The sequence below is a fragment of the Petaurus breviceps genome, unplaced genomic scaffold (genome assembly GCF_028583685.1).
Source record: "Petaurus breviceps papuanus isolate PSGF00001 unplaced genomic scaffold, PetGlider_PUasm1.0 175, whole genome shotgun sequence".
Lineage (NCBI taxonomy): Eukaryota > Metazoa > Chordata > Mammalia > Diprotodontia > Petauridae > Petaurus > Petaurus breviceps.
Genome location: NW_027185764.1, coordinates 19869804 through 19925831, shown reverse-complemented (window position 1 = coordinate 19925831; position 56028 = coordinate 19869804). Strand labels below are relative to the sequence as shown.

Below are 56028 nucleotides of genomic sequence, written 5' to 3'. Positions count from 1 at the left end.
CTTTCTTTCTTTCTTTCTTTCTTTCTTTCTTTCTTTCTTTCTTTCTTTTCTTTCTTTCTTTCTTCTTTCATGAAACCTTAAAGCCAATTCATTCTGAAGTTCATTGATCCAACCATACTAGGTTTCTGCCCAAGCTCCACTTGGTGGCTATATTTTGGGTCCTCAACAGCAACCCTGAGGGTGTTACCCTCCCAGCTTGATTTTTTTTATTTCTTTCTTTTTCACTAATTAAAGGGTCCATCCTTTGACTCATTCTTAAAAAGGCCTATTCACTGAATGGGCATTACCTCACCCTAAGTGATTACTTTAAAAGGCCTTAGCCTAAAAGAACCAGGGTCTTTCAATGCATCCTGGGTCATCTCCTGTCATCCTGATGAATATCTGGTCACTGGACCCAGATAGCTCTGGAGGAGAAAGTGAGGCCAGTGACCTTGCACAGCCCTCCCTCCTCAAATCAAAGTTAACTGCAAGTCAGGTCATCATTTCCCTGATGCCATGGTCCTCTTTGAAAACGAAGGACAAACAATGTTCAATGAGCTATAAAACTATGCATACCCTTGGACTGAGCAATACCACTTAGTAGGTATGCATCTCAAAGATATCAAAGAATAAGGAAAAAGGCCTATATGTACAAAAATATTTATAGCAGCTCTTTTTGAGGTGGCAAAGAATTGAAAATTGAGAGACTGCCCATCCATTGGGGAATGACTGAACAGGTTGTGGTATATGATTGTAATGGAGTACTATTGGGCTGTAAGAAATGACAAGCTGGTTTCAGAAAAAACATAGCAAGACCTCTATGAATTGAGGCACAGTAAAGTGAGAAGAAGCAGAAGGTCATTGTTCACAGTAACAGCCATGTTGTAATGGTGACCAACTGTGAAAGACTTGGATACTCTGATCATTGCAATGATCCAAGACAGTTCCAAGGGATTCATAATGAAAAAATGCTATCCACCTCCAGAAAGAGAAATGAGAAACATTCTCAGTGCAAAATAAAGTATAATTTTCTCACTTTCTTTATTTGTCTTGCTTTTTTTTTGCAATATAGAAATATGACTTGCTTGGCTTCACATGTAAAATTGATATTCTATTGCCTGCCTCCTCAGTAGGTGTGGGAAGGAGAGGAGGGGGAGAATTTGGAACTCAAAATTTAAAGTGAAAAGGATCCTAAAAATAAACAATAAACTTTTTTTTAAGAAAATTTGTTTTTCAAAGCCCTAACACATACCTACATAGTCTAGCAAAGTAGATTTACACATTGCTCATGTACTATACCGTAAGAAACCTTCTGTACAGCAACTTCTCTGGCAGAAGAATTTAGCACAGTGCCTAGCACATAGAAGGTGCATAATAAATGTTGATTAAGCTGTTTGATTGAGGTGAGGTTCCATCTTCATTCTTTTGGACTTTTGTGGTTTTATCATTGTATTGATCAGTTTTAAAGTCTTGAAAGTTTTTTTTTTCTCTGTTATCATTGTATAAATTGTTTTCCTAGTTCTTCTCACTTCACTCTACATTAGTTCTTTCCTTGAGGTAACTATGGGATAGAGTGGATAGATCATAGCCTTAGGAGTCAGGAAAGACCTGAGTTTGAAACCTACCAAAGACAGTGACTACTTGACTGAAGCTCAACAAATCACTTAAGCTAAGAATCAGCCTTAGTTTCTCTATTTGTAATATGTAATAATATGAGTACACCCCCCACGTGTGTTGTGAGGATCAAATAACATATATATGTATGTATGTATATATATATGTATGTGTGTGTATATATATATATATATGTATATATATATATACATACATATATATATATATATAGTGCTTGGCAAACCCTAACATTCTACATAAATGTTAACTATTGTGACTGTTGTTATTATTCTTTTCATTCAGGGGAGAGGTTGAGAGACTAGAGGCATGGCCTGCGGAAAGACTGTATAAACATTTTATGGACTGGTTCTGCTAAACCATTTTTCTTTGTTGCAAAAGGGGAGGGGAGGGTAGAGTATGTTGGAAAATTCTTGTAGCATAAAAACAAAAGGCATCAGTAAAATGGTAAAAGATAAGGTAGAGAAAAGGGTTCAATTGGGTGGTTTTGGTCATTCTGCCAATAATCCTATTGACAGAGTACAGGCTCTGGGAAACCCCTTGAACTCTGATTGAATCGGGACCCAGCATGTTGGTATTTTGGGGTCCTGAGCACCCCTAAACCCTAAATCTCAACACTATGATTCTAGGGTCACACAGACAGTAGATTCGTAATGGAAGATGGGCTAACTAGACAGCAGAATGAAAGATTTGTTAAATACCTCCATCGTCATGCTGCTGCTGTCCCTGCTTCCACACCACTTCTCCAACTTCTCTATTCTGTAATCACCTCCGCTCCCACGGGAAACTTGGGCTACACCCTGGGTCCCTCACGTCTGATAGCAAGCTTTTGCCTTAATCTTGCAAGGGTCCAGACCTCGTACCCCTCATACCACGCCCCATGGTCAGTACCCTCCCTCTCTGCTTTCTACCACATTTCTATACTGTCTTCCCCCATTAGAATTTACGATCAGGAAGGATAAGGATTACTTTGCTAGCTTATATCTGCATAGCCAGCATTTAGCACAGTTAGTGCATAGTAAGTGTTTAATAAATGTTGCTGCTTACTTGTCTTTCTTTGAATTCCCAGTACTTGGCTCAACGCTGGCCCATAGTAAGCACTTCAATATTCTGTCTTCCTTTCCATTTATCTGTCATCTATTTATCTAAGTCTTCATATACATCCCCCAATTATTTTTTTTTAATAATTGAGGTGATTTCCAGTTTCCTGACTATCTCTTTAATTACATTGAAACATTTTAGAGCTGATCCTGGTTCCAGGAAAGAGATGATAACCTCAACAATAGCAAGGTGAGTTCTATATATGAATTTTTACATGTGTCTACTTGTCCCGCTCTTAGATGTAATTATTCAAGGCTTCTGTTCTGCCCCCAAATTGTAACACAATTAGTATTTGAGAGCAGGTACATGGATGTTTTACACATCCTAATTTTTAGGATATCTAGCATATGGTGATATGAGAAAGGTCTTCAAGAGGAAATATTAAAGAGACAAAGAGAGACAAAGAAAGACAAAGAGACAGAAGCAGAGAGACAGGGACAAAGAGACAGAGAGAGAGAAAGAGACAGAGAGAAGGAGACAGAAACAGAGAGAGACAAAAAATAAGAGAGATAGATGACAAAAGAATCCAGATCAGCAGTTGTGCTAAGTCCTCATCCAAAAACAAAATATAAAAATGACAATATGCAGAGCCTGTGAATGAATTTCACAAGAAAGGAGCAGAAGCCAGACAGCCTCTGGCCTTCAGCTCACTCCTCTAAATTGTTTTTAGATGCCAGGCCCAGTCAGACACTTTCAGCGAGGAACATAAGAGGGTGAGAGGCAGGGGCATAATGCTAGGACCAGAGCTCAGTCAGTGAATTAGACTTGGAAAACAGCCTGTCATTTAACTAAAAGCCAAGGCAACAAGATGAGAATCCCTTTAAGACTTAACTCCAAAAATAAGGTATCAGAAGGCCTTATTCCATTAGCGAAAAGGGAGTAAATTTCTCCCTGGGAAATGAAAAGAAGCACTTTAGAAACATTAGGTTCTATTTAGGAAGGTGAAGCTATCAGGTGCCCAGAGCCATAACTAGCAACATTGGTGCTTAGGGCAAGCAACATGAAATGCGACCTTGAATCCACTTTTTAAGACAATTTCATTTAAACTGAAAACCTAACATGAAGAGCCCCATAGAGACAAAAATCTGAGACCCGAGTTCAATACTCGGTGTATTGAAGGAAGGGAGCACAAATTCCAGTGTAAGCTTACACAATTCAAGTGGCACCCCATGACATTGTGTACCTGCTAGGAAGATGAGAAACCAGGATGGGAACTGGGAGGAGCCCACTTGGAATAGGACTTTCTCTGGTGGCTTCCCACTTTTGTTAACTCCTCTTGCTACCTAGTTCTTAAGATCTATGTTATTTTGTTTGTTTGTTTTAAGCAATTGGGGGTTAAGTAACTTGCTCAAGGTTACATGGCCAGTTATTTCTGGTTGTGGTGCTGAGTATCTGAGCCCAGATTCAATCCCCAGGTCATCCCAACACCGGAGCCAGTGCTCTTACTCGCTGAGCCACCTGGCCACCCCTGAGCAATTGGGGTTAAGTAACTTGCTCAAGGTTACACAGCCGGGTGTTTCTGGGTGGGTGCTAAGTGTCTGAGCCCGGATTCGATCCCCAGGTCATCCTGACACTGGAGCTGGTGCTCTTACTCTCTGTGCTACCTGGCTGCCCCATTGTTTGTTTTTTTTAATGCTTCAGACAGGGGTTCAAATGTTGTCCAAGCCTCTAAATGCCAGTGCCTCAGAGCAAAGCTCCTTTCGCCATGCCCCAGCTATAGCTCTGCAGACAAATAGAGCCCACATTCCAATGTGCAATGATTCCCAATGTGCTTTATTACCCCACATAACTGAGGCATGCAGGGAAAATGTAAAAATATCAGTTCAAAGTGGAGAAAGAAGCTCAGAACATAGAAAATAGGTCTTGGCAGCCTTGCTTCCTATTACATTCCTCATGGGCTCCGACTTCACATCCATGATGCTTTCTTGACAAATGAGCCTCATTTCTGAACAAATGAACTTCATTGAATTAAGTTCATAACAACTGAGTTGTAAAGCACCAGATACACTAGGAACTTTTTGAAGATTAAAATCTTTTGGGGTTTTTTGTTTGTTTTAAATCTGCATTGAAGCTTAATTCAAGCCCTACTGTTTTTTTCCTTTTGTACTTCAAAGATTCAGTATTTCCTTGGTGTGGGCACATCCTCCTCCAAGGGACACAGCAACATTCCAGAAACTTGGCAGGTGGTGTTCAAAGTGGCTGTAGTTGAAAAGTTCATCAGCCTGAGACCCACCTGGGGATCAAGTTTCTTTGGATTTAGCAAGTCTGGTCCTCAAGCAATAAGCATCAAATTCATTGATGGGCTCTTGTTTGGATGCTTTTCCATCTTGGTGAATACTGCTAGAGCTCATTCTCCATTGGAAAATCCATGAAGAACCCAGGGTCACAGCTATACCACAAGAGGGTACAAAAGAGAACTTAACAATTAAAAATATAACATTTTCCAAAGTCATTTTTGCTTTTTGCCATACCTATGGTTTTATTGGTATAGGTTTCCTTCCATGAGAAATTTCCTCTACCAGTGTAGCTTGGTGCCTCTACATCTCATAGCCTAAGAGAGCTGCCCAGGAACTGAGAAATTAAATGACTGGCTCACTCAGGCAGTAGGAATCAGAATGAGGCTTGCACCTAGATCTTAACTTTGCATCAGTCCTTTATTCATTATTGCAACAGAGCAAAAATAAAGCACATATACAAAGATTTTAAACAAATAAAAAGAAAAAATAATAAATTATATGAACTGTCAGCTTTAGCTTTTACTTTAGATTTCTTGTCCTTTAAGACACCAAGCGTTCTTATATTTGTGTGTGTGTGTTTCCTGGACCTCTTGGGCAATCTGGTGAGGTTTATGAACCCCTTCTCAGAAGAATGCTGTTAAATTTATAAAACAAAGCACATAGAATTATAAAGGAAAGCAATTATGTAGAAATAGAGTACTATTATTTTAAAAAAAGTTAAAAGTTATGTACCCTAGGTCATGAATGCCTATTTTGCATCATGCTGCTTACCTCTCAAAACAGAGTCTTTAGATTAAAAATTACTCCAGCAGGATCCTTGCTCCAGAGGAAAAGGTCCTTAGTCAAAGCTTGATGGAACATTTTTTTTCCTCCCCTTTACTCTTGTCCCCCTATACATGTAAAGAAGTATCTTTGAGGTAGTTGAATTTGGATGGATGGTCTGAGAGGTAGTTTCTCAAAGAGTCTTATCTCTTGCCCCAAGAGAAATGGAATCTATTTGTGATCAAACCCTTTCCATGCACCAAGGGCTCTTATCCTTTCTTATGTCGTGTACTCTGGCAGTTTGGTGAAGCCTAGACTGGTAGGTGGCACTGTGTACCAAACACTGGGTCTAGAGTCAGGAAGACCTGGGTTCAAAACCGTCTCAGACACTTACTAGCTGTGTGAACCTGGGCAAGTCACTTAACCTTATTTGCCTCAGTTTCCTCATCTGTAAAATGATCTGGAGAAGGAAATGGCAAACCATCCAGTATCTTTGCCAAAAAACAAAAAAAAAGTAGGGTCATGAAGAGTCAAACAAGATTGAAAATGACTCAACAACAACCTGGTAAAGGTCTCAGAATGTTTTTAAGTGCCTAAAATAAAATACATAGACTTGAGGAGGAAAAAATTACATTGAAATAGTTATCCAAGTCTTAATAAAGAGTAAGTTCATGGACTCCCAGGCTGAGAAACCCTGCTGCACAAGGATCGGCATCATTAAGTATTAGTATATTGGAAAGAGTAAAAGTGTTTGGAGTTAGGATATGAATACAGCCTTATCTGCAATTTTACTAGTGTAAAAATGGGCAAGACATGTAACTTTTCCAAGCCTCACATGTTGAATGGAGATTATAATATCTGTGGTACACCTTTCACAGGGTTATTGTGAGCATATAAAGAGATAAGGTATGGAAACTCTTTGCAAACTTCGACATACGTGTCAATTCTATCATTTGCAGCCAGTGAAGCATTGTGTGAGATCTAGCCCATATGAGAGGTAATGAACTTACCTCCCAATCCATCAATAATTGGCAAGGGATCTTGCAAACTTTGAAGTCTAACCCCCTGCTTTACAGGGAGTAAAAGTGACCTGCTTAATGCATCACCATTATTCCATAGGGTTACTCAGAAGGACATGGGAATAGGGCTCCCAGCTGAAATTAAGTATAAACTGTGGGCAGTTTCAAGGCATGGTCAGGACATGGTATTCTTAGCAGAGATGGCAGGGGCAGTATCCTCGCATTTTTCCAAGCTGCAGAAATAGCTAGTTACATCTCCTGGCCTAGGATCATTAGAATAATTATTCCCCATAATTCTGTCCTGCCCCTAATACCACCCTTGCCAATCCGTTGGGTTTGGGACAGATCAGAAATTGCCACACTACTCTAAAGAGGTGTAAGAATTTTATTCAATTTTATCCCAGATGGGTAAGGTGATCTGTCTCTCTCTGTCTCTATCTCTGTCTCTCTCTCTGCCTCTGTCTCTCCCTGTCTCTGTCTCTCTCTCTGTCTCTGCCTTTGTCTCTGTCTCTGTCTCTGTCTCACACACACACACATACACATACACACTCACACATCTCTTAACATTTACATATAAAAGTGAAAACATTGTTTTCCATGTATCCCATAGCCCTGGCCCCCACAGTCATCTTAAAAGATGACAAAATTTATGAATGGATGAATATTACTGCATTATATACTGTATGAAACACTCAACCTTAAAGATACAGACACTTGACATTTGGAGCAGTTAAAGTCAAGCCAATGCCTTTATAAAAGTGTCTACAATGTTTTATATTTAGGCCTCATGAATATTTTCTCCATGTGTAATGAAGCTTTGGACTCACATGGACCAAGTCCAATCTTGGGGGCCGATCCAAAAAAATCACTGTTTCCTTGGCTTATATTGCCCCGCCCTGAGCTTAATCTGGGAAATCTCAGAAAAACAGCTTGTATACAATAACAGCAATATTGTTTTAAGAACAACTTTGAGTGACTAAGTTATTTTGATTATTATAAATAGCTAAATTAACTACAAAGGCCATATATGAAGTAAGACATTTTCTGCGTCCAGAGAACAAGCTAATAAGTAGGGATTATATATAGAATGATTTTACATATACACATATTTGTGTCTAATGGTAACCATCTCTAGGGCAGGGAAGGTGAAGAGGGAAGAAAAAAAAAGGAAAAAAGAAACTTACATTAGAACTTTATTATATATTTCAAAGGAAGACCAAGTTGTATATACCAGAGTTGCAGTTTCACATGCAAAAATAAAAAAACAAAAACAACCCGTATCCAGTTCACCACAAATATGGTACAAAACAGTTCTCCTAGATCTCCTGCAAGCACTCAAGGCAGCAATACCTATGTTTGGGGGATAATTCACCCTCTATTTCATCCCACAAAAAATATAGAAAATTAAAAAAAGACAAATACAGAAAACAAAATAACAATAACAAAAAAACCCAACTCACAAATGTCCACAAATGATAAATATAATTCTCCTTCCTGTATGTTGAGTCTCACTTTCCAGCAGTGCCATAAAGTCCAACCTTGGTGCTACCCAATAGTTTGAAGTCCTTTAGAAGGGAAACACTCTTGGGGTTGACAGCAGAGTGCACCCTGAAACCCCACTTTCAATTTGGAGGAATGGTTTGCCATTACTGCAGACTCATAGCACCATTCCATGGTTTGGACTCTCCCAGAAGGTAAACATATTTTGAAGTTTCTAGATAGGTAATACCCCAATGTTCTGGGGCGGCCCTCTTTCCTCCCACAAAGACCTTTCTGTCACTTTTATGCCATCATGCTAAGGACTTGGACCTGCCTTGGACCCACAATCTGAATAATTCATGGTACTAGCCGAGGGCAAGGTCCTGATCCTTTGGTCTTTTTTTTTTTAAACTTCAGTCTCTCATTGTGGCTCCTCCCTCAGGAGGAGCCATAAATACCATCATCCTCTCCTCTCCCCTGGAGCAGAAGTGTCAAACACAGACCCAAGCAAATCCTTCCTTTTCTGACTGGAACACAAATGCTGGGAGTCTCAGACTTGAAGCTGCTAAAAAGAGAGACCTGAGAAATTCTCACCAGTTGGCCATGTGGTTCTCTCCCCCAAGATATCATGTGCTTGAGATATTATGACATTGCCTGTCTTAGGCTGAGGTAAAGAACTTTTCCCTCCTCTTGGAACATATGGGTGAATACATTTCTACCTCTTCAATACCCACCTACAGAAATTCTCCATTCCCCACCCCTCATGTAACTACTGCCATCTCTTGTCCCAGGGAATTCTGCTTTTAGGTCTAGTCTTTGACATTTGCTCAGTAAAGGGAAACAAAAGACATGAGGCAGTTGGCAGTGAAGGTCCAGGAACTCATCTTGGGCCACCATTTGGAAGTGACCATATACAAACTGCCATGTATTTCTGCCACAAGGAAATTCCCCTCAAAACCAATCCCACCCCTCCCTCACACATGCATTCTTTCTGTGCTCTCAGAATGTCTCCAGAAGAATAAGGGAAGAAAAGGGATGAGAAGGTGTGCTGGTTTCTTTTTATAGACTAGCACAAAGAGGGTGATTCCTCCCCCTAGAGGCCCTTCTCCCAAAAATCCCAACTGACCAATTCATTTTGGGGACAGGCCCTATTCATTTAACTCATCTTCTATAAGGTATTGTTGAGGTTTGGTGGTTTAGGGGTACTCGAGACCCCAACATACCAACACACCAGTTCCTACCAAATGAATTCAACTCAATTCTTCTCTCAGCCAAAGAAAAGAAAAGTTTATTAAAGATTCACAATAATGGGTAGACTCTTAAGGAGCCTAAGTATTTGTGAGGCTTTTGTTGACAAGCAGGCCAGAACAATCTGACACAGACTGAGTCTGTGCTAGATTTAATCTCAGCCCCTTCATGGAAGCAAGATGGACCTTATATACAGAAAAACTGTGAAAGGGACGTGGACCTAAGGGTGGTCTAGAGGAGGAGTTTGGGGAGAGTCTTGAGGAGGGGTCTAAGCAGGATCTTGATGGAAATGAGGTCAGACTCCAGGAATGGGATCAAGGGTGAGAAACAACTGAAGGCTACCTGGAGATGACAGACAATGGAGGGCTAGTATAGTTTAAGAGAGATTTAGGTAAAGATATTTTGATAGGATCAAGGGTGGGAAGTAGCTGGACAATGGAGGGCTAGGGTAGGTTAAGAGTAACAGAGATTTGAGCCTAGCTATAATGAAAGGCTTATGACCTCAGGCAAATGCCTTATCAGGTGGGAAGATTCAAGGCGTTCCCAGAACCTAAACCCCATCAGTACCAAGGGCTGTGTTCATAACTTCTCTATGAATGAATGAATGAATGAATGAGTTACAAATTATCTATTAAGAACCTACTATGTGCGGGGTTTTGTGAGGCACTGGGGAAACAAGTACAATAGACTCTCCCTAACCTTAAGAAGTTTACATGCTAATGGGAGAGTCAACACACACAGAAAAGTTAGGGTCATGGAAAAGAGTTCTGTTCTGGAGAGTCACAGGAATGATAAGTGAAGCTATAAGTTGATTGTTCAGTTGTTTTCAGTAAATTCCACCTTCTACAAGGAAGGTATTTCCCAACTCTTTTTAATTCCAGTGACTTCTACCAGTTTATGAATTCCTATTTATCCTGTATATAGCTTACTTTGTATATGTGCATGGAGGTTTGTCCTTGGTTCTAGAAGACGACTATGGTATCAGGGAGATGATGACATGAGTTGCAGTTGACTTGGATTTGAGTGAGGGAGGGCTGTGCAAGGTCACCAGCTTCACTTTCTCCTCAGAGCGATCTGGATCCAGTGGCCTGATATTCATCAGGATGACTGGAGATGACCCAGGATGCAATGGGAGACCCTGACCCTTTAAAGCTAAGCTCTTTCCAAGTTCTCACATTGAGTGAAGCAACACTAATTTAGTGAATAGACCTCTTTAAGAAGTGAGTAAAGGGATAGTCCCTTTAATGAAAAAAAACAAAACAAAATATAAAACTGAGAGGGGAAGATCCTCAGGGTTGCTGGCCAAAAGAGAAATAGTTATTATTTATATTCATTCTGAGCCAGGAGAGCCCAGAAGATAGCCAATACATGATGCTTGGGCAGGGCCCCATTGTTGTCCTATCCATGAGATTCACAGTGAGTTGGGTTTAAGGCTTGATCTTTGAGAAAGAAATCTAGCCAGTAAACCCCAAGTTATCTAGGTAGCTTTGACCATCAAAATTTACCTTCCTTTGGATAGAACACCCCCAGGTAAGGGGAGGGGAGGGGAGGGAAAAAGGAAGGGAGAGGAGAGGAGGAGGAAAGCATGTTGTTTCCCCCATTAGATTGAAACTCCTTGATGGCAGGGACTCTCTTTTGCCTCTTTCTGTACTCCCCAGTGCTTAGCCCAGTGCCTGCCAAATATTAGGCAATTCAAATGTTTATTGATAGATTGATTGATACTGTTTAGGCACTGCCACTTAGTGGATAGATTACTGAACTTGAAGTCAGAAAGACCTGAGTTCAAATTCTTATAAACAAATTACATGTATGACTATGAGCAATAACTTAACTTCTCTCAAGCTCCCTAATCTACATAATGGGATAATGATACCTACCTCACAGAATGGTTATGAGGTTCAAGTGAGACAACTTATATAAAGTGTTTCATCAGCTTTGAAGCACAATGTAAACAAGCTTCTGTTACTGCTGCTGCTGTTACTACCACTACCACTACTACTACTACTACTAGTACTAGTACTACTACCACTACTACTATTCTTGACTTTTTTTTTAATCTCCAATATTATATAAATTCATTGAAGTGAGGAATCCCTGTACCTACCATGGTACCTGTGACATGGTAATAAAATGCTTATTGATTATGGGTGGATAAATTGATTTATGTGATCAGAACTCATGGCTGATCCAACAGTCACAAATCTGGGCTATGGTTTGCCACCCCCTCTCCCTGCCCAGGACACTCTGCCCTCTTCCCGCACAGGCAGCCTAACCTCTTGTTTCTGTCAAAGGGAGTCAGACACATTCAACAAAGGGTCATAGCATTCTGAATCCCTCCACCACATTTCCATTAACCCTTAGTTCATTTACATATGCTACTGAGATCTGTGCTTTCGTCTGGATTGGGCAGATTGACAGCTCTTAACAAGTATCGCTATCTGGGTCTCTGGAATAAGAGCTCAATTTAGAACTGCTTACAGTTGACTGAATAGCCTCAATTGGGAGAAAAAGAAGCAGTGATAGAATTTGGAGAGTACATTGCTCTGGGGAGAAAGCTCAAAATACTTGGAGTCTTCATTTCTGCTCAGTCTTTCCCATTTCACACAGACCTTATGAACAGCTAATTTGGGAAATAGGTAAGGTTTCATAACACTTCTCCTGAATTAAAGGTATCACAGATTTAGAGCTAGAAGGAACTTAGAGGTGCCTTTCACCCTACAGGGGAGGAAACAGAAGCACAGAGAATTAAATGACTTTCCCTAGGGTCACAAGAACAGTAACTGAAGTAGTATTTAAGCTTATGTCTTCCTGACTTCAAGCCCAGAACTCTATCCTCTGCACCAACTAGATGTTCTTTGTTTATCCCAGCCCCTACTGTGGTGTGAAAACTGGCCCTCTGGGAGCATCCTCTAGGACCAGGGGTTCTTCAACTTTTTTGCATCATGGACCTATTTGGCCATCAGGTAAAACCTAGGAAACCTGTCTTAGAGTTTATTTTTTTTTTTTAGTTAAATAAAACATTTATTACGCATGTATTATGTGCCAGCAGTGTGGGAAGAACTGAGGGTATAAATACAAGAAAGCAAGACTGCCCTCAGAGAGCTTACATTCTAATGGAGAACAACACCACATTAAAAAAAAAAAAAACCAACGACCTAGAAATAGGATGGGGTGGTACACAGGTCAGGGAATGATGACTGGGAAGTAGCATGGAGGTCTGCTCCCAGGCAGGGGCAGCTAGAGTGCCAGGCCTGGAGTCAGGAGGACCTGAGTTCAAGTCTCACCTCAAACACTTACTAGCTTGTGACCTTTGGCAAGTCAGTTAACCCTATTTGCCTCAGTTCCTCATCTTTAAAATGAGTTGGAGAAGGAAATGGTAAACCAGTGTCTTTGTCAAGAAAATGCCAAATGGGCTCACAGAGAGTCAGATACAACTAAATTAACTCAACAATAATAACAACTGGTTCCAGGCAAGATAAAGAATTGGGAAGCAGGGAGGAGCCCAAATGGTGGTGTCGACTTTGGTGAAGATAATGATCAGAATGTAGGAAGCATAAAGAGAAAGAGTTAGGAATATAGGTGTGATATTTGCCCATTTTCCTCTGATATAGTCTATGGTCAAATGAGTTCTCAGGCTAAATGATCTCTAAAAGGAAGGAAAAAAAAAAAAAACCCAAAACCTTCCAATGAGGCCTTAAGATTATGTTATGTTGGATCCAGAAATTCTTTGTATTTTAGTAAAGAACAAGTAACACATTAGATCAAGGTAAAGAAAAATAAGAGTCTACTGTGATGCTCTTCACTGCCAGACTTTTAGTATGAAAAATAAAGAAATGCAAATTATAAAGGGAAATCCATTCCATGTAAATAGGATGCTCAATTCTTCTACTGTTCTCAGAAGTAGGACTTGAAATATTTAATTTTGGGTAACAAATTAAAAAAAAAGAAAGTTGCAGAAATATCTTTAATTTCTTTTCAAACTACAGAGTGTAGGATAGATTTAAGAAGTTTTAAATGATCAAAACAATGTTAAAGAGTAAATTTTAATTTTTTTTAAGGTATTGACTGAGAGGCCTTCATAAGATAGAGATCCAGATGAGTTTCTGATTCTGAAGAGGCAGCAGTGGAGTCCTTGACTTTCAGGTTATTACGGATCTCTTTTCCATCACCACTCCCCAATGCTTTATTTCTAAAAATGCAGTACTATTTTTACATAATTTCAGATCTTTGTAGCATTGTTAGTGTAATTGGGGAGCATGTTAAAATGCATCTGTTCCATAGCCCAGATTTGCTCTGCTTGGATCCAGTCTGACATATGAAGACTTACTGAGTCTACATCTGGCCATGGGTGACTGAGGGGTTACTACCATGCAACAAAAAATTTGTCTAAAAACTAGAAGAAATGGTGACTCAGAAGACACTGTGTGAGAAGGAAGTGAATGTACAAAAGGTTCAAGCAAATGATGTCTGTGCTGGCTTTTGAGTGCAAAGAACTTCTCTGAGCTCTCTGGTGGGATGAAGAACTCCCTTCACACATCAATCGTACCTCTATTTTCTGTACGTTTGTTCTTTCCTGATCTTAACTGAATACTGAATATCTTGAGGGGAGAGTGACTTAGGCAGCTAGTGAGTTCAGGAAGTCCATCAGTGATCTCACCAGCAATCAGAATGGAATGGTGGCTGAGAAATTACAAGAGCCTAGCAGTTGAAATTGCTTCATATACTCTGTGACCACTGCTCTATGGGTATCCAGAAGAGTCCGATTCTTGAATTTGAGATAGTCTTCAGTAGTAGAACCATTAAAATCTAAAATCATTAAAATCTCTGCTATATGCCTAAGGTGATGAAAAACTACTTAAACTACCTTCAGAGCTGCTGGTTTCTGTACAAAAATCTGCAACAGATGATCTCAAGAGAGAGAGTGAAATGTCACTTGATGAAGTTATACTTCAAATTGCTTGAGTGTTTATTGGATTACTTTCACCTTGGAGATTGTCACCACTCATTGATTCCTTCAGTACAAAAGTGTTTATGTTTCTGGAGTCCTCATTCATGTGACTTTTTTGTAGGTTTTTTTTTTTTTTGGTGTGCAACATTTAATTGCATCCTGGTTTTTTGTAGCAGGGTTGCCATATAATTGTGTTGTCTCAACATTCTCCTTCTGCTTTAGTAAGATTTTCATTTGAAGTTTTCCTTTTGGTCCTAAAGAGAGCATGTGCCTCAGGGCCAGAGTCCAGGAAGGCCAAGACAACCCAGCCTGGGCCCCAGTGGTGTCAGGCTGTGGTTTAGCCTTCCTCTGGGCCCCTGCTGCAGGAGGGACATGGGCTGCTCAGAGCCTTTTTAAAACATATAAGATACATAGGATTTTAAACAAAGCCAATTATATTGACATATAGTTTCCAAAGTATTTTTAAGAAATGAATTCACAGATCCCTTAAAATGTATCCATGGACTATTTGGGGGTCCACTGACTCCAAATCAAGAACCCTCACAGGATAGACCTTACAAGCTCCCCAAAACTTACCATTCCTATGTTCTTTTCTCCAGTCATTTTCTAGTCCTAAATGAAAACGGTTCAACATGATAAATTAGTCTATAATGATGAGTAGTGTGTTACCCCTTCTAGGGAATACTAGCATTTTAATGGAAGCTTTGCAGAATTGATGAATTCAATTCAGTTCCATTTCATGCAATTCAATTCAACAGATGAATACTATAAGTAAATTATTTTTCTTGGCACAAAAACTGAATGAAAAAAAAGTAGTCCATGTACTTAAGGAAGTCACATTTTATTAAAAGAATATACAGCTGCAAGGGGCCTAAGAGCACATCATGGTTGCTTAAAATGGAGGCTCCCTGAGAGGCTGGTGCTGGAAATGCCAGGACTGCCAGATGTGGAGCGGCTCTGCATGCCCTACCATGGGGCGGTGGGGGGGGGGGGGGTGTAGTAGGCTCCTGCCATTGGTTGTACACCCAGAACAGGCTACATCATTAATAATAACCCAAGTGGGGCAGTCTCTCTCTCTCTCTGTCTCTCTCTCTCTCTCTGTCTCTCTTTGTCTCTGCCCCTCTGTGTGTGTGTCTGTCTGTCTCTCTCTGCCTCTCTGTCTCTGTATCTCTGTGTGTGTCTCTTTGTCTCTGTCTCTCTCTGTCTCTGTATCTCTGTCTCTGTGTGTACCTCTGTATCTGTCTCTCTCTCCTTCTCTCTCTCTCTCTCTCTCTCTCTCTCTCTCTCTCTCTCTCTCTGTCTCTCTCTCTCTCTCTCTCTCTCTCTCTCTCTCTCTCTCTCTCTCTCTCTCTCTCTCTGTCTTTCTCACTCTCTCTGTCTCTCTCTCTGTCTGTCTCTGCCCTCCCCTGCTCTGTCTAGATGTTGAAGATCACAGTTCACTCTCAGAGAGAGCACCATGAATTGAAACAATGAAAAACAAAGGACTTTTCTCCCCTCCTCTCTTCCTCTTTTCTACCTAGCTCTGGGAAATGAGCCTGGCAGTGCTTGTTTCTGTTCTGTGTCATCTGTCCTGTTTCTGGATGCAGGAAGTGATCCCCACCAGACCAGAAGTCTGAGCCAAGGTGATCTTGGAGTCATTGCAGGCGGGAAGGCCTAGCAGGGGAGACCAGAGAAGTGAGGGTGCCTGGGACTCAAGCCCAAGGGGTAGGGGTGGGGTGTACCCTTTGGACTTAGAACTGTGACTGAACTAAACTGTGAGACTAATAACCTCCCCAGAGACTGAGGTGGTATAAGAGGGTAGGAGGATTAAGTCTAATGTGCCAGGAACTAAGTTTCAACATTTGTTATTATATTTTTGAAGCAAATATTTCTTTGTAAAAGCTAACATGACTGTTAAGTGATTAAATGGGCCCAGGCTGCAGGGGACCCATCACCCCCACAATTATGGGAACATAATCAGCTGGGGCTAGAGTCATTGTCCAGGAATCTAAGGAAGAAGCCCACAGGGAGGGAGCCCAGGCAGTGGGAACCAGGGTAGGTAATGTTGCACAATGGATACACAGTAAGGAAAATACAAAATAATTTGAGGAGGGAGAAGGCACAAACAATTAGGGAGAATCATGATTCCTATAGGAAGAGGCACTTTGACTGAGTCATGAAGGAAGCTAAGGATTCATCAAGGTAGAAGAGAAAAAGGAGTGCATTCCAGGCCTGAGAAAAACCTAAGAAATCAGTCACAAAAATGTAACTTTGAGTGTGTGAAGGAGAATTAAATCAGAAAAGATTAAACCCAAGCCAGGGGCTTTAAGTACTTGGCAATATGAATATTTTGTATTTAAATTAAAGGCAATAGGGAGTCATTGAAACTTTTTGAGTGATGGAGTAATGGAATGAGAGCTATGCTATAGAGAGACTATTTTAGTAGACTGTGAAGAGTATAAAGTAGGAGAAACTGGGAGCAGAGAAAATAATGAAGAGTTTGCAATTACAAGAACTTACAATATTAAAATAATTTACACAAGAGGGGATGGGACCTGAATTATGGTGTTGGCTACGTGAATGCAGAGAAGAGAAAGAATGTAGTGGTAGAACTGGAAAGATGTAGCATTGTTGAGGGTCACCATAAAATGAAGAGGTCGGGGTTAGGGGTGCTTGAGGCCGCAACCAATACTCTGGGTCCTGCTGAATGAATTCGACTCAAGTCTTCTCTCAGCCAAAGAAAATCAAAGTTTATTAAAAGTTCACCATATTGGGTAGACTCTTAAGGAGCCTTGGTATTTGTGACACCAGAATCATCTGACAGAGCAAGTCTGCTAGAAAATTCTATGATGCTCTCACACCACATGGAGGCAAGATGGAGTCTTATATACAGAAGGTTGTGGGAGGAGTCTAGGGCTGGTCTAGAGGAGGAGTTTGGGGAGGGTTTTCAGGAGGAGTCAATGAGGTCAGACTCCAGTAAATGAGTGATTAAGGGTGGGAAGGAGGGTACCTGGAGCTGACAGACTATGGTGGGCTAGGCCAATTCAAGGGTGAAACAGATTTGGGTATAGATATTTGGGGAAGATGAAGGGTGGGAAATTGCTGGACAAAGGAGGGTGAAAGATTTGGGCAGAACCAAAGTGAAAGGCCTGTGGCCTCAGGTAAATGCCTTATGTGGGAAGATTCAAGGAGAGCTCAAGAGGCTTCCCAGAGCCGGATACTAGAGTGGGAAGAAGAGTCAAAAATTACTCCAAGGTTGTATACATGACTGATAGGAAGGAAGATAGAAGTAGAGAAGTTTGGAAGATGTATGACTTTAGGAGGGAATAATAACTAATATTTATGCAGCACTTTAAGTTTTGAGAAGTATTTTACAAAGTGTTTCTTTACAACAACCCTAACAGATAGGTACTCTAATTAGCCCTGTTTTACAGATGACAAAACTGAGCCACAGACAAGTTAAGTGACTTGTCCAGGATCACACAACTAGTAAGTGTCCGAAGGTGGATTTGAACTCAGGTCTTCCTGACTCCAGATCCTGTACTTTTATCAACTGCACCACTTAGTGTCTCAAGAAGGATAATGATGTGTTTTGACTATTGTGTTTGAGATCCCAATGGGGCACACACATAGATAGCTGGTAATATGGAAATAGAAGTCAAGAAAAATAACAGACTCAGATTGAGATGAGAATCATCTGTATAAAAACAATAATTGAACACACGGGAGCTGTTGAGATCACCAAGAGAAAGAAAAGGAAAGAAGGCCAAAGGGCAGAACTTTACAGGATATCCTGTGTGAATATGTGTGTTAAGGAGATGGAAAGGGAAATACGAATAATGATCCACCAAAGGAGACTCCAAGGGGTTGGTTAGATAGGAAGAAGGAGGATGAAGAAAAGGAGAAGGGGAAGGAGAAGAAGAACAAGGAGGAGGAGAAGGAGAAGAAGAAGAAGATGATGGAGGAGGAGGAGGAGAAGGGGAAAGAGAAGGAGGAGAAGAAGAAATAATTTAGCTCTTTGAAGTTTTCAAAACAAGTATGCCAGGAAGGACTGTTAATTCAGGATTTCTTTACTCCAGGTCCATTGTTTTTACTCCTTGTGTCAGTCATCCAGATACCTCATGAAGTAAGGAAAGAAAATACCTAGAAGAAAGGAGGTTACCAATAGAGCCCAAAGCTACAGAGATCAAAGATAAGGACTGAAAAAAATACCATTAAATGTAGCAATTAAGAGATCATTGGTAACCTTGGAGAGAGAAGAGTCTGTTAATATGTGGAGTAAAAGCCAGATTGCAAATGGTTGAAAATTGAGTGGGAGGAGAGGAAGTGGAGGAAGTGTCAATAGCCTTTAACCTGAAAGAATGACATTAATAATCCTTTCAGGCATTTTGGAAGGTTATATGGGGGAAGCTAATTTGGGAGCAGCCCCCAAATCATACCAGCATCACCTCACCACTCTGTCCCACCCACACTATAGTGCAACATCAATTTCCATCCTTCCATTCATCCTGTTGAGGTTTTAACACTCAACTGTCAATTGGGACCAGCTGTGGCAGATTCCAGGAAATTGATTGTTTCTTCCTTTAGCATCCTTATGATATCTAAACATTTTGCTCTTAAAACCAAGCCATAGGACCAGAAGAAATTTTACAAGCCATTTGGAGGGGTCATAATAGGACCGTCTATAGAAAAGATTAGTCTAAGAAAGCCCAAGTGTATTTTCCCACAGGGTTTAAGGATAAGGCAGCTCCTCGCCCAATCCCACAACTGATGGACATGAAAACTTTGAATTGCTCTGTATCTGACCCCTCCTAAGGAACATGGTAGCTCAATACTCTGGGCACTTATTTTGTTCATACTGCCCTTGGTGCTGACACCTGATTGCATTTAGCCCATTACACTTCAGAACTCCCTGAACTCAAAAGATCTACTAGCCACAGGCTAGCAGATTATTATTATTGGTAGCAGAGATTATAGTAGGAGCCACCATCTTTGATTCACTTTATGCTATGAATGTGTTAAAAGTAGATGTATAAGCATGTGACTATTGCTGTCATTACTAATATTCCTTAGCATTGAGCCTCTTTTCTTACCGACGCTCCCTATTCCTCGGCTTGAAAATCTTTTCTACCAAGTATGGCAGTCTCCTGAAAACTTTCCAGCCGACAGGCAGCAGAAGTTGTCCCAAACCCCTGTAACTGTGTTATAAATAAACCATCATCTTTTCTTGGAATTCAGAGGAAACAGCTTACATGCATAGCTGTCATAAATATCACACACTAGAACATTACTACTACAGTTGCAGGAGAAATGTGATTCTCCCTTCTTCCATCCTCCCCCCTCCCATTTCTGCTATCCCAAAACTCCCTATTTCTTTTTTTAGAATCTGTATCATTTTCATAGCAGAAGGCAGATCAATTATATATGTATATATGTATACATACATGCAGGTATAGTATTTATAATGTGTGCATATAGCTATATGTTTGGTCTAGACCTGTCATTTCTTTGATGTAGAAAATGAACATGAACGTGGACAGACTTCAAGAGATAGCAGAGGATAGAAGGACCTGGTATGTTATGGTCCATGGGGTCATGAAGAGTCAGACATGACTGATCAACAACAAAGAACTTCCAGTATTTGCTGTCCCTCTATCAATGCAAATCAACTACTGTTCTGTAATTTATAGTCATAAAGGGTTGAATGGAACACTGAAAAGTTAAGCGACTTGTGAGTGTCTCATAGGTAATATGAATTAGAAGCAGATTTAATAATGATCATAACTGACATTTTAAAATAGATTAAAGGTTTTCAAAGCATTTTACTATATATTATCTCATAGTACAGTCAAAAGAGATCTGGCTCAGAGAGGTTAAGCTATGTGCCCCAGGTTACACAGCTTGCAAGTCTAAGGCAGAATTCAAACTCAGCTCAACATTCTAGCCACTAAATTGTGCTGCATCTCATCAGGCTAAGAGCACTTGGCTGGAAGAAAGGTTAAGAGCTTTAGATTATAATTAACTCTGCCACTCAGAGTGGTGTATGTAACTCTGGGTGACTCACTGTTCTTTAATGAACAGGGGGTGGGGAGAGATGGAAAGAGAAGTAAGAAAAGTGTCAGCCTAAATGAAGGCTGGCAGCACTAATCTGAGCTGCCTTCATCAGCAGTTTGCGTGATTTCCTCTGGTCTCTGTCCAGCTGCGACTTACAATCAAAATATAGCAGACAACAGAAGAAACCGTACAAGTCGATACAGTAGTCTCTGAATCAAATCATCTTCTGTTGTTTTAAATTCTTTCAGAGATGTTTTTTTCTAATTTTCCGACTGAGCTCCAATTGCTAATGGGCTCTGTTAGCAGGTATTTTAAAGTTTGAATTAAGTGGTGCATTTTAGAAGTATTTCTATCCCAAGTGGCTAAAAATTAAAAAAAAAAAAACTTAGTACTTAGAGTGATTTTGTACATAACAGATCTACAGATTAAAATCACCGTAGAAGCTATCTAGTCCACTCCCCTACAGTAAACTTAGATTAACTGGAGTGTTCGATTATGTGGGACACTCGTTCCTGTGTAACTAACACAGTGTAACTGAGGCTACTGAAAGGTTTCCCTGGATTAATCTTTCTCCAATAAGTTAGCTGGCTCTATCCTAGCCATGGTCACCTTCTCCTGTCTGAAATATGCTAAATTAGATACCTCCACCTCCCAGGCAGCCTCTCAATTCTTCAAATATTACCCCATCCTGACAGAAAATCTTTGGGAAACCAAAATGCTATGTAGAACCAAAGCACTAGATGGAAAAGGTTCACAGCCAACTCAAAGCCTTGTACCATACTTGGAATGGAGGAGATTTTATTTTTCAGAGTCTCTATGATGGAAAGTGTTATTTTCCCTAATCCCTGAGGGAATACTCAATGTGTTTGTATATAGGAAGAAAATCGTTTGGGTTTGCTAGCATATTGCATCTATGGCTGTTTTTTCAGTCATGTCTAGTCGTGTCTGACTCTTTGTGACCTCATTTGGAGTTTTCTTGGCAAAGATACTAGGATTGTTTTGTCATTTCCTTCTCCAGCTTATTTTACAGATGAGGAAATGAGGAAAACAGGGGTAAGTGACTTGCTCAGGGTCACACAGCTAGTAAATGTCTGAGGCCAAATTTGAACTCAGGCTAGATTTAAACTTCTGACTCCAGGCTCAACACTCTATCCAGCATGCCACTTAGCTTCCTGTTTTGCATCTATTTTGAAACCTTAGTGGAACTGTGATTTCATAGGATCCTTGATTCAGAGCTTGAAGGAACCTCAGAAGCTTGACCTCTCTCATTTTGCAAATGGGAAAACTGAGACTGAGGGAAGCTAAGTTAAGTGATTCAGTCACATAGACCTTGAGCCCTGAGCTAGAGGCAGTCTTTGAACCTCTTCTGACTCAAGAACCAGTATTTCAGTGTTCTCCCACTGTCCCACTTCATCCAAGTGAACACTTCCCCCTCCATCCCCACCTCCAGCCTCCCATCAAAGCAGATCAAGTCAAGTACCATCTCTAGATAAGAAAAAAAAACATATTAATTTTTGCTGAACTCATATTTCTGGACTTGAAATTGTCACCCACTTGATTTTAAAATCTCCGCCTTCCCTGACTGACTTTTGAGGCTATTTTGAGCAGCTGTGTGGGTTTTTCTGGTAATAGGAATGAGTTCTTTGGCACATTTGAAATCATACCATGTTTCTCTAAAATCACACAGTTTGGGATAAACACAAACACACAGAAGAGACAATACACACAAGTTTGGATACATACCTCACTGCTTAATCACTTTTCTTCAGTGTTGTTGAAAACAAAAACTGATGGGGTGGGAGGTGGGGGGATTGGAGGTGAGGAGCAAATGTTACCTGTGCTATGTATCACTTCATGTACAATTAAAATCAATGGGACACTGAACCTGAAGTGTGTGTTCTTACCAGGCACATTCCCTGCAATCTTCTTTTGGGGTGGGAGGCTGAACTTTAATTGAAAACACTAGTGGGCAGAAGATGGTCACAACCCAAGATGCGGATTTCATAACTCAGAATTGTTCCATATGGCTGGCTCTTCCCTATGTCTAATGCATTTCTGGAATCCCAAGACTGCTGCCTCATTGTCAAATGCCAGGGGTTGTATTTTATTTTAACTAGTATTCAAATGGCCATGGGCCATATCTAAAATATATGTGTATTTTCAAATTTGGCATTGAAAAAAGTAATTAATTTTCCATATGTCTACGGAATCTAAAGATCTAATTCCTTTCAGGCATCTGTTTTGCATTTAGCACCAGGTTGGACCTATACCATTTTGTAAAACCCTGAAAGAGTTGCTAACACTGTAGGATTCCAGGTGGCAGGGGACATGATGAGGAGAAGAGGTACTATTTGTCCCCTCAGTGTATAATGGGTAGTAAATTATCCTCACTGCTTAGCATAGTACCTGGTACCCAGCAAGGGCCCACAAGATGCTTGTTAACTGAGTTAACCAAGAACTCCATGAAGAAGATGAACTGTATGCTTGTGCCATTTTAATGGAAAATCCTTCTTTCACCCAAGCCAAGCATTCAATCCTTTGGAATTTATGCCCAGATCAAGTTAGTTACCAAAAAAAAAAGTGACTTTTGAAACACTACATCAGAGTACACCCTTCGAAACAAATTTTTATCCCTTTGAAACAAGTTAAATGGTACCTGCAGTGATTTTGGATAAAACACAAAATGATTAATTTCTAGAAGATCTGTGAAAAATGTGATAGAAAGAGTCCTCTTTTATGAGAAGTGATTCATGCTGAATGCCTAGAATGAGTTTGACACTTCCTCACACAGTGTGTATTTTCCACCTTCTCCAGATACCATGAGAAGACAGTTCTAGTTTCCATGGCACCTACAGCTCATATACGATGACAAGTTTAGAATAGGAAGGAACCTTAGAAGTCGTATAATTCAACCCCTTCATTTTACAGATGAGGAAAACTGAGACCAATGAAGTTGAATGACTTGCCCAAGGTCACGTAAGTAGTAAAGGACAGGAAGCATTATTTGAACCCCGACCTTCTGACTTCACAGTAGAGACGAAAGTTCTTTTTTTGTTCTTTTTCAGTTCTTTGTAATGAAGTGGGCTGCTATCTAATGACAAGGCTACTTGACTGCCTGTGGGAAAAGGCATCTTGACTGATTTGCACTGAGCCATATACATTCTTGTCCTTGGTCCAATATGGCAGACCAAAATGAATCTTCAAACACAGAAGTAGATTCGCGAGCTTCAAATCATCTTTCTCTTATTGCAAAAAAGAACCCCTTTTCTATAAACTCAAAAGAAAGTGTAACCATTGGAAAGTATCATATCATCAGGATGATCATAGATTGAGACCTAGAAAGTACCTTAAATGCCATCTAATCTAACTCTTCATTTTATATATGGTCTAGAGAGGTCAAGTCACTTGACCCAGGTTACCCTGAGAATAAGTCCAGAATCGGGATTTGAACTTCAGCCTTCTGACTCCATAGCCAGCATTCTCTTGTTCATGTTAGAGCCTCTCTCCCACTCATCCCCATCCTCTGCCAAATCTAAGAAAAAGGCACTGACGGTTTTATTCAAGAACTTTGTAAAAAAAAAAATAGAGATTTGGGGGTATTTTTTACACCAGAAATAGAGACAATATGGAATAAAAGAAAGAGTATTAACTTGCAGTTGGGGGAATTTGGGTTCAAATCCTGCCTCTAACATTTACTAGTGACAAGTGATTTAATGGAGTTTGAACTTCCTCATCTATAAAACAATGATGATAATAGGTATAGTACCTCTCTAGGAGGGTCAGAGAATATCAGTTTAAGAATTTTTAGATTTTATGAACTTTTGTTAGGTCTTTAAAGGTTCTTCAAAGGTCACCTAATCAAGCTTCTCATTTTACAAATAAAGAAACTGAGGCCTGGAGAGGGGAAGAGACTTGCCAAAAGTTTCCCAGGTAGTACATGCTGGAGCTAATGGGAATACAAATCCAGGCCCACCAACATATTCGTGGGGGCTGCTGAACCCTAGTTTTAAATGACAATGGATCAACAGAATACCTAGAATCTGCAGTTTCTTAGCTTTCCATGTATCCCACATCCTCAGGTACTCAAGAAATACAGTTTACATAATGAATGAAGAAATGAAGAAACTGAAGAAGGGCTTCTTTGTAAAGTAGAGTTGGGGAAGGGGGATAAGTATGGTGGGACATACAAAAAGAAAATCAAATCACCAAGTCTATCATAGACCGGTTTGCTCCAGTCTGCCAGCATCCTGAGGAATATTCTTCCTCCCTGTAACCACTATCCCTGATCCTTGCCTCACAATAGTTCCTGTACCCAAACCCAAATCACATGCCTCCTGATTTGGAGCCCACCATTAAGCCTCTGTATATTTGTCTCTGTCTCTATCCTAAACCCTGTAACTGCTTGTAATGGCTTAAAGGCATAATCCTGGGTAAAAGTGAATCACCCAAGGCATAGTCCCCTGCCCCCTTATCTTTCCCTGAGTTAGTATTTCCCTAAATCAGTAAGCCTTGAAGTAGCATTTTGTATAAGGGTCATGGGGCAAGTCATCCCATGTGAGAGACCACCCTGTTCTGGGATGCTGACCAAGGAAGGTCCCCACCCAGAACACTGACCAAGCAGGGTCCCCCACACCCTTCACCCAAAATATGACCCTTGCCTGTTCTATGACCCCATTCTGTTCTGGGGAATTCCACTCCCCCTGTGCCCTGCACCCTGTACCCTCCATCCTGTTCTAGGAGGGACCCCTGTCACAAGGAAGGTAGCGCCCTTGTACCCTTGTTCTGTGATTCCCAAATTAACCCTGATCTATAGATCTAACCAATGGCTGTTCTTGGCTTCTGTACATCATTGCTTATGCTCCCCTCCCTAATTGTGTTTTTTGTAGGTTTTGCCTTTATAAACACTGTCTGTACCCCAATTCCAGGCTGGCTGATTTGAGTGTATACCCCAGGTATTCGCACACTTGATCAATAAATCCACACCTAAATTTACCTTGAACCCAGGTCTTTGTCTTGCTCTTACTCTCTGTACAACATAGTCAAGTGGCCCTAAATTCCACTCCTCTGTCATTCCTCTCCCAGGGTGCCCTTTCACCTCTCTCTGACCCCCACAAGGACAAAGACTGTCCTCTTTAGGGCATAGACTGTCCTTTTGCTTCAAGATTGCACATATAATTTAACTATCCTCTCTACTGCTGCCATACCTCCACGCCAACCCCAACCAAACCCCAAACTCAATTACAATGTCATAGATTTGCAGACTAATAAAGACTGTTCTAAACCAGCAATTTTCAAAGTGAGGTCTGAGGCCTACCAGAAGTCTCTGCAATATATTTTAGGGAGTATATGAGTTCTAAACTATTTTTGTAATAATACTAACATATTTCAATTTCTAATATGAGAAATATATGTGTGTATGTGTAATATACATACATATCTATATTTATATATATATATATAATCTTCATAAGCAAAACATGTGAAAACTAATTAACAAAAGATCTTTGGCAGGGGAGTGGTTCCCAGTGAGTTTTTAAGAGTGTAAAAAGGTCCTAAGATGGAGAAATTTAAGAGCTACTAGGGTAGATCTACCTGATGTCAATCTCATGTTCCAGATGAGCAGGAATATTCAAGACCTTGCAGGCGAAAGACAAAATTTAAAGGGGGAGGTCTTTCTGGATGAGGAAGAGAAGCAGTGGATATAAAGGAATCATTCTGATCACTCTACAGCATCATGTCTAAATAATTGAAGTGTTCAACATGATTTATGTATGAAACTTAATCAGGTTATTGTGGGGTGGGCCCCTTTGACCTAGGAAGCTGGCAAGTGTTATTTCCTCTATTTTATATATGAGGTAATGGAGGAAATATAAAGTTTGTGAGACTTGCCAGAAATCTCCCCAAGTTGCCTTATGTTAAATTCAATTGGAATATTTGCTGGATGAAAGAATAAAGCAGTGAGTGGTTAGTCAGGGATTCAGTTGGGGGGAGAGGGGCCTAGAGATTCAAAGGAGAGTGGGCACAAGAGTGATGGGAGACAAAAGGGAGAACATCAGATTCTCCAGGTCCATAAGCATCATGGGATGTCCTGAATGCCAACTCAGTACCCTTCTACTAGCCCACACTCCCTAAAAATATTAATAGAAATGAGTGGGATGGAAATATTTACCCCCTGAGTTGTTTTGTTCTCACCTAAGGTAGAAAGATTGCCTAAGGCCAACTTTATTTTCCCTTTGTGGAGTAGCCAGGACCCTTAGTGGGCTCCCTCCCGCTGCCTGTGTTCTGACTGTTTTATTGCTTCTCATTACCTGGAGAGGCTGCACAGGGAGAGGAAGGCCAGGGAACACGAGAAGTAGGCCTCCCGTGAAGTCTGAAGGTGGTAATTTTAGGAGAAATAGGAAGACTTGCTACTTTACCCAGCAGGCAGTAAACACATGAAATGTGTTATCCCAAGAGATGATTCAGGCATGATAAAAAGAGGCTGAAAAAGGGTCATCTGATAAAAAGAGGTTTGGGAAGGGTTAAAAATAAACTCATAGGTAATAAGAACCTATTACAGACCTAAAGGGAAATAGACAATAACAAACACCATTCAGATTCCTATAGTGCTTTATGGTTTGTACAGGGACTTTTCCTTGTACCGGGTCTGCAATGTTGGGAGTATTATAATTCACTTTATTATTATTAATATTATTATTATTCAGTTTTTACAGAGGAGGAAACTGAGGCTCAGAGAGTATAAGTGACTTACCTATGGTCACACAGCTAGGAAATGGAAGCTCATAGGGTCATAGACTGAGTGCAACAAGGGAACTTAGAGTCAAGTCAACAAGCATTTATTAACCAACTCCTAGGTTCCAGGTACATGCCTGGGAATGCAAGGAAAGGTAAAGAGATAACATGTAATAACTATGTGCAAACAGCCAATAGATGGGATAAATAGTAGTTGCAGAAGGAAGATGCAAAGAGTAAGGAAGTCTAGAAAAGGTTCTTCTAGAAGGTGGGACATTCTTGAGTGTTGAAGGAAGCCAGTGAAGCTGAGACAGGTGAGAAAGGAGAACTTTGCAGGCACGGGGAGCAGCTAGTGAAGACATTTGGAGTTTGGAGATAGGAAGAACAGCCAGGAGGCCACCCGCCCACCAAGGGGAGTAAGGTATAAAGAGATTAGAAAGGGTCAGGTTATGAAAGTCTTTAAAAGTCAAACAGATAATTTTAGATTTATACCGTAGGCAACGGGAAGCTGCTGGAACTTATTGAATGGGGATGGGGGTAGAGGGGGAATAGAGAAATGGGCAGACTTCTGCTCTAAAAGGCTCGATTTGGCAGCTTAGGCAGGAAGACTTGCTGGAGTAGGGAGAGGTCTGAGGCAGAGTGAACAACCAGCAGCAAGCGCCATAGTCCAGGCTTGAGGTAATGAGGCCCTTCATCAGGGTAGTGGCAGCATCAGAGGGGAAAATGGGTAAATGGAGGATGTTACAAAGGTGAAAACGTCAAGATTTAACAACTGCTTGAGTATGACAGGTGAAAGAGAAGCCTTGAGGTTGACGCCTAGCTTGAGAGCCTGGGTGACTGGGAGGATGGTAGCTGTTAATTTTTTTCACTCAGTTCTCTCAATCATGTCTGACTCATAGTGAATTCATTTGGGATTATCTTGGCAAAGATACTGGCGTGATTTGCCATCTCCTTCTCGAGCTCATTTTATAGATGAGGAAACTGAGGCAAACATGGTTAAGTGACTTGCCCAGGGTCACACAGCTAGTAAGTGTCTGAGGCCAGATTTGAACTTAGGAAGATGAGTCTTCCTAACTCCAGGTCCAGCACTCTAAGCACCGTGCCTTATATGTTGTTTGTCTTTCATTCTTGAAGAGGTCCAATGACCTCAAATGACCTCAAGAAGTTGATGTTACAAAGATAGAAATGACAGGACTTGGCAATTGAATATAAGGGGTGAAAGAGAGATCTTGAGGTGGGCATCTCAGTTGTGAGCCTGGGTGACTGGGAGGATGGTGGTGCCCTCCATCCTTAGGATGTATAACTCCCATAGGGAAGTTAGGAAGAAGAAAGTGTTTGGAGAAGAGATATTGTGCTCTGTTCAGGGACATGTTAAATGTAAATGGGACATGCAGTTTGAGATGTCCAATAGGTAATGGGAGATGTGAGACTACATGCCAGAAGAGAGGTTAGGGTGAGACAAATAGATCAGAAAATAATCTGCATAGACGTGATGATAGAAACCATAGGAGCCTATGAGATGACCAAGTGAAATAGTATAGAGAGAAATGGAAGCGAGGCCAGGATGGAGCCTAGGGGATATTCATGGTTAGCAGGCATGACCCAAATGAAAATTCAGCAAAGGAGACTGAGGAGTGGTCAGACGGGCAGGAGAAGAACCAGGAAAGGTCAGTGGCATAAAACCTAGAGATAAGAGACTATCAAGAAGAGGAGGGTTGGTGCAGTTAGGTAGCAATTAGGTAGTCAACAGAACACTGCCCTGATTTCAAATCCAACCTCAGACACCTAACACTTACTAGCCATGTGACCTTGGGCAAGTCACTTAACCCCAACTGCCCTGCCTTCCCCCCTCCAAAAAAAAGAAGAAAAAACAGAAAAGGATGCTTTTCCATGTCACAAGCTGCAGAAAGGTTAAGCAAAATAAAGACTGTGGAAAGGACATTAGATTTGGCAATTAAGAAATCATTATTAACTTGGGAAAGAGCAGTTTCAGTTGAATGATTAGGTCAGAACCTGGACTGCAGAGAGTGAGAGGAAAGGAAGCAGAGGCACCTATTGTAAAAGGACTTCTCACATTTAGCTACAAAAGGGAGGAGCAAAACGAACTAATAGTTAGGAGGGATGGGTGGATCAACAGAGAGTTCTTGAGGACAGGCTGAAATGAGCATGTTTTAAAGTACTAGGGAAGCAGCCATTGGACAAAGAGAGATTGAAGGTCAGCGACAGTGGGATGGTAGAGAGGGGGAAAATCTGCTGAAGAAGACTGGAGGGAATGATGTCCTTGCACAGGTAGAGGGGTTAGCCTTGCCAGAGAGAACAGCCACCCTTTCTCATGAGAGTGAAAGAGAAAAGAGTGGTGAAAGGCTTCTTAGGGATGTGAGATGAATAGAAGGGAAGAAGAGGGAGGTCTCAGCAAATGGTCTCAATTTGGGGGCAAAATTTGAGGCAAGGTTTCTCAGCTCAGAGGGTAAAGGCGGCAGGTCTATGCAAGGTCTGAGAAGGGTTTTAAAGCTGGTGTGGTGAGTGGGATAGAGAGTCAGTTAGGGAGATGTATAAGGATAGCCTTGCTGAAATGAGCACCTACTTGACCTTGTAAGGTCACTATGAATTTATAGCAGACCCAATCAGCATAGTATCATGATTTTCTCCATCTTTGTTCAATAATACATGAGCAGAAGTCAAGGCAGTAGATGGAAGGACTAATCCAAAGCTGACGCTTGTCAGGGAAAGTTCTTTGATAGGATAAACAGATTTAAAAGAAGAGGGCAAGGTAGTGCTGTACTAGTTCCCTAAGGGGTCAAGGCAGAGAAAAGAGGAGAGTGTAGCCAGTGCATGAGTGAGGGGGATGAACGCATTGGAAGACAAAGAAGAGGTGTTGCAAGGAGAGGTGGAATGATACCAGATTTGTCATCAGATAATGGAATTTCTTAATTCATGGACATAGAAGTAGTGCATTTGTGGCTTATGGGAAGATCGAGACTGCAGCCACCGTTGTGTATACTTCAGTGAGGTAGAGAGGAGGTCATTAGAAATATTAAGTTGAAGAACCAGGAGATCAAAGTGTTTGTGGAGATAGTCAATCCTCTCGTTAATATGGATGAAGAAACTGAGAGACTCATCGAGGTTCAATGATGTGCTCAAAATCAGAGAGAGGGAAAATAGGAACACAGGCTCTCTAACCCGGTGCCACTATTTTCTCCACTTTGCCTCTCAGGGAATTAAACGTGGGTCTTCTGGGTTTGCCCAATGACATTTCTAAATCATTATTCTCCAGACTTTGGTCAATATAATTACAGGTTCAGAACAGGAAAAAACCTTAAACTTTAAATAGTCTAACCTCTTCATTTTCATTTGAAGGAAACTGAGGAAACCAAGAGGTTAGGTGACTTGACCAAGATCACACAGCCAATAAGTGTCTGAGGAAGAATTCCAACTCCAAACTTCTTGACTGTAAAACCAGTGCTCTATTCGCTGCCCTCCATTACCTCTCAAGATAATATAAATAAACAAGTTTGTAACTATAAAGTACTATGGAAAATGTGAGCTATAATTAAAAAAAAAAAAACAAGGCAAAGTATGGAGGCCAATTGCCAACTTCTTCAATATCAGGCATGGACTGAACTCAGTAACAATCCCTTCCAGCTGTGAGGTTCTTTGAAATGGCTTTCACATCCCTTCTCCATTGTCAGAAATAGAAGCTTGGCTTAATTAGGTCATTAATCTGATCCAGTACTCATAATAACAATTGTCTGGACAATTTTCTTGACCCAATATCCATGTTACTGATTTCTTAAGACAAATTACAACATTGTAATGAATTTTCTTTAGAACTTGAATGGGAAGCGGTCAAGCACGGCTTAAATAACTCTAACTTTCAATGCTTCATCACATTCCTGATTCCCAGGGCCATGAGTAATAGAACATTCCTTACTTTCACCAGCAGGGCTGGCCTACAACTGCTAATAGATTATGGCTTGAAGGCTACCAAATGACCTACCACCCTCTAAAGATTTCCTTCATGGGCCTAACCAGAACACTTAGTACCTGAGGAGCACTGGTTCACCTTTCTGAGCCTCATTTTCTTCAACTGTGAAACTAGTATATCAGGCTAAATGATTTTTGAGGGGCTTGTCCCAAGTCAGTCAGGTAATGAATGATGGAAGGATTTGAACCTAGACCCTCTATCTCCAGAGTCAGTCTTGTCTCCTCTAGTTCTGTGAGTCTATGATGGGTTAAGGTTTAGTGTCACAAGAGGCTCTGTTGGGGTATATATAATACTAGAAGGTTAGATCTGGAAAGGATCTTGGAAAACAAAAAGTTCTGGCATTTATTTTATAGATAAAGCAAGACCTAGACTGGAGTAGTGAACTTGCTTAAAGGTGGTCTTGGGAAGGTGTAAGCCACTAGCATCCATTATTCACATTAACTGGACTAATTAATGTTTTATTAAGAGATCAGGAATCTAGAAAGAATCTTGGAAACCATCTGGTCCAGTTTTCAGAAACGTAGGACATTTCCAGGAGAACAGGCCTAAGTAAGTGGTAGTAGTAAGGGGCCCTAGGGGCTAACAGAAAGCAAACAAGAGAAATATTGAAGCCTGCTATGTTGGCAGCAAAGCAAGAATGATGTAGACACTGATCAGGAAGCACAATTAGGAAAGAAGAAAGGAAGAATACAAGCATTTATTAAAAGCCTACTGTGTTCTAGGTACTGTCCTAAGTGCCTTACAAATATTATCTCATTCAATCCTTATAATAATCGTGAGAGGTGGGTGCTATTATTCTCCCCATTTTACAATTGAGGAAAATGAGGTAGACAGAGGTTAAGTGACTTGCCCAGAGTTACACAACAAGCAAGTGTCCCGAGGCCTGAATTGAACTCAGGTCTTCCTGACTCCGGCTCAGTACTCTATTCACTCCCCCATCTAGTTCCCTGGGATGGAAGCAGTATTTAATCATAGACTATTTAAAAACAGCCTTTAGTAATGTTATCATCTGGTGTTAATAGTCTGATTAATGTAATTCCAAAGTAATACAGTAAGGGGCAAATTCAATAGAATTTCCAGGCCAAGTTGGATGATATAGTCAGGGTTGTTTTCAGAAGTCTTAAGGTCATTGATTTAGAATTAGTCTCTTTGCCAAGAAAGCCCCAAATGGAATCATGAAGAGTTGATCACTACTGAAAACAACTCAACAGCAACAACAGAGTCCTTAGAGGCCATCTAGTCTCACCTTCTCATTTTCCAGATGAGGAACTGAGTGCCAAAGAAGTTAAGTTATTAGTCCAGGATAATGCAGATAGTAGATATGCAGGGATCTGAACCCAATGTCTCTATCATTCCAATGCATCTGCTGCCCTCCTAGGTCCCATCCTTGTGCGGGAGCTCCCTGTGGCTTCTTTGGTGGCTATAAAGTGCTATGGAAATATGAGTTATGGTTGAGAAAAAAACAAAATGGAAGACAATTGCCAATCTCTTTAAAAAGATGTATAGTGTGAACTATATGAGGCCACTTGAACTAATGTTCAAGAGGATTCTCAGGGTAATGTGTTTTATGTTCAATAGATTAAGATACCAGACATCATATTAAACTCCAAGGGGAAAAAAACAGCAAAATTTCAATAATCCCCACTTCCAAAAATCTTATATCCTTTTGTGAATATGTTCCCAAACAAGTGACGAGGGATGTGTGCCTTGTTTTGTGTTTTTTTCTTTATCCTGGCCTTCCAAAGTGAGCAGCATGGATTCATCAAGAGAGCTCATGGTGATGCCTGTAGAATGATTTGCCCGCTTTTGTGTCTGACGTTCCTGACTGAAGCCTCTTCCCCAGACCAGACTTGCCTCAGAGTCATCGGTCTCTAGTATTACACAGAAGAGGGGGGACATGAGAGAAATAAAATGTTAGTGGGCACTGAAACCAGACTGCTCTTCATTCATAGCTGCACCTGGTACCAGCCTGGCCCATCGGGAAAGGTGGCCTGTTGGGAAGCACTGCCGTCCAAGGGCCAAGGGCTTTATCAGTCCCTGTGTTCTGTTTGCTGGCTCCAAACTCTTTTAAGAGATGAAATTAAAATGGTAAGTTCTCCTAATGCAGTCTGATCTCAAGGTGTCCCCTCATTTATAGCATGTGCACATCTCTCAAATAGAATTCGATGTTTGCTAATATGGTCTGATCAGAGTTAATAAGATCAGATTACATCTGATCATACTGCATTAGTCAACGTCAAATCAAATTAGACATTTTTGAAAATGGGATGCCACAGAGAAAGCAGCCCCAAAAAGTTACTTTTCCTGGCAATTCTCTAATAAACAAACAACCCCAGAAACTTCTTCTTTTCTCTCAATAGACTCCATGAGCATCTGAGACCAAAATTCACCCCTCTGTGGGTTCCTGAGGACATTTCTACTTTTTTGTGTTAAATGCTTGTTGCTACCATCACCTCTACCCCCACCCAAATTACATATTCAGACCAAGGTATAGAAAGATCATTTAGCTATAATGTGCATAGAGCCAGACATGAAGAAGAAACAATCATGTTCAAACCAGCGTTCAAGAAAAGCCAAAAGTACAAACACTAGGGCAAGCCAGAACCTTTTACACCCTTAAATTATGACACAGACCTACAAAGGTGCTTATAATAATCATTCATTCATGCCACCTAGGGAGACATAGGTCAGCCTCAAGAGTAACCTAACTACCAGTGAAAAAAGCACTCCATTTCTTAGATTATTTCTTAAATAAAGAAGATGTCACCAAGAAACTATCCAGGGGGAAAGAGCTGGGAATATCTGGGGGAAGTATGCATAAGAAGCATGGATTTAGTCATAATATGAGTCACCTCAACCTACTTTAAACACCCCTCCAAAGAGAGTCTCCAAGCCAGGTGCCATTTGGCCTGAACTTGACCTTATATAACGTCTCTTTACAAAAAAGAGGAGTTATGAATGAACAGTCTTTTTCAAAACACACATACAAACAAACCAAAAAATAAACCTCTTTCAGTTTGGTCAGGCATGTTGTAGAAGGAATTCCTGTGCAGGTAGATGGCCTCTGAGTTTCCTTGCAACTCTAAGAATGTATGGTTCTATTTCAGGAAGAGTGGGCAGGAAACAAGTAATACAAAATTAGTAACTTCTTGTTTTTATTATTATTATTATAGGAGGCATTATGCTGTCTATAGAAAGAATGATGAACTAATTATCAAAATTAAATATTCAGGTCAATTCACAGAAAGGGTAGGAGATCCACAAAAAGTAACATACAGACCATTAACCACATGGTGCAAGATCATGAATCTTGTCCTCTCTGTATCACCTGTGTGACCTTGGGCAAGTCATTTAACTTCCCCAGGACTCAGTTTCCCATTCTGTAAAATGAGGGTTGGATTAGATCATAGGTACATAGGATGTAGAGCAGGAAGGAAGCTTAGAGGTGATCTAATCCAACCACTCTATGTCATCCATCCCAGTCATTGATTTTTTTTTTTATAGACAAGAAAGTTGATACCCCAAAAGGTGAAGTGGACTGCCATGAGGTGCCTTCTAGTTTCAATACAATAAATCCAATATAGCCAATACAGTACAATTGAGCCATAGTGTGCTGATACAAGGATCTGATCAACTGAACTTTATATCGTTAACTTAAAATAATGGAAATTTGATTCCTGCTTCAAGAAAAGCAAATACATTTTAATATTCAATGTAATGTCAACTTCCTTGGCCTAGTGCTTATTAATAGTTAGCATTTAAATAACACTTTAAAGTTATTAAGCACTTTACAATGTATATTTAATTAACTTATTTGGAGGCATCTAGGTGGTACAGTAAATAGAACACTAAGCCTGGAGTCAGGAAGAAATGAGTTCAAATCCAGCCTCAGAGACACACTGATTATGTGACTCTGGGTCAGTCACTTAAGCACCGTCTGCCTCAGTTTCCTCACATGTCAAATGAAAATAATAAGAATCAAATGAGAGTTTTTGTAAAGTGGTCAGCACAGCGCCTGTCACATAGTAGGCTCTTTTTTTGGAGGCAATTGGGGTTAAGTGACTTGCCCAGGGTTATACAGATAGTAGACTCTTAATAAATGCTTGTTTCATTTATTATCCTCACAAACAACCCTGGGAGGTAAATTGTGTTATTATCTTCATTTTACAGATGAAGAAACTGAGTCAGGGAGAAAGTAAGTGAGTTGCCCAGGGTCACATACCTATTTAGTATCTAAGCCTGGAGTGAGTTGAGCTCAGTTCTTCCTGATTCCAAGGCTAGCACTCTGTGCATTGGGTCAGTTAGCTGCCTATTAGTAGACTAAAACTATTTGGTACTTCAGGGATAAAAGCTACAATTTTTTTTTTAAACATGTCTGATACTCTGTGACAATTAACCACAGAAGGAGATGAATTACCTGGATATTCTTAGGAGCTGGCAATCACCTGCAACAGTAGATATTCATATAGTTAATGTGATACAATTTTGCTAAACTGTGTTTGAATCCTGTCCCTGCCACCTCTGTGATTTTGGATAGAGCACTTACCCTTTCCCAATTTAAGTTTCCTTATCCCTAAAATGAAGAGGTTGACCTGGACAACATCTAAATCAGGTGTTCTTAATCTTTTTTGTGTTATGGATCCCTTTGATAGTAGGGTAAAGACTATAGACCCTTCTTGGAATAATGTTTTTAGGTAATTTGAGGAAATGCTAGAGGTTAGTACAAGTAAAAATACAGATTTTTTTTTCCCCCAAGTTCACAGATGCCTAGAAATCTATCCATGGAACCCTTAGAGACCCATGGACCCTACTCTATTCTCCCTTCCATCTCAAAGTTTGCATTTGCATGATCTTAATACTTGTGGGTAGCATGATGTGGTTTGGGTTTGGGCCCTTCACATGGCCTACACCAGTTAATTATTCCTAGGATGTAGTGGACACAATGCTTTGGGAGAGCGAAGGGGGAAACGGGGAACAAGGACCTAGGCAGAAGAAAGAGGAAGAAAGGATATGCTGGTTCTGCTAACAGGTACCAAAAAAGACCTAAGAGTCACATACCTACAGTCAGTCTGTTAAGCCCTGCTTCTTATCACCAGCATCTTGTCCACTCGTGAACAGTAAAAACTGGCTATTACCTGCTCACATCCTACTGTCTCCAGCACGATACATTCCCATCGAGCTTTTCCCAAGGCCAGAACATACTGCCTCCTCCATCTTCACTTGATGACATCCTTCAAGATTCTTCCCATATGTTCCTTATTCTACAATACTCTTCTTCATCCTCTTTCCCTTCTTGAGTTTTTCTTGAGAATTTTGTCTGCATGTCACCTTTAATCCTTTCATATGTTATGTTGTATTACATTATACTTATCTATGCAAAGCACATCCTTCCTCTATCCCCCACAAGCCCAGTAATAATAAATGAAAATAGCTGCCCTCCCCCAAAAATGTATGTTGTATTTTTAATTAATTAATTAATTTGTTTTTAGTTTCTGACATTCACTTCTATAAGATTCTGAATTCTAAATTCTTCCTCCTCTCTCCCCTTACCCTTCCCCAAGACGTTATGAAATCTGATCATTGCACCTTTTATTTCACACATATTTAAGTTCATATTCTCTCTCCCAATAGAATATAAGCTGCTTGAGGGCAGGGAATAATTTATTATTGTCTTTTGATTTCCAGCATCTACCACAGTGCCTGTCTCAAAGTAGACACCTGATAGATGTTTAAGTTTTTGTTCAAAATTAACTTGATTGAATATATTGATATCATCTAGTCTATTTTAATAATACTGGTAAATCTGGGAAATGCAATAGATTTGGGGGGGGGGATTTTACAAAGCATCTGGTAAAGTTTCTCATATTTTCATCATGACAGAGGCAACTAGGAGACATAGTGCTGGGCCTAGAATCAGGAAGAGTTCAGTTCAAATTCAACCTCAGATATTCACTAGCCAAGACAGCTAAGTGGTGCAGTAGATGGAGTGCTGGGTCTGGAGTCATGAAGACCAGACCTGAGTTCAGATCTGTCCTCAGACACTTACTAACTGTGTGACCTTGGGCAAATCCCTTAATCCTGTTTGCCCCAGTTTCCTCCTCTATAAAACGAACTAGAGAAGGAAATAGCAAAACAGTTCAGTGTCTTTGCTAAAAAAAACTCCAAATGGGGTCATGAAAAGTTAGACACAACTTAAATGACTGAACAGCACTAATTATCCTTGCGACCCTGGTCGAATCATTTAATCTCCTACTGTCTTGGTTTTCTCAGCTGTGAAATGGAGCTAACAGCATCTACCTCGAAGAGTTGTTGTGAGCATAAGTGAGATAAATAAAGCACTTTTCAAAATTTTAAGTATATGCAAATTTCATCTATTATTTATTACTATTATTGAAGAAATGAAGAGATATGAGATAAATCTGGTTGAACTGGATGAACTATAATTCAGTTCTTCTAAACTTTAATTCAACTGATTTCATTTCAATCAGCAAGCATGAATTAAGAGCTAGATACTAGGCATGCAGAGACAAAAAACTAAACTGATTCCTACTTTCCAGGAGTTTGCATTCTAATGGGGGAAACAAATGGATATTCCTCCACAGAATGCAACCCACTCAGAGCTTCTCATCATGGGCGATTCTCATCCATATCCCCACATGGAAATTCCATCTAGGAGCTACATGTATTGATCTTGATCCCTGACCTGTATATTTCCTTTTCCAATCAAACATTTCCAAAATATCTTCTACATTGCTTCTTACAAGCAAATTATTATTGGCAACATTCTGCAGCCTACTTCTGCCTGCCCTGTATCCCTCTCCATTACTTTTTGGGTCACCCGCAATTTTGATTCTTTCAGATACTGTTGTATTCCATGATTGACAGTCACCTAGCATCACCCTGAGAATGCTGATATTAAAACTTTGGATGGGATTTCAGGGGGTGGAGCTAATATGACAAGAGTAGAGAAAGTATTCAACTGAACCCTTCCAACATTCCTTTCCAAACAACTTCAAAATAACACCTCGGGGCGGCTAGGTGGCACAGTGAGTAAAGTGCTGGCCCCAGAGACAGGAGGACCCCAGTTTGGTTCCAGCCTCAGACACTTAACACCCACACAAAAAAACTAGCCACGTAACCTTGGGCAAGTTACTTAACCCCAATTGTCCTCCAAAAAGCAAAAAAATGAAAATGAAATAAAATAAAATAAAAAATAACACCTCAAATAAAATTCTATGGTGGCAGAGCTAACAAAAAGTCGAAGTGAGACATTCTTCTAGCCCAAGACAGCACTGGAAATCAAATATCTGTGAGACAGCAAAGGAGACTGGTCCAGAGTCCATGTGTATGAAACACAGGGACTAGGTGATGTTGACAAAAGCCGCAACAATTTTGGGAGTTCTCAAACCAGAGACAGTAAGGGAACCCAGAAACTGGTCAGAAAGAAATGACAAGGGACTCCTATGAAAGCTCTGGATGAAGGACTAGATGCTTTTGGCAATTTCTTTACCTATACACTTCTGGGTCATAGTTTGAGGGTAAGGAGGAGCACTTTCAGTCAAGAGGGAGTAGAAACCCTGAGTGGCAGTATCAGTCTCATTCTCAAGGAATCAGGGACCACAAGAGCAGTATCAATTGCAGTACCTAAGGATAAGGGACCCTTCCCGGATAAGGACCAGATTACAGTGACCACACCTCTCCCCAGATCACATCACTTGGAAGCCTCAAAAACTTCCAACCCCCTAGAATTAGCTCTGAAAATAGCAGTGCAAAAAGAGCCGGAAGCTTGAAAAACTGCTCCTCCACTCTCCATGCTAGAAACAGAACCCAATATTAACATAAAGTTCCAAATCAAGAAATAGGAAGGAAAAAATGAGCAAATAACAAGAACAACAACAAAAACCCTAACCATAAAAAGCTACCATGATGACAGGGAAGAGCAAGACACAAACTCAGAAGACAATGAAGTCAAAGCAATTACAAACAAAGCCCCAAAGAAAAAATGTAAATTGGACACAAGCCCAAGGAGAACTCTTAAAAGAGATTTTTTTTTTCAAAATCAATTCAGTGGTAGAAGAAAAAAATAGGCAATTAAATAAAAGCAAAGGAACAAAAATGTGAAAAGACTGAAGCTTGGTAAAAGAGACAAAAAAACATACAGAAGAAAACAACACATTTGGGGCGGCCAGGTAGCACAGCAAGTAAGAGCACCGGCTCCAGTGTTGAGAAGACCTGGAGATCGAATCCCGGGCTCAGGCACTCAGCACCCACCTAGAAACACCTGGCCGTGTAACTTTGAGCAAGTTACTTAACCCCAATTGCTTAGGGGCAGCCAGGTGGCTCAGCGAGTAAGAGTACCGGCTCCAGTGTTGGGACGACCTGGAGATCGAATCCCGGGCTCAGACACTCAGCACCACACCCAGAAATGACTAGCTGTGTAACCTTGAGCAAGTTACTTAACCCTGATTGCTTAAAAAAAAAAAAAAAGAAAGAAAGAAAACAACACCTTAAAAGTAGAATTGGAAAAATGGTTTAAAAAAATTACAAAAGCTTACTGAAGAAAATAAATCCTTAAAAATTGCTTAATGCAAGTCAAAGCTAATGACTCCATGAGACATCAAGAAACAATAAAGCAAATTAAGAGAATGAAAAAGTAGAAGAAAATGTGAAATATTTCTTGGAAAAAAAATAACTGACCTGAAACTAGATCAAGAAGTGATAATTTAAGAATTATTGTTCTACCTGAAAGCCAGGAAAAAAGAAAGAATATCAACAAAACATTTCAAGAAATTGTCAAGGAAACTGCCCAGATATCCTTCAACCAGAGTACAAAATAGAAATGGAAAGAATCAGGGGCAGCCAGGTAGCACAGCAAGTAAGAGCACCGGCTCCAGTGTTGAGAAGACCTGGAGATCGAATCCCGGGCTCAGACACTTAGCACCCACCCAGAAACACCTGGCCGTGTAACCTTGGGCAAGTTACTTATCCCCAATTGCTTAGGGGCGGCCAGGTGGCTCAGCAAGTAAGAGCACCGGCTCCAGTGTTGGGATGACCTGGATCAAATCCGGGCTCGGATACTCAGCACCACACCCAGAAATAATAACTGGCCATGTAACCTTGAGCAAGTTACTTAACCCTGATTGCTTTAAAAAAAAAAAAAAGAAATGGAAAGAATCCACCACCTGAAAGAGATTTCAAAATTAAAACTCCCAGGAATATTATAGCCAAATTCCAAGGTTCACAGGTTGAAGAAAGAATACTTCAAGCAACCGTAAATAAATAATTCACATATCATGGGGTAACAGCAAGGATCACAAGGGATTTAGTGGCTATCACATGAAAGGAGAAGAGGACTTGGAATATGATATTTGGGAAGGCAAAAAAAGCTGGGGTTGCAACCAATAACCTACTCATAAAAACTGAGTATAATACTTTAATGGAAAAAAAAAAAACAGATATTTAATGAAATAGAGGAATTTCAAGTATTCCTCATGAAAAGACCAGAGATGGATAAAAAATTTTACTTTCAAGTGTAAGACTGAAGAAAAGCATAAAAAAGTAAGCATAAAAGAGAAATCATAAGAGATTCAATAAGGTTAAATAGTTTACCTTTCTATGTGGTCAGATGATTTAGGTTTCTTCTAAGAATAATCATTGTTAGGGCAATTTGAAGAATTCCACATAGAAAGAGAGGGTGGGAGTGACTAAATTGTGTTGAGATGATATTTTCTTTTACTAGATAGGTGAGAAAGAGATACCCTAGGAAAGGGGAAGGAAGAATAAGGGAAAGGGTCTCACACAAAAGAGGTGTTCAAGAAAGAACTTTAACAGTAGAAAGGAAAATGGGGAAGGGAGAAGATAACACTTGAACCTCACATTCAAATTGATTCAAGGAGGGAAAATATAAGTAAATACTTAAATGGAAATAAAAATCTATTTATCGAACAGGGAAGTAGTTGAAATAATTAAAAACTTCGGTAAAGTTACAGGATAGAAAATAAGCCCTCATAATCAATAGCATTTCTATATTCGACCAACAAAACCCAGCATGAAGTTATAGAAAAAGAGATCCCATTTAAAATGACTGAAGACAATATAAAATCTTGGTAGTCTATTTGCAAAGACAAATCCAGGAATTATATGAACATAATTACAAAATACTTTTTACAGAAATAAAGACAGATCTAAATAATTGAAAAAATATTAATTATTCATGGACAGGCTGAACCAATATAATAAAAATGATCATTCTTACTAAGTTAATTTACTTATTCAATGACATATCAAACTACCAAGGAATTATTTTATAGAACTAGAAAAAATAGTAACAAATTCATCTGGAAGGACAAAAGGTCAAGAATATCAAGGGAATCAATGAAAAAAAAAAAGGTTAAAGAAGGTGACCCAGCAGTTCCAAATTCCAAAGTATATTACAAAGTGGTAATCATTAAAACAAGCTCGTACTAGCTAAGACATAGAGTGGTGGATCAGTGGAATTTATTAGGTACACAATACCACAACAATAAATGATCAAAGTAATCTTGTTTTTGATAAAATCAAAGATTCAAGTTTTGAGGGTAAGAACTCACCATTTGACAAAAATTTCTGGGAAAACTAGCAACAACCAACATCTCGCATTGTATACCAAGATAAGATCAAAATGAATAAATGATTTATACATAAAGTGTGATATCGTAACTAAATTAAGAGAGCATGGGAAAATGTACATCTAAGATCTATGGATAAAAAAAGAGTTTATGATCAAAGAAGACATGGAGCATTAGGGGATATAAAATGGATAATTTTGATTGCATTAAATTAAAAAGGGCACAAACAAAACCAGTGTAGTCAAGATTAAAAGAAAAGCAGAAAACCATGAACAAAATTTTTACAGTTTCTCTGATAAAGGCCTTATTTCTCAAATATATTGAGAACTGAGTCAAATTTATAAGAATACAAGTTATTCCCATTTCATATGTGATCAAAGGAGGCAGTTAAAACAGTCAGTTTTCAGAAGAAATCAAAGCTACAGTCCTATGAAAATATGCTCTAAATCACTATTGATTAGAGAAATGCAAATTAAAACAATTCTGAGATAATGCCTCATACAAATCAGATTGGCTAATATGACACAAACAGAAAATGACAAAATGTTGCAGGGAATGTGGGGAAATCATCACACCAATGCTCTTGGTGGAGTTATGAACTGATCCACCCATTCTGGAGAACAATATGGAACCATGTCCAAAAGTCTATGCTCTTTGCATAACCTTTGACCCACCAATATCACTAGTAGGGTTATATCCCAAAGAGATCAAAGAAAAGGGCAAAGGACCTATTTGTACAAAAATACTTATAGCAGGTTTCTTTGTGGTGACAAAATTGGAAATTAAAGGGACATCCATCAATTGGAAAATGGCTGAACAAGTTGTGATATACAAGTGTGAGGGAATACCATCATGCCATTAAAAAATGATGAGCAGGATGCTTTCAGAAAAACTGAGAAGACTTATGTGAAATGATGCAAAGTGAAGCAAGAAGAACCAGGAGACACTATACCTGTAATGGCAACATTGTAAGGATGATCATCTGTGAATTACTTAGCTACTCTAATCAAGACAATGATATCCAAGAGAATTCCAGAGAACCCATGATGAAAGATGCTATCCACCTCCAGAGAGAGAACTGATGAACTCTGAAAGCAGAATATTATTACTGTTAATTTGGTTGGTGTTTTCTTTTGCAACATGGCTAATAAAGAAATATGTTTTGCATGATTTCACATGTATAATTGTTATCAAATTGTTTGCCTTCTCAAAGAAAGGGACGGATCAGAAGAAATAGAGAAAATTAGGAACTTGATTATTTTTAAAAAACGAGTGTTAAAATTTTTTACATGTAATTGAAAAATATTTAACAAAATAAAAATAATTAAAATTTTAAAAATTGAATGTGAGCATTAGGAAGAAGCTTGGGATTATTAAAAATGTAAAATAATTTCCCAAACCTAATCCAAACAGGCATTTTGGGGCCTTCTGAAGTACCAGCCCAAGATAAGAATAAACCAAAAGAATGTGAGCACTTGAATAAAGGGACTATTTCCTTTTTTGTCTTTGCTACTCCAGAACCTAACCCAGTAACTGGCACAGAAGAAGCTCTTAATAAAAGTTTGTTAAATTGAATTAAATAAGAGAATGCATTTTATTTCTACCTTGGAGAAAATATTAGGATATATCCTACAGACTCCAGGCTACAAGTTGCCCTTTTAATATTTTTTTTTTCCCCAAAGTTGCAAGTGATGTTCACTGTAATGGCATTTAACCCCAGATAAAAATATTGGAGGTGGGTTGTCACATCCTTCTTATGAAACCCTTGACAAAGATCTCAAAGGTACATTTAAGTTGATTAGATGAATATGCTCAAAAGGAGTATTTTCAAAAACAAGATTATGGATTAAGTGATATTTTCCTGAAATAAAATTATTCTCTTCATTTCTTTGTCCTTAACTTGATGCTTCAAAAGATCCATAATTTCATCCACGTATATACTCCCCTCTAAACCTTACTGAACATGTTCATGAATTTATCAGCCAAAAGAAATATTCATGACCTGTTTGCATGTTTCTGATAATGAGACTCTTTATTCTTTCTTCTACTGGTCCTTTAAGATATCAATCACACGGATCTTCACCAGATTCATAAACTAAAGTCATTCCAGGTCAGTAAACAAGAGTTTGGACTCCCTATTTAAATGACCTTCAAGAACCCAGGGTCATCTTTATTCTTTGAATAAGGCATCAGAAAAGGACTTTAGTGTTCTCCATGCTATAAATTGGCATGTAGGATCATTAAATGCAAGAGTAAATTTGATACTTAACTACTCAAGCTTCAAACACAGTCACATGATACTATGGAGAGTGTTATGTCTCTTGGAGCTTAAGAACTTAAGTTCACAACCTGTTTCTAAAATTATAGCCTGTGTGACACTGAGCAAGTCACATAACCTGGGGTGTTGGACTAAGTGACTTGAGAGGTCATTTACAGCTCTACATCTATTATCCATGGTGGTTGAGATGACTAAATTCAATTTTGCAAGTATTAATTACACAACTACCATGAGCCAATTGCTATACTAGGTGTTGGAGGGAGTATTCTCAAATTCTATTGAATCATAGTTACAATTCGATATCTTTCTTGTTTCATTTTTAAACCACATCTACGTTGTACTTGGTCTATAGAAAAGGTACCTCTGTCTTTTTTATACCAAATGAATATTTCTGGTTACACATATGGATCTCATAATCAGATGGATTTTATGGGTACCTGGGGTTTGGTGCATCCACAGACCCCATTCGGCTTGCTGTGTTGACTCAACTTTCCCATGTGGAGAAACTGGGAAACCTGCTTCCTGGAAAGTCATGATGACATGGAAGGGAAGGAATTACCTTGGAAGGAACACTCATGGACATTCTGTGACAGGTTCTGGTTGACTAACCATGGTTTGAAGAGGAGGCTCTTCGACTGACTGGAGATATTCAAAGAGGCTTGTCAGTTTTAACCACTTCCTCCTAGCCCTCAGCATCTGGTGAAAGATCATGTTGTAAGGGGAGAGGCCTTAGGACCTTTTTCTTTCTGAGAAATGGGCCATGGTCCTTGAACCCTGTATTTGCTATTTTCTGTATTAGGTGAAGGGAGTAGAGCCTCTGGGACCTTGTAAATTTTAGTAGGTCCAGAGGGAGACTCTGTATCATCACTCCAGGATCCAAAGGGTGCTTCCATGACCGTTCATTCCAGGTTGGATTTTTCAGATACACAAGCATTAATACCCAGAGGAGCAGGGAGTGAGGCCAGAAGAAGCTTACACAAGAAATCATCCAACTCTCCAGTCATATCTGGGCATGAATTTAGTGGGATCAAGAGTCTATAAGAACCCCCAGTGAACAAGGTCAACTAGGGGAGAGTATTTTCCCAAAATGGTAGGGGAAAGTGTCCATACTTTGTTCTTGTTATATCTTTAAAGTAAAAGCTACCTAATAAAGAATTAAATGGAAGAGGGCATATTCACTGGCCCCTAACACTGGAAGGAACACCATCTGAGGGGGGAGTGGAAGGGCAGAGCTGATGGTAGTAGAGAAGAGACACTCCCCTGGCCCTTCCAAATAACCTTGAGGGGTGGGGATATAGTAGTCTGACTCTGAGAGAAAGAGAAAGAGCAATATTTACCACAGATATGTTTTTTTTTACTATTCCCTTAAAAAAAATTTCTGAAATGTCTTCAGTTGTTGGCTTAAAGAGCTCTTGTCCCTGAAGTATGAAACAATTCTATTAGCTACCTGAGATGAACATGAATTACGATAGAAATGAACAAGTCCTAAAGTTTTACTTTGCTCAAAGTTCAATTCTACAAACATTTATAAAGCAACTACTATGTGCAAGGCACTGCCCTGGACATTGGGGAAATAAAGACTAAAACTAAACAGTGTTCATTCAAGCAGCTTACATTCTGCTATCTTACTGGCTAATTTGCAGAAGAAGAGAGTGAGAAATGCTTGAGGTTATAAGGAAAGATCTCTAAATCTAAAAACACTTGACTCAGGTTTTGAAGGACAGTAAAAGGCAATGTCACGAGGTGGGGAGTTAGGAAGTTGCAACAAGATAAGTCCCAGGGTCTGCCTTGGGAATTAAATTTATCGGTGAGTCTCATGCAGATGCAGATAGCCCAGAATAACTGAACTCCAATATGTCTAACTGTCAACTTTCCTTTCTCATAATAGCTTGAATACAACCCAAAGGTTCATTCAATTCTTTGGGTTTTAGAGTGGCTTGCAGTTCTTCCATAATTTCCCACTGAATACAAACCTGACCTTGGAGACCATCCAAACAGCCCAGCCCAGCAAGAAAATTCCTAATTTTCTTCATTCCCTATGATTCAATCCTTGACTGGGGTCATTTAGGGTTCTGCAATTCTAAAAGGTGAAATGTAGAATTTAAAATGTCTATCTCATATGATTAGGAAATGTCCTTATTTTAATTGTCATTGGTGGGTGTGAGTGTCCTGAGTACTCAGGAAGCCTGGAAAGTGACTAATTATTGACTTTAGAGTTTTAAATGCTAGGTTTTGTTGGAAAGTTGGGATGTTGTGGTTTTCTATTTTTGTAGGGGCACATTATGGCCTAACTAGTGTTGTGTGGGCCCCTGAGGACTGACCTGAGACATTTAATTGTATGCCTTCAACCCAAGCGTGTCAGACTCACAATCAGGCAAGGTACAGACTGTGCCTAGTCATTGTGTAACAGAATTACTAGGGAAGAGATTAAGATAAAGCCCGACCAAGCCAGGCCAAAGAAATGGCCCTCACGCCAGTTCTCCATTCCCTAGATTTTCTACCAAGTGTTCTAGCCTGAACCTATAGTCACTTCACTTTGGAGAGTACAAAACCTAGCCTTTTTTTAACTATCATTCTTTCCTATTGCATGTAGTCTATTGTATGTTAAATTATGCTAAACTTGTATCTTAAACTTAATATAATAATAAAATATTAACCTGTTGTTGTTTTTACGTTAATTTCTGAAATGGCATTATTATTAAATAGCAATCAATGACATTTAAAACTGTGCCAACTTTAATTGATTTACCACACAATCCACTCTGTCTACTTATCCTTCAAGGCCCAGCTTAAGTGCTGTCTTTGAGAAGCCTTACAAGAGGAAGTACTGAACACATATTAATCCTGTTCTCCTCTAACGTCTAAAAAAATTTAACCCTCAATTTATGCTATCCTCTTCCTTCACTTCCTCTCCCGGGTGAGAAGCACCCAGAACAGACCTGGACTACTTGACCCCTCACAAAGCTTCAATGAGATGGGAGTTACCAGCTTTATTTATTTGAATGAGGGGGACACCAAGCCTTCTAAGTGCATGGCTGTCTCCTAATGAATTCCAGGCATTACCACCTGCGCTGACTCTACTTTCTATAGACCTTTGGTGCTGTCATCTGACCTGGTCTTGTAACCTAAGGACCTTTGGGCCTTGACATCCATCCCTCTGCTATATCTTTAGGACACAGGAGCCAAGGTGGAAAATGATGAGGTGAATGTGCAAGTCACCCAACTTAAATGGCAGAAGATAAACTCTGCATTTGAACTTCCCTTTAGCTGTTATTCCTCCTGCTACCCTTAAGCCCCTTGAGAATAGGAAATGCCTAGACTTTCCCATTTGTATCACCGCTGTTTAGTACAGTGTTTGGCATATGCTTAATTTTTTTTTTAGTATTAGTATATGCTTAATGAAGGATTTTTCAGTTTTTTCCTCTTTCTTGCCCTCCCTTTCTTTCTTCCTTCTTTCCTCACTTTCTTCCATTCTCTCTTTCTTTCTTCCTCTTTCCCTCTTTTCTCCCTTTATTCCCTCCTTCTTTCCTTCCTGAGTATGGTCTGCCTTCCTATAATCATGTTGAGGTCAAGGATCATATCTGCTACTTATTTTCTAGTCCCCCAGATGGTTTAGTATTGGCAAAAGTAGGCACTGACTGACCAAATGAATGCTATGATCTGCCTGTGCTCCTGTAAGAGCCCACCTGGCTACTTTCCTGACTTCATTGTCTCTGGAAACTCATCATTCTTCAAGATGCCACCAATTCTGAAACTAACACCACTTCAGTATTCCCTGCCCTTGGGGACCCTTCCTTCCTCTGACTAGATAGTGTGGAGGGTAGACATCAGAGAGTTCCTCCCAGATCCTTCACCATTTAAATAGTGTGGGAATACCCAGGGCATTCACCTCATCACTTCCCACCCTGGCTGAAGGACTTCATAATGCCCCCCCCCAGTCAAGGGTATCCTCCCCCACCCACAATTTATTTTTGTGTGTCATCTTCCTCCTTCCATTATGAGCTTCTTGAGGGCAGTGATTGTCTTATTCCTTTTCTTTTTATTCCCCAGTGCTTAGCACAATGCCCAGAATATGGTAGATAGTTGATGTTTGTTGACTATTGATCATAAGAATAAGCCTCTTTATTACTGAATAGTTTCCAGGCCTCATTCCCTACTTCACAATCATTTGAATCATCATTCACAACTTGTCTGGGACCAGGATATAATGCCTACTAAAGAGAGAAATCTTTTAGGAAGCATAGTATGGAGAAAGAACAGCCCAAAGGACCCGAGCTCCATGCCCACCTTGATGTTTGGTACCTAATGAGATACTGGTCAATTCACTTGATCTCCCTGGGCCTTGGCTTCCTTCTCTATAGAATGAGAAGGTTGGAATTTGTAGCTTCTGAGGTCAATCACAACTTTAGGCTATGATCTCATGACCTGCCAGTAAATCATTGGAAGGAACTTGCTTCCAGGGATTGATTACTTATTTCCATGGCTCTTTGGAAAGCGAAAAATCAACCTCTCAAGGCAGTGGTTTTGCACCTTATTTTCCTATCTCTGATCTCAAAAGCTCACCTTGAGGAAAATCCCTTTTCATATGCACCCATTTTGCAATTAGTTACTTAGTGGATTCTTGTTCTGAGATGTTATATGAGTTTCCTGGGGTCACACAGAAGTTGGACTTGAACTCAGGTTCAAGGCTGCCTCTCCTGATATACTTGCCAGGTGGTGTTGGGGATCATTTTAGTGATGGCCTGTGATACCTCATTCCTCCCTTGTGCAGTTGTGTCCTGCTCTTCATGACCCCATGGATCATACTGTCCATTGGGTTTTCTTGGCAAAGATCCTGGAGTGGTTTTCCACTATCTTTTCCAGTGGATTAAGGTTGCAGATATCTTGTTTGAAAACTGTTCGAAATTCAGAAATCAGTTTTGACACCATGTGTGGCATACCCTATTCAGCCTTACCTTTGGCAAAAGTCATCTGCTCAACCAACCAAATTCTGATGCTCATTCAAAGGAATGAGACAAAAGAAGTTTCATAGAAGGAAATGTTCATCCAGGAGAAACCTGTTTGATCATTGAGGTCGTGGTGACCAGTGCTTCTAGTGTCTGGAAAACTACTGAGCTTCTTCAGAGGGAAGGTTGGAAACTCACAAATGTCATCATGCTGCTAGACAGAGATCAGGGAGGCAAGGCCAAGTTGCAAGAGCGGAGCATTTGCTTCCATTCTGTCAGTACCTTATCAAAGATTCTAGAGATTCTTGAACAGCAAAAAAAATATTGATGCTGAGATGGTTGGGAAAGTGGAGAAGTTTATTCAGGATAATCTTTAATATTGCTGAGCAGATTTGTACCATACCTGCAAAGGAAACTCTCAAAGCCCTTAGCTTTGACATGTCTGCCCAGAGCCCTGGGACCTATCCTACTGCATCAAAGCTTCTGAGGCTTATGGAAAAGAGACAGATCAACTTGTGTCTTTCTGCTGATATTATTGAGGCTAAAGAGCTGTTGCAGCTGGCAGCTACTTCATCCAAGCATCTCACAGACACTCATGTAGATATTCTGAATGACTTCAGAATAACAGAGGAACTGAAAGCTCCAGCAGAATTCCAAGAGTTCTTAATATTTGAAGACTGAAAATTTGTTTATATAGGAAACACAGTGAAAAAAATATGAAGATGATGTTTCCAAAATAGCTTCCTGGGTAGATCCAACAAATGCCCATGTGATTCCAGGCTAGGGGGTTGTGAAAGGCCTGAGTGAAGTGGGAATGCCAATGCAGCAAGGCTGCCTCCTGATTACAGAAATGAGCTCCTCAGGGTCTTTGCCTACTGGTAGCTACACGAAAGCAGCTGTGAAAATGGCTGAGGAACATTCAGAGTTTGTAATTGGCTTTATTTCTGGTTCAAGCAAGAAACCAGAATTTGTTCACTTGACTCCAGGCATCCAAATGCAAGCTGGAGGGGATAATCTTGGCCAGCAGTATAACAGCCCATAAGAAGTTATTGGCAAACCTGGTTCTGACATCATCATTGTGGGCCACGACTTATTAATAGCCTCCAATCATCTAGAAGCAGCTGAAATGTAAGGAAAAGCTGCCTGGTTGGGAAGCCTACTTGGCTTGACTGGCTTGACTTGGTATTTGAGTCTTTCAAAAACACTTTTAAGAAAATTTCTTAAAACATTTCTACTCAAATTCTTTGACCTCACATTGACCATACCACAAAATCAAAGTTGGAAAGACTAGGGAAGTATTTAATGACTCAGAGATGGTCCATGGTAATAAATGTTTTCTAAAACACAGTTTTCTTATGACTGTCATTTTCTAGGGAAGACACAGAATCTGTTCCACCTTCCTTTTATTAACAGAAGCTATCTTCCTATTAGGGCAAAAGATTCAGATTGAAAGGCTTAGATTGTCATCAAAGCCCTTTTATACTAGAATATATGTATTTTTGTAGAAAAGGTACTCTGATTTATTTTAAAGACATGATGTTTTGTTGATGCTTTCTTTTTTACATCAAGGACACTTCTCAATCACTTCTTTTGTCATAAAGAATTATAGTTAAGCAAAACAAATTGCACTGACCATTTCACATGCCAAGGCCGACACTCACTACTGAGAAAAAAAGAAATGTTTCATTGTCATCTTCTCGAGTCAGGATTGGTCATTTTATTAAGCAGAGTTCTAAAGCCTTTTGATGGTATTTTCCTTCATGTTATCATTGTATAAACTGTGCTCTTTGCTATATGTACTCTGCATTCATTCTTATCAGTCTTCCGTGTGTGGGATCCTTTCCTCTATCTTTGGCCTTGGATTATATGCCCAGTAGCGGTATGTCTGAGTCAGAGAATGTGGACAATTTGGAAGAGACGCGTACTATTTTCAAATATGTGATGAAATAACAGCTCCCTAGTAGCAGTGAATTGAATTACTCTCTCGACCCTGAAACAGGAAGGCACTTTTTTCCTCCCATTTTATAACCACCCTTTCAATGAAGTACCTCCTTTTAAACATGATAGCTGTATTAGGAAAAAAGTCAATATTGGATAATCAGTAAAAATAATTTGCTGGCTGTGGTTGATCGGTTGTTGCCCTTCATTCTCAAAGACGGCCAAAATGACATCACTATGCTAGACTGTGACTCATCAGACCCATAGGAGCTTGGAATGCTCTACCACAGGTCCAGCACAAATAGTCCATGTGAGCTTTTGGGGTGAATTCTCTAACTTAGCACATCCTGCGTTTCTTTTGAACTATTTCAATTCTGCTTTTCTCACAGAGCACAGCACCTTCTCTGATGTGGACATGCCATGCTGAGAAGTCCTGTGCCAGTGTCTCCCTTGTCACACAATCAGTTCCAAAGTTCTTGAGAGAGACCTTGAGCATGTCCTGGTATGGCTTCTTCTGACCACCATGTGAAGATTTGCCCTAAAAAAAAATGGCTGGCTGTGGTAGGAGCAATATCCCAACCCTTCCCCCAAGAAGGCTACCTAGTTTTTCCTTGAAAAGTATTGAGACATGATTGACTCAGGAGACCCAGGGTGACTGCCTTATCACCTGGGTACAAAGCAGCTGGGGATTCTTACATGGTTGGCTGGTGGATTGCAACTGAAACTTCATGCAGCTGAATCAACTCAAGGGGTTTGTAATGTCTGTCTTTGTTGAATACCCCCTGTCATGGCTAAATAAATCTTTTTTTTTTTTTTGGTAACTGTTAAAAAAGAAAGAAAAGCAAATAACTGTCAAATTTTATCATTGTAGCAAATATTTCCACAAAACAAACAATATATAAACCCAAGGGTCTTTTCTAAACCAAAGAGAAATGTGTCCAGTGTTATCATTTTATTTTATTTTATTTTGCTTTTTGGAGTGGGGAAGGCAGGGTAATTGGGGTTAAGTGACTTGCCCAAGGTCACACCACTAGTAAGTGTTAAGTGTCTGAGACAGGATTGGAACTCAGATTCTTCTGACTCCAGGGCTGGTGATCTATTCACTGTACCACCTAGCTGCCCCCCATAAAGGGTTTTAAATGCCCAAAAGAGAAGTTTTCTGAATAAAGGTTTCATTTCTAAAATATATAGCAAACTGAGTCAAATTTATATGAGTAAGAGCCATTACCCAATTGATAAATGATTGAAAGATATGAATAGACAGTTTTCAGTGGAAGCAATCAAAGTTATCAATAGCCATACAGGAAAAAATATTCTAAATCACTAATAATAAAGAAATGCAAATAAAAACAACTCTGAGATGCCACTTCATATCCATCTGACTGGCTAAAATAAGAGAGTAGAGGAGAGGGGCGAAGAGGGGAGATGAAAGGAGGGGAGAGGAGGGAAGGGAAGAGGTTTAATTCACTTATTCAAGGGAATTTAGAACCTGCCAATCAGGCAATTTTAACCATATGGGAAAATTATAGTGGAGGAGATGAGCATTAAGTGCCTACTATGTTCCAGGTAATACAAAGAAAGGCAAAAAGTAGTCACTACCCTTGAACAACTCACCATCCAATGAAGGAGACAACATGAAAACAAGAAGGTTCAATGTAGAATAATAAGAAAATAATCAACAGAAGGAAGGCACTGGAGTTAAAAGGTATTGTACAAAGCTTAGTGTAGAAGATGAGATTTTAGCAGGAATAGAAAGTCTTCAAGAACCCTTCTGTACCTTGCCATCTTCACTCATGTGATAATTATTCTATACTCTCTTACCACAATAATCTATCAAAGGCATACATTTGTAAGACAAATATTTGGAATCATAAGGAAGTTTGTTGCCATAGAATTGTGTAAAGTTAGTGGACCCACACAGGAATTAAACCCCTGACTTTGGACTATTTAGGATGGAGCTGTGAGTAGCTTCATTCTCAAAGAGGACCAAAATGACATCACTACGTTGGAGTCAAGGTACAGTGTGTCCAACTGTAGCTGATTGGACTAATATGAGTTTGGAACACTCTACAACAGGTCGGGTACCAATAGCCCAAATGAACATCTGGAGTGGAGATGTCTCTAAATTTTGCGCATCTCGCATTTCTTTTGAACTTACCGCAACACTGCTTCACTCAAAGAGCACAGAGCCTCCTTTGATGTGGGCACACCATGTCATACAGTCAATTCCAAGCTTCTTCAGATAGACCTTGAGAGTGTCCTTCTTCTGACAACTATGTGAGCACTTGCCTTGTGTGAATTCTCCATAAAGTAGTCTTTTAGACAAACATATGTTTGGCATCGGAACAACATGGCCAGCTCTCTGCAGTAAACTTTGAATGCTTAGCAGTTTAGCTTCTCAGTGTCTGGTATTTAATCCTGCCAGGTAATCTTTAGAATCTTCCTAAGATAATTCAAATGGAAGCGATTCAGTTTCCTGGCATGGAGCCGGTCCAGGGTTCACAAGCATACAACAATGATGTCGGCACAATGGCTCTGTAGACTTTCTGGTTGCTCTAAGTAACTGAGCCAATGAATAACCAGCCACTCACAGGACAATACATCGTAATATGTTCTGTTCTCTCTTACTGCACTGTGTCCATGCACAAGGAAGTGCCCTTCTGTGAGGATAGGCAGAGCATTGTCACACATTATATCAACAAGCAACAAGCATATGCCTGGAATGGCAAATAACGCAAATGAAAGCCTCCCACTCTGACGCCCGAATTCTCAGTTTCTAAAAATTTTAAGCATGATTTTAAGAATACATATGCCCATATATTTAAGCCAAGTCTAAAAGTCTTGCTTCAATATGTTAGTGGTGTGTTCTGTCCCACAATTCACTTAATGCTCTGAATGTAGATTTAAAGAAGAAAATAAAATCCCTCATCTCAATTAGTATGGAATCCATTTAAAGAGTTCATAATATTATTATAGGTATTATGAAAAAAAGGGAGGCAAAAAAATCCTGCCTTTAGACAGACTTCAAGCTAAACTCCAAAATGCTTAGAAGTTATAGTTTTCAATCACTCAGTCAGTCAACAAGCAGATATTAAGCATGTATTTTATGCCAATCATTAGAGACATATGGTAAACATGGGTATGAAAGGAAAAGAAGAGAAAAGAAGAGAGGGGAAGAGAGGAGAAGAGAGAAGAGGAGAAAAAAAACATGGACCTTGACCTCAAGGAACTCACATTCTAATGGGGGAAACAACATGCAAACAACTGAGTTTATAAAATATATACAGAGTAAATTGGACGTTATGTCAGAGGAAAGGCACAGACATTGGGGGAGGATGGGACTGCAATAACCATAAGAACAAACATTTAAAATAATAATAATGGCTACCATTTGTATAGCACTTTAAGCTTCCCAAATTGCTTTTCAGATATTATCTTATAACAATAGTACAAAGGTACTTCCCTAATAGGTAGGTAGTATTATATGTCCATTTTGCAGATTAGGAAGTAGAGACTTAGAGAGGTTAAATGATTTACTTAATAGCTAGTAACTGACTGGGGAAATCGTCCAACTCCAGTAATCTGCCCACTCACTCTTCCACCTACCTACCTGTCCACGGAGAAGAAGAGGCAGAAATAGAATATAGATACCAGATTTTTAGTGAACTTCATTCAGTGTATACATGCCAGTTATAAAGTTTCCAAAACGCTGTGAAATCTATCAACTAAATATTCAAAATCAGGTGTGTGCTCAGCATTGGGCATGGCATGGCCTACTACAGGATGCACAAAAGAAACAATAGATGTAATCCCTGTCTGCAAACAGTTTATAATTGAGTCAGGGAGACAGTCTAGGATATGTGGAATAATTACTTGGTACAAGGTCAGTCATGGGAAATGAAGATGACTGTTGCTCATTTTCAAATGTTCCAAAGGGAGGGATGGAAAAGGAACAAACCTAGAAGAATCTGAGGGCAATTATCTGGAGTTTAGTTTTTAGGAGCAAACGAAGAGGTAAGGAGGGCATCCTCAGAAAACAGGAAAGTAATTGAATTTGAATGAAGTGTCACGGGCTGGGTGACAGCTGGGTTAAATCTTCTATTCCTACATATATTTGCATATATACACATACATATTTCAGTCGCTTTAGTCCTGTCCAACTCTTCGTGTCCCCTTTTGGGGTTTTCTTGGCAAAGAGGCTGGAGTGGTTTTGTCATTTCTTTCTGCAGCTCTTTTTCTCAAGGAAGAAACTGAGCCAAACAGGGTTAAGTCACTTGCCTAGTAACACATCTGATGATGTCTGGCATCTAGTTTGAACTCAGGAAGATGAGACTTCTTGACTCAGGGCCTAGTATTCTATCCACTTCACCATCTAGCTGCCTCTACACACACATACACACACACACACACACACACACACACACACACACACTTTTCCACAGAACTTTTTAAAATAAAAGAAATAATGCCATAGGTAAATAATGGACTTGTGGGTAGAGGATAATTGTATTTTCAAAGATGAGAAAACATTTCCCCCAGCCCCCTAACTTTATTCATTGCAAATATGAAAGTATTTGCCTCAAAGTATTGAACTGAATATTTTCCAGAGGAAAACATTATATCTTTCCACCTCACCCCCAAATTTGGGCAATTGTAATGGATTTGTTGCCCCAGAATCCAAAAGGGCCACCAGCAGAAGAGGGGAGAGAACAGATGCCTATAAATCCTAGGTCTGCTTGGAGGGCATAAAATGGTAGAGAGCTGAGATTTCCATGGATATCAACTTCCTCTTCCCCATGTCATTTTTACTACACAAATGAAATACTGGATATGACCTTTTGCTTTAATGATCACTTTTACTTTAGGAAGAGAGTCTCCTTTTGGGTGTCTGAGATAGCTGGTAATACCTGCTTGTTGACTGAGAAAAATCATAAACAAGATATAAGGAAGGAAAGGGATTTGCCTGGCAGAGGTCAGTCTTCAAAACTGCAGGTATGCTTCACTTGAAGTAGACCACCAAAAAAGAAAGAAACAAGGAAGGAAGAAAGGAAGGAAGGAAGAAAGAAAGAAAGAAAGAAAGAAAGAAAGAAAGAAAGAAAGAAAG

General features: G+C 39.8%; 1 pseudogene; it reads left to right on the top strand.

Annotated features, from left to right (window-relative positions):
* The first annotated feature begins 2264 nt into the window (after positions 1–2264).
* Positions 2265–50118, top strand: LOC138159001 (uridine 5'-monophosphate synthase pseudogene; annotated as a pseudogene).
* The last annotated feature ends 5910 nt before the right edge of the window (positions 50119–56028 follow it).